At 47.5% G+C, this 72,089-nt stretch overlaps 1 protein-coding gene across 1 annotated transcript; it reads left to right on the top strand.

Moving 5' to 3' along the window:
* Positions 1–34,670: 34,670 nt before the first annotated feature.
* On the top strand, positions 34,671–64,533 carry LOC115459108 (mothers against decapentaplegic homolog 3-like; the record flags this gene model as incomplete). The annotated part of the gene is made up of 4 exons (XM_030188973.1): positions 34,671–34,862; positions 60,529–60,663; positions 64,187–64,261; positions 64,483–64,533. Coding segments are annotated over exons 1-4 (346 nt in total), but the record flags the coding sequence as incomplete, so codon positions are not given.
* Between the last annotated feature and the right edge of the window lie 7,556 nt (positions 64,534–72,089).

The following is a 72,089-nucleotide window of genomic DNA, read 5'->3' as shown; positions in this document are numbered from 1 at the left end:
TACCCCTCCGGTACCGGCGGTGCTTGCGCCACCGGTACCGTCGAGCGTGGTGCCGGCTGGCCCATCGCCTGAGGTGAGGTCTCCGGCGCCGGTACCGCGTGCGGTGCCGGCTGCCGTCGCCTCCCAGGAAGGCTCCCCGACTACGTCGGCGGAGGGAGCTTCGCCGATGCGGGCGAGGGAGTCTACCTCTCGACGCCCCCATCGTGGACGTGGCTCCACGGAGTCGAGTCGGGCACGGTTGCAGACACAGGTCCGTGAACTTGTGTCTGACACCGAGGGTGAGGCCTCGTGGGAGGAGGAAGAAGACCCCAGATATTTCTCTGACGAGGAGTCTGAGGGTCTTCCTTCCGATCCTACTCCCTCTCCCGAAAGGCAGCTTTCTCCTCCTGAGAGTCTGTCTTTCGCTTCCTTTGTCCGGGAGATGTCTATGGCCATCCCCTTCCCGGTGGTTGTGGAGGACGAGCCCAGGGCTGAAATGTTTGAGCTCCTGGACTATCCTTCTCCACCTAAGGAAGCGTCCACTGTTCCCTTGCACCATGTCCTGAAAAAGACATTGCTTGCGAACTGGACAAAACCATTAACTAATCCCCACATCCCCAAGAAGATCGAGTCCCAGTACTGGATCCATGGGGACCCAGATCTGATGCGCACTCAGTTGCCTCATGATTCTGGAGTTGTGGATCTGGCCCTAAAGAAGGCTAAGAGTTCTAGGGAGCATGCTTCGGCGCCCCCGGGCAAGGACTCTAGAACCTTAGACTCCTTTGGGAGGAAGGCCTACCATTCTTCTATGCTCGTGGCCAAAATCCAGTCTTACCAGTTCTACACGAGCATACACATGCGGAACAATGTGCGGCAGTTGGCGGGCTTGGTTGATGCTCTCCCCCCTGAGCAAGCCAAGCCTTTTCAGGAGGTGGTCAGGCAGCTGAAGGCGTGCAGAAAATTCCTGGCCAGAGGGGTGTATGACACCTTTGATGTTGCGTCCAGGGCCGCTGCTCAAGGTGTGGTGATGCACAGGCTCTCATGGCTGCGTGCCTCCGACCTGGAGAATAGGATCCAGCAGCGGATTGCGGACTCGCCTTGCCGTGCGGATAACATTTTTGGAGAAAAAGTCGAACAGGTGGTAGAGCAGCTCCACCAGCGGGACACCGCATTCGACAAGTTCTCCCGCCGGCAGCCTTCAGCTTCTACCTCTACAGGTAGACGATTTTTCGGGGGAAGGAAGACTGTTCCCTACTCTTCTGGCAAGCGTAGGTACAATCCTCCTTCTCGACAGCCTGCGGCCCAGGCTAAGCCCCAGCGCGCTCGCTCTCGTCAGCAGCGTGCGCCTCAGCAAGGCCCCTCGGCTCCCCAGCAAAAGCAAGGGACGAGCTTTTGACTGGCTCCAGCAGAGCATAGCCGACATCCAAGTGTCAGTGCCGGGCGACCTGCCAGTCGGAGGGAGGTTGAAAGCTTTTCACCAAAGGTGGCCTCTCATAACCTCCGATCAGTGGGTTCTCCAAATAGTACGGCAAGGATACACCCTCAATTTGGCCTCAAAACCTCCAAATTGTCCACCGGGAGCTCAGTCTTACAGCTTCCAGCACAAGCAGGTACTTGCAGAGGAACTCTCCGCCCTTCTCAGCGCCAATGCGGTCGAGCCCGTGCCATCTGGGCAAGAAGGGCTGGGATTCTATTCCAGGTACTTCCTTGTGGAAAAGAAAACAGGGGGGATGCGTCCCATCCTAGACCTAAGGGCCCTGAACAAATATCTGGTCAAAGAAAAGTTCAGGATGCTCTCCCTGGGCACCCTACTTCCCATGATTCAGGAAAACGATTGGCTATGCTCTCTGGACTTGAAGGATGCCTACACACACATCCCGATACTGCCAGCTCACAGACAGTATCTGCGATTTCAGCTGGGCACACGTCACTTTCAGTACTGTGTGCTACACTTTGGGTTCGCCTCTGCGCCCAGGGTGTTCACAAAGTGCTTGGCTGTAGTAGCAGCAGCACTTCGCAGGCTGGGGGTGCACGTGTTCCCATATCTCGACGATTGGCTGGTGAAGAACACGTCCGAGGCAGGAGCCCTGCAGTCCATGCAGATGACTATTCGCCTCCTGGAGCTGCTGGGGTTTGTGATAAATTACCCAAAGTCCCACCTTCTCCCGGCGCAGAGACTCGAATTCATAGGAGCTCTGCTGGATTCTCGGACGGCTCGCGCCTATCTCCCAGAGGCGAGAGCCAACAACTTGTTGTCCCTCGTCTCGCGGGTGCGAGCGTCCCAGCAGGTCACAGCTCGGCAGATGTTGAGATTGCTGGGCCACATGGCCTCCACAGTTCATGTGACTCCCATGGCCCGCCTTCACATGAGATCTGCTCAATGGACCCTAGCTTCCCAGTGGTTTCAGGCTGCTGGGGATCTAGAAGACGTGATCCACCTGTCCACGAGTTTTCTCAAATCCCTGTATTGGTGGACGATTTGCTCCAATTTGACTCTGGGACGTCCCTTCCAAATTCCTCAGCCACAAAAAGTGCTGACCACGGATGCGTCTCTCCTGGGATGGGGAGCTCATGTCGATGGGCTTCACACCCAAGGAAGCTGGTCCCTCCAGGAACGCGATCTACAGATCAATCTTCTGGAGTTGCGAGCGATCTGGAACGCTCTGAAGGCTTTCAGAGATCGGCTGTCCCACCAAATTATCCAAATTCAGACAGACAACCAGGTTGCCATGTACTATGTCAACAAGCAGGGGGGCACCGGATCTCGCCCCCTGTGTCAGGAAGCCGTCAGCATGTGGCTCTGGGCTCGCCGTCAAGGCATGGTGCTCCAAGCCACATATCTGGCAGGCGTAAACAACAGTCTGGCCGACAGGTTGAGCAGGATTATGCAACCTCACGAGTGGTCGCTCAACTCCCGAGTGGTGCGCCAGATCTTCCAAGCGTGGGGCACCCCCTTGGTGGATCTCTTCGCATCTCGAGCCAACCACAAAGTCCCTCAGTTCTGTTCCAGGCTTCAGGCCCCCGGCAGACTGGCATCGGATGCCTTCCTCCTGAATTGGGGGGAGGGCCTGCTGTATGCTTATCCTCCCATACCTCTGGTGGGGAAGACTTTGTTGAAACTCAAGCAAGACCGAGGCACCATGATTCTGATTGCTCCTTTTTGGCCGCGTCAGATCTGGTTCCCTCTTCTTCTGGAGTTATCCTCCGAAGAACCGTGGAGATTGGAGTGTTTTCCGACCCTCATCCCGCAGGACGAAGGGGCTCTTCTGCATCCCAGCCTCCGGTCCCTGGCTCTCATGGCCTGGATGTTGAGAGCGTAGACTTTGCCTCTTTGGGTCTGTCAGAGGGTGTCTCCCGCATCTTGCTTGCTTCCAGGAAAGATTCCACTAAGAGGAGTTACTTCTTTCTATGGAGGAGGTTTGCCGTCTGGTGTGACAGCAAGGCCCTAGATCCTCGCTCTTGTCCTACACAGACCCTGCTTGAATACCTTCTGCACTTGTCTGAGTCTGGTCTCAAGACCAACTCTGTAAGGGTTCACCTTAGTGCAATCAGTGCATACCATTACCATGTGGAAGGTAAGCCGATCTCGGGACAGCCTTTAGTTGTTCGCTTCATGAGAGGTTTGCTTTTGTCAAAGCCCCCTGTCAAGCCTCCTACAGTGTCATGGGATCTCAATGTCGTTCTCACCCAGCTGATGAAACCTCCTTTTGAGCCACTGAACTCCTGCCATCTGAAGTACTTGACCTGGAAGGTCATTTTCTTGGTGGCAGTTACTTCAGCTCGTAGAGTCAGTGAGCTTCAGGCCCTGGTAGCCCAGGCCCCTTACACCAAATTTCATCATAACAGAGTAGTCCTCCGCACTCACCCTAAGTTCTTGCCAAAGGTTGTGTCGGAGTTCCATCTGAACCAGTCAATTGTCTTGCCAACATTCTTTCCCCGTCCTCATTCCTGCCCTGCTGAACGTCAGCTGCACACATTGGACTGCAAGAGAGCATTGGCCTTCTACTTGGAGCGGACACAACCCAACAGACAGTCCGCCCAATTGTTTGTTTCTTTTGATCCCAATAGGTGGGGAGTGGCTGTGGGGAAACGCACCATATCCAATTGGCTAGCAGATTGCATTTCCTTCACTTACGCCCAGGCGGGGCTGGCTCTTGAGGGTCATGTCACGGCTCATAATGTTAGAGCCATGGCAGCGTCGGTAGCCCACTTGAAGTCAGCCTCTATTGAAGAAATTTGCAAAGCTGCGACGTGGTCATCTGTCCACACATTCACATCTCATTACTGCCTGCAGCAGGATACCCGACGCGACAGTCGGTTCGGGCAGTCAGTTCTTCAGAACCTGTTTGGGCTTTAGGATCCAACTCCACCCCCCGAGGGCCCTGTTTGTTCTGTTCCAGGCTGCACTCTCAGTTAGTTGGTAAATTTTTTAGGTCAATCTCAGTTATGTCCTCGCCGTTGCGAGGCCCAATTGACCGTGGTTGTTGTTTTGAGTGAGCCTGGGGGCTAGGGATACCCCATCAGTGAGAACAAGCAGCCTGCTTGTCCTCGGAGAAAGCGAATGCTACATACCTGTAGAAGGTATTCTCCGAGGACAGCAGGCTGATTGTTCTCACAAACCCGCCCGCCTCCCCTTTGGAGTTGAGTCTTCCCTTGTATCTCTTTTGCTACATACGAGACTGGCCGGCTCGAGCCGGTTTCGGGCGGGAAGACGGCCGCGCGGGCGCGCAAGAGCTAGCAAAGAACTTTGCTAGTGAAGATTCCGATTGGAGGGGCTGCCGTGGACGTCACCCATCAGTGAGAACAATCAGCCTGCTGTCCTCGGAGAATACCTTCTACAGGTATGTAGCATTCGCTTTAATGATATTTTTAGTCCAGTTTTTTCAAGAGTTTTTTTTTGCTGTGGCTAAGAAAGCAAATAGAATGTTAGGTATTATTAGGAAAGGAATGGAAAACAAAAATGAGGATGTTATAATGCCCTTGTATCGCTCCATGGTGCTACCGCACCTCAAATATTGTGTTCAATTCTGGTCGCCGCATCTCAAAAAAGATATAGTGGAATTAGAAAAGGTGCAGAGAAGGTCGACGAAAATGATAAAGCGGATAGGACGACTTCCCTTTGAGGAAAGGCTAAAGCGGCTAGGGCTCTTCAGCTTGGAGAAAAGGCGACTGAGGGGGAGATATGATAGAGGTCTATAAAATAATGAGTGGAGTTGAACGGGTAGATGTGAAGCGTCTGTTTATGCTTTCCAAAAATACTAGGACTAGGGGCATGCGATGAAGCTACAATGTAGTAAATTTAAACCGAATCTGAAAAATGTTTTCTTCACTCAACGTGTAATTAAACTCTGGAATTTGTTGCCAGAGAATGTGGTAAAGGCGGTTAGGTTAGCGGAGTTTAAAAAAGGTTTGGACGGCTTCCTAAAGGAAAAGTCCATAGACCGTTATTAAATGGACTTGGGGAAAATCCACTATTTCTGGGATAAGCAGTAAAAAATGTTTTGTACATTTTTGGGATCTTGCTGGGTATTTGTGACCTGGATTGGCCACTGTTGGAAACGGGATGCTGGGCTCGATGGACCTTTGGTCTTTCCCAGTATGGCAATACTTATGTACTTATGTAAATTATAAAAAGTGGCTTAGCTTAGAAAAAATCCAGGAGACTAACTGCTAACATGAATCATGTTTCGCCAGTTCTGCATCAGGGGAGATGTTCATCTTAATAATGCTTTGAAAACTTTTTCATTGCTTGAAAGACTTAAAGAACCCCATAGACCAGTGATTCACAAACCTGGTCCTGGAGGCACCACAGCCAGTCAGGGTTTCAGGATACCCACAATAAATATTCACTCCACTGTATGCAAATCTCTCATGAATATTCATTGTAGATATCCTGAAAACCTGATTGTCTGGGCTTTGTAGGTAAAACTGTGCTTGCATTGACTATTGGTTCCCAAAGTTCTCTGCTCAGAGCACTTTTCAGGCCGTAGCAGAATTCCAGAATCTGCCTCAGAAGACCTCCTTAATTTACTAAGGGGCGCTAATGGATTTATCATGCACTAAAACGAGCACCTGCTAAATGCTAAGATTCATATGGGTGTCTTATCATTTAGTGCATGCTAATCGTTAGTACGTGCTAAATGCATTAGCGTGCCTTAGTAAAGGGACCCCTGAGTGCACACGTGGAGGGGCATAATCGAAAGGGGCGCCCAAGTTTTCCTGAGGATGTCCTCGCAGGACGTCCCGGCGAAGGGGTGGAGAAACCCGTATTATCAAAACAAGATGGGCGGCCATCTTTCGTTTCGATAATACAGTCGGGGACGCCCCAAATATTGAAATTTAGGTCGTCCCTAGAGATGGTCATCCTTAGACTTGGTCGTTTCTGATTTTCGGCGATAATGGAAGCTAAGGACGCCTATTACTACTACTACTACTATTTAGCATTTCTATAGCGCTACAAGGCATACGCAGCGCTGCACAAACATAGAAGAAAGACAGTCCCTGCTCAAAGAGCTTACAATCTAATATCTCAGAAACAACCAAATGCAAGCCCTTTGGTCATGGGAGGAGCCAGCATTCCTAGTGCACTGGTCCCCCTGACATGCCAGGACACCAACCGGGCACCCTAGGGGGCACTGCAGTGGACTTCAAAAATTGCTCCCAGGTGCATAGCTCCCTTACCTTATGTGCTGAGCCCCCCCAAAACCCACTACCCACAACTGTACACCACTACCATAGCCCTTACAGGTGAAGGGAGGCACCTAGATGTGGGTACAGTGGGTTTGTGGTGGGGTTTGAAGGGCTCACATTTACCACCACAAGTTTAACAGGTAGGGGGGGATGGGCCTGGGTCCGCCTGCCTGATGTGCACTGCACCCACTAAAACTGCTCCAGGGACCTGCATACTGCTGCGATGGACCTGAATATGACATTTGAGGCTGGCAAAAAATATTTTAAAAAACTTTTTTGAGGGTGGGAGGGGGTTAGTTACCACTGGGGTAGTAAGGGGAGGTCATCCCTGATTCCCTCCGGTGGTCATCTTCTCAGTTCGGGCACCTTTTTGTGGCTTGGTTGTAAGTAAAAAAGGACCAGGTAAAGTCGTCCAAGTGCTCGTCAGGGATGCCTTTTCTTTTTCCATTATGGGTCGAGGATGCCCATGTGTTAGGCACGCCCAATTCCCGCTTTCGTTACGCCTCCGACATACCCCCCGGGAACATTGGTCGTCCCCGCGATGGAAAGCAGTTGGGGATGCCCAAAATCGGCTTTCAATTATACCGATTTAGGAGACCCTGGTAGAAGGACGCCCATCTTCGCGATTTGTGTCGAAAGGTGGGCGTCCTTCTCTTTCGAAGATAAGCCTGATAGTCCTCCAAATTTATAAGTGGCTATCAAAATTGCACGTGCAAATTTGGGCACATACCTGATTTGCTTCCGCAATTTAATTTATTTATTTTATTTATTTTGTTACATTTGTACCCTGTGCTTTCCCACTCATGGCAGGCTCAATGCAGCTTACATGGGGCAATGGAGGGTTAAGTGACTTGCCCAGAGTCACAAGGAGCTGAGTAACAAGGAAGGCAGTTAGTGCCAATAATTGGGTGCTAGCAATCAATTATTGGCGATTAATTAGCAACAGTTTGGATTTACCTGCGCATCTTGCTAGGCACTGTTCTGTAAAGCTGTGTGTAAATTTTTGTAGCATGCAACTGAAAAGGGGGTGTGGCTATGGGAGGGGCATTCACTTAAGAAGCATGCAGTATTATAGAATGTGGGAGATCCACACCAAATTTATGCGTGAGAATGTACACCAGGTTTCAGTTGGTGTAAATCCTTGTGCTGTTCTGTAAATGACACCAGGGCCAGGCTTGGCTCTCTGTTTTTACAACACTGCTCAGTGCTCATTTTTTTTCATCAGACTTACTGAATCCAGCTCAGTATGTGGCACGCTTTTTCCTATGCAAATGCTGGCCCTTTTTCCAAACTAGAAAGTATATGCGTTGCTTCCATTTTGAAAATTATCCCAGAGAATTTCTGCGCTTCTGTTACATCTGTTCTTTGGCATATACATATTTTCTGGGTTAATTTAGTTGCCTATATTCAGAAACCCCTCCCCTGGCCACCCCTGGAGCCTTTGCTCAGAAAAGAAAATGATGATCCCTTTTTTATTGGACTAACTTAACACATCTTTTGATTAGCTTTCGAAGGTAACCCTTCTTCTTCAGATTGGAAATAAGCAATTGTTGACATTCAGAATATAAAGTTAAACACAGAGGCATTAAAGAAAAGGTGACATGAATTGTGCAGTTTTGAAAGCACTTTTTTCTGCACACAGACTCCGAGGAGTAGAGATGTGATAGTGTTAACAGACTGTTTTATCCACAGAGTGGTTTTGAAAAACTTGTCCTATAAATGTCTTGAATCTAAACAAGGAGGTGGTGTTGCCATCTAAAACAGTTTTAGTGCTGTTTAAAATGATCTTCACACTGCTATGTTCTTATTTGTATATTTAATTTTGGGGGGGGGGAGGGGTGGAGGGTGTTCGTTGGACACAATGCAGGCTTATCTTGTGGCTTGTGGGAATCCACTAGTCGGGTTTGATGAAAGAGGGCATCAGTGCTTCAGCTCACATGCCTAAAAATTCTTTGATTTTTTTTTTTTTGTACTCTGGATGGAACGGTTGCGAACTTTGAAATGGCTGTCTATAGAAATCCAGCCCAGTAAAGTGTTACAACCCCCCCCCCCCCCCCCCCACACACACACACAACAGCCCAGTAAAGTGTTACAACCCCCCCCCCCCCTACAAACTGTTTCTGGCTCACGCTTTTCAGCAGTGACATCATTGTTGAGAGTGAGACAATTTGATTTGAAAAACAGAGTGTGGGTAATGATTTGTGGTAAAATAAGCAATTTAATACAAGGTCTGTTTAACCAATAACACCACACATAAGGAAAAATCATGTACAGCCTTCAAGAAGTTGACTTCAAGTTTCATTCTGTAAAACATTCAGTTATAGAAAGATTTGTTTTATTTGGCAAGTGCATCATTATGTAGCAGGCTGAAGAACAGTTTATATATTTGATTTCATTTATTTTTTTTCTACCATGCTGCCAGCAAAATTGCTGCTGAATGCTGTTTGCAACAAATACATATAATACAATGCATCAATTAAAAATGTACCATAAAAAGAAATCTCACACACAACAGCAGAGAACCTCATATGTGCACGATTCAGAAGAATAGCAAACACAGCAGATCACAAAGAACACAAAACCATATAAATTTTCAGATCAATTTATTGTTGCACACAGCAAGGGTAACTCTCTTATAAAAGCCCAAAGCAGTTTACAAATAAAAATCTAGAGAGTGAAAAGAACTCCATTCAGTTACAAAGAAAGAGAAAAAGCTGAAAACTAAGGGACCCTTTTACAAAGGCATGCCAAAAAGTGGCCTGCGGTACCCTCCATTGCCTCAGGTACAAACTTAGATTGTGAGCCCTCCAGGGACAAAGAAATATCCAGTGCACCTGAATGTAACTCACCTTGAGCTACTACTGAAATACGTGTGAGCAAAATCTAAATGGGAGTGGAGGAGTGGCCTAGTGGTTAGGGTGGTGGACTTTGGTCCTGGGGAACTGAGGAACTGAGTTCAATTCCCACTTTAGGCACAGGCAGCTCCTTGTGACTCTGGGCAAGTCACTTAACCCTCCATTGCCCCATGTAAGCCGCATTGAGCCTGCCATGAGTGGGAAAGCGCGGGGTACAAATGTAACAACAACAAAAAAATAAACATTCCATGTAGAATCTCAAATAGCAGCAACAGAATCTCAAATAGTAGCAACATTCCATGTAGAACCTCAAATAGTAGCAAGAAAATCTCAAATAGTAGCAACATTCCATGTAGAACCTCAAATAAGTAGCAAGAAAATCTCAAATAGTAGCAACATTCCATGTAGAACCTCAAATAGTAGCAAGAAAATCTCAAATAGTAGCAAGAAAATCTCAAATAGTAGCAACATTCCATGTAGAACCTCAAATAGTAGCAAGAAAATCTCAAATAGTAGCAACATTCCATGTAGAGTCTCAAATAGTAACAACATTCCATGTAGAACCTCAAATAGTAGCAACAAAATCTCAAATAGTAGCAACAGAATCTCGGATAGTAGTAACATTCCATGTAGAATCTCAAATAGTAGCAACAAATCTCAAATAGTAGCAACATTCCATGTAGAACCTCAAATAGTAGCAACAAAATCTCAAATAGTAGCAACAGAATCTCGGATAGTAGTAACATTCCATGTAGAATCTCAAATAGTAGTAACAGAATCTCAAATAGTAGCAACATTCCATGTAGAATCTCAAATTCCCACTGCAGACACAGGCAGCTCCTTGTGACTCTGGGCAAGTCACTTAACCCTCCATTGCCCCAGGTACAAATAAGTACCTGTATATAATATGTAAGCCGCATTGAACCTGCTATGAGTGGGAAAGCGCGGGTTACAAATGTAAGAAAAATAAATAAAATAAAATAGTAGCAACAAAATCTGAAATAGTAGCAACATTCCATGTAGAACCTCAAATAGTAGCAACAAAATCTCAAATAGTAGAAACAGAATCTCAAATAGTAGCAACATTCCATGCACGACTAATATTCCGCCAGGGTTCTTATGCTCATATTAGCCCTCTCCTCAAGTCACTTCACTGGCTTCCTATCCGTTTCCGCATACAGTTCAAACTCCTCTTATTGACCTACAAGTGCATTCACTCTGCAGCTCCTCAGTACCTCTCCACTCTCATCTCTCCCTACATTCCTCCCCGGGAACTCGGTTCACTGGGTAAATCTCTCTTACCTGCATCCTTCTCCTCCACCGCTAACTCCAGACTCCGTTCCTTTTATCTTGCTGCACTATATGCCTGGAATAGACTTCCTGAGCCGGTACGTCAAGCTCCATCTCTGGCCGTCTTCAAATCTAAGCTAAAAGCCCACCTTTTGATGCTGCTTTTAACTCCTAACCCTTATTCACTTGTTCAGAACCCTTATTTTATCATCCTCACCTTAATATTCCCTTATCTCTTGTTTGTCTCTCCTAATTAGATTGTAAGCTGTGTCGAGCAGGGACTGTCTCTTCATGTTCAAGTGTACAGCGCTGCGTACGTCTAGTAGCGCTATAGAAATGATAAGTAGTAGTAGTAGACTCTCAAATAGTAGCAACAGAATCTCAAATAGTAGCAACATTCCATGTTCCACTGCACTAACCACTAGGCTACTCCTCCACTAGCAACATTCCATGTAGAATCTCAAATAGGAGGAGTGGCCTAGTGGTTAGAGCACCGGTCTTACAATCCTTAGGTGGCTGGTTCAAATCCTACTACTGCTCCTGGTGATCTTGGGAAGTCACTTAACCCTCCATTGCCTCAGGTACAAGCTTAGATTGTGAGCCCTCCTGGGACAGAGAAATATCCAGAGTACCTGAATGTAATTCACCTTGAGCTACTACTGAAAAAGGTGTGAACAAAATCCAAATAAATTATTTGAGATTCTGCATGGAATGTTGATATTATCTGAGATTCTTCATGGAATGTTGGTCTACATGGAATGTTGCTACTATTTGAAATTCTGTTGCTACTATTTGAGATTCTATATGGAATGTTGCTGAGTGGCCTAGTGGTTAAAGCACCGGTCTTACGATCCAGAGGTGGCTGGTTCAAATCCCACTGCTGCTCCTTGTTATCTTGGCTAAGTCACTTAACCTTCCATTGCCTCAGGTACAAACTTAGATTGTGAGCCCTCCTGGGACAGAGTGGAGTTGGAGGAGTGGCTTAGTGGTTAGAGTGGTGGGACTTTGGTCCTGAGGAACTGGGTTCAATTCCCACTGCAGGCGCAGGCAGCTCCTTGTGACTCTGGGCAAGTCACTTAACCCTCCATTGCCCCAGGTACAAATAAGTACCTAAGCCGCATTGAGCCTGCCATGAGTGGGAAAGCGCAGGGTACAAAAAAAAAAACCAGAGAAATACCCAGTATACCTGAATGTAACTCACCTTGAGCTATTACTGAAAAAGGTGTGAGCAAAATCTAAATAAAGGGGTTTTTTTTTTTGGGGGGGGGGGGGGGGGGCTGGGAAATGGACATGCGGCAAAATGAAAACAAGTGTGTGTGTATTTACAGCCTGAACACTTAATGCCACCCATTTGACTTAGCGGTAAGGGCTCACATGTTATCCGCTTAGTCACTGTCCAGTAGAAAATTATTTTGTACTGCGGGTTTTCAGCACATGCCAAACTCGGAATTACCACCACCAGACGCACGCGCTAGCCGGGTGGTAATGCCGTTTTGATGTGTGTTACACATGCGTAGTTACTTACACGCCTTTGTAAAAGGGCCCCTGATCGAGATCAGACTAACATAAGACAAGCAGAACAAGCAAGACATAGGTTCAGACCAGGGCTGCAAAAGCACGGTTAAAAAGAAAGCAGACCACACAATTTAGAGAGAGAAACTTCCCAACGCAATGATATGAGAATGGCATTCCAGAGCAAAGGTGTGGTACAAAAGAAAGCGCTTTTGCGAGTAGTATCCTCCCAGGCTCTGGAAACCGAGGAACCTCAGGTGGGTAATCATGGATAGAATTCAAGGAATGAACAGGTTTGTGAGAAGTTATTACAGAAGATAAGTACAGTGGAGAGTCTGAATATAGTATTTTGTGTGTCAGTATAGAAGTTTAAATTGTATCTGAAAGCTCAAAGAAGGCTAATGACGGTGGAACATAAGGTTTGTAAAATGGTCAAACCTCTTGGCCCCAGAAAGGAGCCTTACAACTGAATACATTTTAGTAATGACATTTATCCCAGAGTAAATAATATTGCAGTAATTGTGTCTTGAGGCAGTAAGCATGTAAAGTAGTCAGCTGGGAGGAGAAATCAACATATCACACCACAGAAAATTGTTATAAGGCTAGGAAACAAGTCTTCACTAGTCACCTACCTGATGATGCAGTGACAAGTGATTGGAATGCCGTGGCGTTGGAGTAGATGTGAATTTATTTATTCCCGGAATGGGTTTTATAATTACAGTGTCGCAAGTCCAGAGTGCTTTGCAGTACAATCCATGTTGGTTCGGTTCTGTCATCACAGGCTCGCAAAAGGTTGGTCAGACTGAAGCCCGACACCAACTCATATTATTTTCTTTAATTTGTTTTGGATAAATTCTTCCGTTTCTTTTCTTGGCTCCCCTTTTATATCGTTCTGAGGCTAGCTAATATTCTTTTATATTAGTAAAAAATTGCTTGTGTCTTTATTTTTTGCCGTGCTACTTCTCTGTTCTGTTTCAAAGTATGATTTATTGAATGTATCTAGAAATTAATAAGTAGTAAATAATTTTCCCACAAAAAAACTACAGCCACGTATGTAAACCATTTGCACAACTTTATTACAAGTGCTTTCCTCAAACTGAGGAACTGAGTTCAATTCCCACTTCAGGCACAGGCAGCTCTTTGTGACTCTGGGCAAGTCACTTAACCCTCCATTGTCCCATGTAAGCCGCATTGAGCCTGCCATGAGTGGGAAAGCGCGGGGTACAAATGTAACAAAAATAAAATAAATCATGGCATTTACCAGACCCCCTCCTAATCTAAACTACCGTCTACAGCTTGAAATAGCAAAACTCACAGCTTGTAGCTGTCCATTGTAATCTTTAGTACGGTGCTTCCTAACCTTTTTTTTGTGGCTGTGACCCATTGCAGCCAAATGAAATTGTGATACTCCCCAGAGGAGCAAAATAATGATGCACCTCTGGACAGCTCATCCAGGGTCCCTTTTACTAAGCCGCGTAAGCGCCTATGCGCACCCAACGCGCGTCAGTTCCGAGCTGCTGCCCGACTACCATGTGGCCCAGGCGGTAATTTCATTTTTTACGCGAGTCCATTATGCATGCCGGAAAATTATTTTCTGGCACGTGGGTGGTAATCGGCATTTGAACGCACATTGACTATTACCGCCCGGTTAACACGTCAGACCTTACCGCTAAGTTAATGGCTGGCAGTGAGGTCTCACACCCAAAATGGACGCGCGCCAGTTTTCATTTTGCCGCACGTCCATTTCTGCCAAAGAAAAAAGCCATTTTTTACAGGTGTGCCGAAAAATGATTCTGCATGCGGGCAAAACACGCGTATACACTACCGCAGGCCATTTTTCAGCGCACCTTAGTAAAAGGACCCCCTAGATTGTGACCCCAAACGTGGGGTTTGTGACCCTTTAGTTTGAGAAGCTCTGTTTTAGTTACACCTCTCTTCCAGTTAACTGGGAGTTCATTTTCCAGACAGGCTATAATATTTCCATTATAGAATTGTTTCCTTATCGTAGCTTATATGCGCTTTTACTTCCAATGCTCTGAGCTAGCCAAACTTAATGCATTAAATCCTTTTTGCTTTATAAAGCCCCCAAGCTACGCAAGGTTTATTCTGATTAGGAGAATATTTCACTAGGGCTCCCTCGTCAGAAACACTCAACTCTCCGATAACTCTCTAAATTGGAGTACGTTTGGTTTTTAGTCAGAACATTTCACACAGCAAACATAGTTTTCCTCTGTCCCTGCCCCAGGGGGCTGACACCTGCTCCTTTTCCTTGTCGCCTCCCTCCCCTCTCAATCTGCAACCAGGCTGGCTTTTTCCTCTTTTCACCAGGTAGGCAGCCCATGTGCTTAATTGCCTACATTGCTCAGATTGCTTTACTTCTGTGAGCTCATTTCCCGACAATTCAGGACTCTCAGGAATTAAAATTCCCAGAGTTTTTGAGCAGTGGATTAATGGAACAAAGCGAACATGGATTTAGCCAAGGGAAATCTTGCCTCACCAGTCTGCTAGATTTCTTTGAAGGGGTGAATAAACATGTGGATAAAGGTGAGCCTGATGATACTACTGTGTGTCTGGATTTTCAGATTGTCGCAATGTTCCTCGTGAATGATTCTGGAGAAAATTAAAAAGTCAGCAGATAGGAGGCAATGATCTGTTGTGGATGAGGAAATGAGTAAAAGACAAAACACAGAGGGTAGGGTTGAATGCTTAATATTCTCAGTGGAGAAGCATAGATAGGGATCCGTGCTGGGACCGCTGCTTTATAACATAATTATAAAAGATCTGGAAATGGGGAAAAATGAGTGAGGTGCTCAGATATGCTGTCAACACAAAGTTACTTAAAATTGTTAAATCGCAAGAGGATTATGAAAAATTGCAAGATGACCTTACGAGACTGGACATCCAAATGGCAGATGACATTTAATATGAGCAAGTGGAAGGTGATGCATGTGGAAAATCGCAACCCAGACTATAGCTACACGATGCAAGGTTGCACATTAAGAGTCATCGACCAGGAAAAGGATCTAGGCGTCATCGTCGATGATACGTTGAAACCCTCTGTTAAGTGTACAGCGACGGCTAAGAAAGCAAATAGAATGTTAGGAATTATTAGGAAAGGAATGGAAAACAAAAACGAGGATGTTATACTGCCTTTGTACTACAGAAACAGGTTACTGTGCATCTTCATTAGTTTCTCTATTTTCTGCATGTTGAACTACTACTACTATTACTACTACTACTTAACATTTCTAGAGCGCTACTAGGGTTACGCAGCGCTGTGCATTACTGCATTTTTCAGATTTTTTTTTCTCTCAGGGGACATGGCATGAACGTAGAGTGGATGTGGAAGCATTAGCCAGCTACCTCATTACACTTGCCACGTGCTAACTGGCTAATCCAGAGTTAATGCAGGACCACTTACCGTCTCCTAAATAGGAGACGATAAGTGGTCTGGTGCTAATGCTCAGTAAGCTCCATGTGCAAATGGGCCATGTGCAAATGTGGGAAAGAGGAACCTGAATTATAGCTACGTCATGCAGGGTTCCACGTTAGGAGTCACGGACCAAGAAAGGGATCTAGGTGTCGTCGTTGATGATATGTTGAAACCTTCTGCTCAATGTGCTGCTGCGGCTAAGAAAGCAAATAGAATGTTAGGTATTATTAGGAAAAGAATGGAAAACAAAAATGAGAATGTTATAATGTCCTTGTATCGCTCCATGGTGCAACCGCACCTCAAATATTGTGTTCAATTCTGGTTGCCACATCTCAAAAAAGATATAGTGGAATTAGAAAAGGTACAGAGAAGGGCGATGAAAAGCGGCTAGGGCGCTTCAGCTTGGAGAAATGGCGGCTATGGGGAGATATGATAGAGGTCTATAAAATAATGAGTGGAGTTGAACGGGTAGATGTGAAGCGTTTTTTCCCGCTTTCCAAAAATACTAGGACTAGGGGGCATGCAATGAAGCTACAATGTAAATTTAAAACGAATCGGAGAAAATGTTTCTTCACTCAACGTGTAATTAAACTATGGAATTCGTTGCCAGAGAATGTGGTAAAGGCGGTTAGCTTAGCGGAGTTGTAAAAAGGTTTGGACGGCTTCCTAAAGGAAAAGTCCATAGACGTTATTAAATGGACTTGGGGAAAATCCACTATTTCTGGGATAAGCAGTAAAAAATGTTTTGTACATTTTTGGGATCTTGCCGGGTATTTGTGCCCTGGATTGCCCTCTATTGGAAACAGGATGCTGGGCTCGATGGACCTTTGGTCTTTCCCAGTGTGGCAATACTTATGTACTTATGATTTGCAATATACTAGGAACGTCTCCAAAAGATGCCGTATAAAATTTTCTGCTACCCGAAGTAAAATCCTGTTTTAAAGCCAAAGCCATGGTAACGGCAAATTCTAGTGCATTGTAGTAAAAGAGCCCATTTACGAAGTCATTCCTGTGCAAATGTGGCTACATATGTGAATAAATACCGTCCAGCATTGAAGTAGCATCTTTTGGCATCAAGACGTACACAGGGGCAGAATCTGTACGTTCACATGTAGATAATGAAATACCTTAATCTAGGTGCATATTGCTGATTATTAAACTGTTGATATACTGCCTTTCAAAATCAAAGTGGTTTACAATGAAAAAAAAAATTAAAAATGTTGGGTATTATTAGGAAAGGTATGGAAAACAGGTGTGAGGATGTTATAATCCCGTTGTATCGCTCCATGGTGCGACCACACCTTGAGTATTGTGTTCAATTCTGGTCGCCGCATCTCAAGAAAGATATAGTAGAATTGGAAAAGGTGCAGCGAAGGGCGACTAAAATGATAGCGGGGATGGGACGACTTCCCTATGAAGAAAGATTAAGGAGGCTAGGGCTATTCAGCTTGGAGAAGAGACGGCTGAGGGGAGACAAGATAGAGGTATGAGCATGGACTGTCCTTCTATGTTAAATTGTACAACGCTGCGTAACCCTAGTAGCGCTTTAGAAATGTCAAGTAGTAGTAGTAGTATATAAAATAATGAGTGGAGTGGAACAGGTGGATGTGAAGCGTCTGTTCACGCTTTCCGAAAATACTAGGACTAGGGGGCATGCGATGAAACTACAGTGTAGTAAATTTAAAACAAATCGGAGAAAATGTTTCTTCACCCAACGTATAATTAAACTCTGGAATTCGTTGCCGGAGAAAGTGGTGAAGGCGGTTAGCTTAGCAGAGTTTAAAAAGGGATTGGATGGTTTCCTAAAGGACAAGTCCATAAACCGCTACTAAATAGGCTTGGGAAAAATCCAAAATTCCAGGAATAACATGTATAGAATGTTTGTACATTTGGGAAGCTTGCCAGGTGCCCTTGGCCTGGATTGGCCGCTGTTGTGGACAGGATGCTGGGCTCGATGGACCCTTGGTCTTTTCCCAGTATGGCATTACTTGTGTACTTATGCACTTATGTACAGAAAAGTACTGCAGTTCAAGACAAGATAGAAAAGCAGTCAGGAATAAAAGAAAGCCAGAGAGATAAGAACATAAGAATAGTCATAGTGTGTCAGACCGATGGTCCATCCAGCCCAATATTCTGTTTCTAACAGTGGCCAATCCAGGTCACAAGTACCTGACAGAATAGAAACATAGAAACATGGTGGCAGATAAGGGCCAAATGACCCATCCAGTCTGCCCTTCCTCTGTAACCACTAACTCCTCCTTTTCCTAAGAGATCCCACATGACTGTCCCATCCTTCCTTAAATTCTGACACAGTCTTCGTGTATGTAGTAGCAAGATTCATGATACCAATTCATGGCAAGCAGTGGCTTCCCCATGTCTGTCTTAATAACAGACTATGGACTTTTCCTCCAGGAACTTGTCCAAATCTTTTTTTTAAACCCAGATACACTAACCACTGTTACCACATCCTCTGGTAACGAGTTTCGCAGCTTAACTGTTCATTGAGTGAAAAAAATATTTCCTCCTATTTGTTTTATGTTTAATCATTTTTATTGAATAAAGGAATATGTCATTACAATAACGCAATTATCACAAACTTGTTTTTATCAACATCTCTCCCATCAACGCCCTCCCCCCTCCCCTTCCCCCCTGTCCCTCCCTCTTATCTCTATACCCCCCTCCCTTCCCCCCCTCCCTTCCCCTTCCCACTCTTTTTGCTCAACCTTTAGGGTACCATTAATGATTTAAGAGTCTACTCCTGGCAGTCGGGGACATTGTGTTAAGGAACGGGCTCCAGGTGTTTTGGAATTGTAGTCCAGCTTTGGATTTAAAGTCTACTATTCCCAGTCTTTCAAACCACAATAGTGTTATCATACGTGTCCGCCACTGGGAGTAAGTGGGATATTGTTGGGACACCCATTCCGTCAATATCACTTGCTTAGCAACTATGATAGACTTATGGACAAAAGCTGTAAATCCCACTGGGACAGGATGGATAAGTTTCGGACGCCCCAGTAGCAGCGCAGGATCATATTTCCACACTGCCTTCCAGATTCCTGAGGTGCATTGAATCAAGTTTGTCCAATAGCGAACTATGCCTCTACAAGTCCAGAGCATATGTCCCAGTGTGGCTCCAGCTTCTTCACACTTAGGGCACTCCCCCCCAAGGGGAGAGTCCCATGTGGAAGGCTCTTCTCGGGGAAATGTATAAACGGAGCGCCACTTTATATTGTATCTCCCAATGCGAGGTTAAGGCAGACTGTTTACGTATCGTTAGGATGTGTGTTTTAAACTGAGAGACCGTCAGATCTATTGATATATCCTGCTGCCACATGCCCAACAGCTTAGCATAATCTAGTTCCTCAGCAGTGTCTCCGATATGTCTGTGGTGAAATTTAAGTGGGACCCTTTGTTGTGCCGCCAGAGAAAAAGCCGAAGCTAGTTCCTCCTGAACATCCTCAGCCAGGTCTTCCCAGGGCAAGGACTGTACATAGTGTCTCAGCTGGAGGTAGTGGAATTTATCCGTAGGAAGTAATGCAAACTCCTTCTGTAGATCTTGGAACGATTTGAGCTTCCCCTCAGCGGTGATGGCATGTGATAAATACACCATCCCGTTCCGCCTCCATCGCTGAAACGCTGGGTAAAGTAGGTCGGGTTTGAAGGCTGGGTTTCCACATATTGATAGGTACGGAGTGGTTTTTGCCGAGAAGTTATGAAGCTTGCAAATCCATTTCCACACTGTTCTTGCTGATCCCATTATTCCGGTTCTTGTCAATATGTAAGGTATTGGGGGACCCATTGTGTGTAGGTAGCTGCTGAAGTGAATTTCAGGATATATCTGCAGCTCCAGGGACGTGTTCGTGTAGTCTTGGGTACCCCTAAACCAATCATTTATGTGGCGCATGCCACTGGCCACAGTCATATACTTAATGTTTAGAAGTCCCAGACCGCCATATTCTGTCGGAATACACAGTGTGGAGTAAGGGAGGCGAGGCTTTTTCTTTTTCCATATAAAGGTCTGCACTATTTTTATCAGCTTCCGCTCGTCTGCCTTCTTTAAGAATAGCGGGAGAGTTTGAAATGTATATAGCCACCTGGGGATTATGACGATGTTAACCAGAGCAATCCGCCCCATTAAGGAACACGGTAGTGGCCCCCAAGTTAGCAACTGTTTGTTGGTATCCCGCAATAACCGCAACACATTCTGTTCGTAGAGCTTGGACAAGTCCATGGGGATAAACACTCCCAAATATTTCAAAGAGGTCTGTGCCCATTGCAGAGGAAAGGTCCCAGGCCACGTTGTGTGCATCTCCGGGAACACCTGGAGGGCTGTAGATTTGTGCAGGTTTAGTTGAAAGCCTGAATATCCCCCATAGTGCTCAATAATCTCTAGCAACTTCCCCAAAGTTCTGGAGGGCTCCCTCACCACTCCAACAGGTCATCTGCATAAACTAAAATTTTTATAGTATGGCCCGCCAAGGTAACCCCCTGAAGATCTGGAGCTGCGAGGACCGTCCGCATCAGGGGTTCTAGGGACAAGAGGAACAGCAATGGGGACAGGGGACAGCCCTGCCTAGTGCCCCGACCGATCTGAAACTCTGGTTCTCTAATACCATTCATTATCACTCCCGCGCGGGGCTGATCATAAAGTGTTCTAACGGCTTGCATAAACCATCCCTCCAGGCCTATTACCGTTAATGTTTGAAACATGAAGTCCCACCCGACTTGATCGAAGGCCTTTTCAGCATCTAGGCTCAGAATCAAGGTGGGCACTTCAGTTTGCTGGCTAGCTGCTATAGCCAGTAGGGTTTTCCTAACATTGTGAGCTGACTGGCGGCCTCTCACAAACCCCACTTGCTGTGGACCTATCAACGATGGCAAGCATTGCGCCAGTCGTTCTGCCATCATTTTTGCCAATAGCTTTGTGTCAACGTTTAACAAGGATATTGGTCTGTAGGATTCTACTTTATCGAGGGGCTTCCCTGGTTTGGGGATTAATGTTATCAGCGCTGTGTTAGCGTGTCTCGGAAAACTTCTCTCTGCAATAACCTCCTGATAGTATTCTAGGAGCGCCGCCAATGCCTCCCCTGATAAGATTTTATAGTATTCCCCGGATAGCCCATCTGGGCCTGGCGCTGACCACAATTTTAGAGTCTTAATCCCTTGTTGCAGCTCGGACATTGCAAGGGGTTTATTTAAGGTCTCTAATTGTTCCCCTGTCAACTTGGTAAGGCCTATCTGCTGTAGATATTCTCGCATTTTTTGTTCCTTGGGGGGCGAATTTGCCTGATATAGGGCTGTAAAGTACTCTGTAAACGCTTGTTCTATCTTTCTACTATCAGTGATGAGGTTACCCTTGGAGTCTTTAAGTGAGGTCACCGACCTTGGGGCGCCTGCATTTTTTATTAATCGCCCCAACATTCTACCTGCCCGGTTTCCAAACCTCTGCAGCTTATATTTGTAAAACAAAGCTGATTTCATTTCTCTCTCATGCAGCAAGCTGTTTAATGCTATCTGGGTGGCTTTCAATTTTTCTAGGGTGGCAGGCGTGGGGTGACGCAAATGCCCTCTTTTAGCCTTTTGCAACTGCCGCTCTAGCAGCAGGATGCTGGCTGCCTTCCTTTTATTTTTAACACTACAGTAGGCTATAATGGCACCTCGTAAAACAGCCTTTGAAGCTGACCAAAACAACTCAGGCTGGGTATCTGCATGAATTTTATGGTGTTCTATATATTGTCCCCAGCTTTTCTGTATATGCGCCCGTAAGTGGGGGTCAAGGTGTAAATGGGCTGGGTATCTCCATTCTATCCCCCCTCCTGGGTCTGGTGTGAGTTTAAGGTCCACCCACACTATAGCGTGGTCGGATATTACTTCTGGGCCAATGACTGCAGCATCCACTAGGTGAAAGAGAGAGCGGGCTAACATGATATAATCAATCCTGGCAAACGTACCGTGGGCCCTTGATCTGTGTGTATAATCGCTCTCTCCAGGGTGACATACCCTCCACGGATCTACCAGATCAAGGGTTCTATTAAACTTTTGGAATTCTCGAGCTCGCGTCCCTCGGTACTGAGAAGCCACCCTCACCTCCCTCCTCAAAGTGCCCTCTGCTCCCACCCCCCCCCCCTCACTCTCTCCTCAATCACTGGCTGACTACTTCTGCGACAAGGTCCAGAAGATCAACCTCGAATTCACCACTAAACCTTCTCCTCCTCTTCATCCTATCACCCACTCCCTCAACCAATCAACCCAGGCCTCCTTCTCCTCCTTTCCTGATATCACTGAAGAGGAAACTGCCCATCTTCTCTCCTCCTCGAAATCCACCACCTGTTCCTCAGACCCCATCACCACCAACTTACTTATCACCATCTCTCCTACTATCACCCCTCCCATCTGTCATATCCTCAACCTCTCTCTCTCCACCGCGACTGTCCCTGACACCTTCAAGCTTGCTGTTGTCTCACCTCTCCTCAAAAAATCTTCACTTGACCCTACCTGTCCCTCCAACTACCGCCCCATCTCCCTCCTACCCTTCCTCTCCAAAATACTTGAACGCGCCGTTCACAGCCGTTGCATTGATTTTCTCGCCTCTCATACCATCCTTGATCCGCTTCAATCTGGCTTTCGCCCACTTCACTCGACAGAAATGGCATTATCCAAACTCTGTAATGACCTGTTCCTCGCCAAATCCAAAGGTCATTACTCCATCCTCATTCTCCTCGACCTATCCGCCGCTTTTGACACTGTCAATCACAACTTACTTCTTGACACACTGTCCTCTTTTGGGTTCCAGGGCTCTGTCCTCTCCTGGTTCTCTTCTTATCTCTCCCATTGTACCTTCAGAGTACACTCTCATGGCTCTTCCTCCACTCCTATCCCGCTCTCTGTTGGAGTCCCTCAGGTTTCTGTCCTTGGGCCCCTTCTTTTCTCTATCTACACCTCTTCCCTGGGCTCCCTGATCTCGTCTCATGGCTTCCAGTATCATCTTTATGCCGTCGACACCCAGCTTTATCTCTCCACACCTGACATCACTGCGGAAACCCAGGCCAAAGTATCGGCCTGCTTATCCGACATTGCTGCCTGGATGTCCAACCACCACCTGAAACTGAACATGGCCAAGACCGAACTTCTTGTCTTCCCACCCAAACCCACTTCTCCTCTACCTCCACTCTCTATCTCAGTTGATAACACCCTCATCGTCCCCGTCTCATCTGCCCGCAACCTCGGTGTCATCTTCGACTCCTCCCTCTCCTTCTCTGCGCACATCCAGCAGATAGCCAAGACCTGTCGCTTCTTCCTCTATAACATTAGCAAAATCCGCCCTTTCCTCTCTGAGCACACCACCCGAACTCTCATCCACTCTCTCGTTACCTCTCGCCTTGACTACTGCAACCTACTCCTCACTGGTCTCCCACTTAGCCACCTATCCCCCCTTCAGTCCGTTCAGAACTCTGCTGCACGTTTTATATTCCGCCTGAACCGATACACTCACATCACCCCTCTCCTCATGTCACTTCATTGGCTTCTGATCAGGTACCGCATTCAATTCAAGCTTCTGCTACTAACCTACAAATGTACTCGATCTGCAGCCCCTCCTTACCTCTCAACCCTCATCTCCCCTTACGTTCCTACCCGTAACCTCCGCTCTCAAGACAAATCCCTCCTTTCAGTACCCTTCTCCACCACCGCCAACTCCAGGCTTTGCCCTTTCTGCCTCGCCTCATCCCACGCGTGGAACAAACTCCCCGAGCCCATCCGTCAGGCCCCCTCCCTCCCGATCGTCAAATCTCTGCTTAAAGCCCATCTCTTCAATGTCGCCTTCGGCACCTAACCTCTAGACTGCCCAACTTGACATTTCGTTCTTTAGATTGTAAGCTCATTTGAGCAGGGACCGTCCTTCTTTGTTTATTTTGTACAGCGCTGCGTAACCCTAGTAGCGCTCTAGAAATGTTAAGTAGTAGTAGTAGTAGATGCCAAGGTGTTGGAACAGTCCTGGTGGGGGTCTATCACTGCATTAAAATCTCCCGCCACGATCAAATCTCCTCCCCCACTCTGTAAGCATTTCCCAGTTAAAGCTTTAAAGAACGCAGCATCAAAATTATTGGGCCCATAAAGGACCAATAACAGCAGATCCCTCCCTGACAGCCACACTCTTAATAGAATGAAGTCTCCTTTAACTCCTTTGTCCAGTACTGTGGCTTTATACGGCAGTCCTTTTCGAAATAACACAGCGACTCCCCCCTTCCTACTCTGGGGTGGGGCCGCAAACACTTCACTAACCCATAGTTTTTGTAACTTGAGATGTTCTTTGTCTGTGAGGCGTGTTTCTTGTAAGCACGCTATGTCAGCTTTGTATCTTTTTAGCGTGGTTAGGATCTTAGATCTTTTAATCGGGGAGCTTATACCACCTACATTCCAAGATATTATTCTAGTGGTCATTTTGTCCAGTTTCACTGTCCTCATCAAATTTGCCCCTCATTTTTGCGATTCCTCTCCCTCTCCAAAGTTTTTCATGGTCCCCCCAGCTCCAGATTCGCTCACACCATCCGTCCCCTTTGTTAATGACCCCGGTGTAAGCCCATATGACCCCGACTTGTGTCATGCCCGATCTTTTGGTACCTCCAATTCTCATATTTAACATGTTCTCTAATCTCATTCCCCCCCTAATCTCCCCCCTCTCTATCCAACCCTTAGCCATCTGCCAGGCCAAAGCCTGGTTTCAGCTGGAGATCACCTGATTAGCAGGGAGCCCTCTCCCCCATTTAACATGTAAATCTTTACTTACTGCAATTGTATTACATTAATACGCTGTCTCACAGCAGGTGCTAAACGTGCCCTCAGTCTTCCTCAGGGATGCCATGTTCCCGCAATCCAGCTTTAGCCTCCTCCGGAGATTTAAATATGCGCCATTGTCCTTGTAGTGAAACTTTCAGCAATGCTGGGTATTGGAGTATGAAGCGAGTTTGCTTCTGCGCCAGTGCTGCGCATAACTGGTGAAATTTTTTCCGTTGCTCCTGGACCCCTGCGGAGTAATCTTGGAACATGAGGACTGGTCGTCCCTCGTGTGTTAGATCCCCTCTGCGAATCTTAAATCCATTCAAAACTTCCATTTTGTGGCGGTAATTGAGTATCCACGCCACTATCACTCGTGGCCTTGTCTGGGTGTCATTTTTACGTCCCACACGGTGCGCACGTTCAAGCACTAAAGGCCCAAGAGAATCTGACAAAGCCAGCTCCTTAGTTAACTAGTCTGTGAGCCATGTCACTAAATTTCTATCTGGTACGTTCTCCGAGATACCCACAATCCGTATATTGTTTCTCCGGGAACGATTTTCAAGATCTTCTAGTTTGTCTGTGTGTTCCCAGAGCTGTTGCTTGATCTCGTGAATATCTGCGCTGTAGCCCTGTGAATCGTCTTCTAGGGCCGAGACCCTTGTTGCGAGATCCTCCATGTGAGTCTCCAATCCTTCCAGCTTGGTATGATAGGCGTCTATCTTTTGTTCTAGAGCGTCCCACTTAGGCTGCCAGGCCTTCGCTACCGTGGTTGTCAGTTGTTCAAGTTGCGATGCTGAAAATACCTGGTCAGTTTGCTGTGGTTCGCCCGCCATTTTGGACTCCGGGGTAGGCACTTTGTTCTTCTCTTTCTCCTTTTCCCCCGGTGCGTAGCGCCATTCCGACTGGGGTTTTATTTATATATTTGTCCATATAGTCACGCTGTGACCAGCTGTTAATTTATAGGCGCTATTGGAGCAGTATAATCGCAATTTCGGGGTGAGGGCCCTCGAGCTGCAGCAAAGCACGTCTGCTCAGCTCATTGCACCACGTGATCTCCTCCTATTTGTTTTATAAGTATTTCCGTGTAATTTCATTGAGCGTCCCTTAGTCTTTGTACTTTTAGAAAGAGTAAAATATCAATTCACTTCTACTTGTTCTACACCACTCAGGATTTCGTAGACTTCAATTGTATCCCCCACCTCCACTGTCTCTTTTCCAAGCTGATAGAAAACAAAACATCTTAGCGTGTCAAGAAATACAGCCAGGACGGCTCTCAATGGTGCCACCTGTGGTTCTGCTTGGTCACCATGTGCCAAAACAAACAGATGAGCTTTAAGAGTGGCCTTAAAGTTAGAAAAAGCCTGTTCCACATGGAGAGCTAGGGGGAGGGTGTTTCAAAGAGTTGCGGCTACCCAAGAAAAATTGAGCTTTTGACAGGTAGCTTGGAGTCTGGAAGTTCTGCCACATGCACTAGTATTTTGTAAAGATAAGCAGGCAGCTACTTGTCTTAACCAAAAAGCACCTGTCCATAACCCCCTGTTATAAAAATTACCATTTTTATGTCTATATTGCATAAACTGATTCACTGCTTGATTTTCTGTTCTCTACATATACTTGTCCTGTACTGTTGCTCTTGTACGACAGCTACCCAGAGCTTAAATTCAGCTGGATAATAAATGTCTATAAAGTAGGTGCCAATTATTTTTATTACTGGCTTTAAAAATGCCTCACTAAGCAATTGCAACCTTTAAAGCAAAAAAGGATTACTTGCTAGGAAAACAGACCTGGTGCGCTATAAATAATGCAGGGGGTAGAGTTATAAAGGGGAAGAATGTAGTCAAGGAGCAGTGACTCAGAGAGAAAAGTTCCTGTCCTGTTGCCATTGGCTTTTTCATGTGGCCAGATGCCATCACAGCGATGTGGTTGAACCCTTTTAACGGCTGTCGAGCACGATGTGCGAAAATTAAAATCATAGCCAAAGGGGTAGTCTTGCAACATTGCTTACTTTATTTGCTTTCAGATCACGCTGTCATTGTGTAGCTGAGCGTAGCTGCAGTGGACATAAGTTACTAAGATTAAATAATCCCACTCTGCAGTTGCCTTTTTATTTTAATTTTCCGGATATCTTTTTATAGGATTTGAAGAGGGAGAGGCATGGTAAAGAAGATCAGTCACAAGGTCCATGCAGTCGAGCCCATTCCATCAGAGGAAGAAGATCTGGGATTCTATTGTGCCCAAGAAAACAAGGAGGATGCATCCCATCCTAGACCTAAGGGCCTTGAACAAATTCCTGGTCAAAGAAAAATTCAGGAAAATGATTAGCTATGCTCTCTGGACTTAAAGGATTCTTACACTAGAAGGAATGGTTCCGTGGAAGCTTAGCAGAGATTGGGTGGCGATGCCGGTAATTGGGAAACAAAACGGGAGCTGGGCAGACTTCTATGGTCTACGCCCCGATCGTGACTGAATAGATAGGGATGGGCTGGAGTGTAATTTTTAAGGGGCTTCGATGTTAGCTTCAGAACTTAGTACAAGAACATTGCTGGGTAGGCTTCTACGGTCTGTGCCCTGAGAAAGGCAAGGAAAATCAAACTCGGGTATACATATAAAATATCACCTACCATGTAAAATGACTATAGATAAGGGCCATATGGCCCATCCAGTCTGCCCATCCTCTGTAACCCCTAATTCTTCCTGTTCCTAAGCGATCCCACATGCTTATCCCATGCCTTTTTAAATTCTGGAACAATCCTCGACTCCACCGGGAGGCCATTCCACGCCTCCACCACCCTTTCTGTGAAATAATACTTCCTTAGGTTACTCCTAAGCCTATTCCCTCTTAACTTTGTCATATGCCCCCTCATTCCAGAGCGCGCCTTCATTTGGAAAAGGCTGTCTTCCTGTACATGTCATATGGCAGAAGTGTGAGACAGAGTTGGAATTGCAGAGGAACATTTTGTACTTTGGTAGTAAATAGACCTATACTATTTAAAAAAATATTTATTTATATTTTGCTCACAGTTTTTCAGTAGTAGTTAATGGTGAGTTACATTCAAGTACACTGGGTATTTCCGTGTCCCTGGAGGGCTCATAGAGGGTTAAGTGACTTGCCCAAGATTACAAGGAGCAGCAGTGGGATTTGGACTGGCCACCTCTGGATGTCAAGGCTGGTTCTCTAACCACTAGGCCACTCCTCCTCTCCACAAAGGGTCTTACAAAATCTGCTGCAGAAATGCTTTTTATAGCAAGCAAAAAAATTGTTACCTAACATAGAGGCCCTGTGTTAGCTGCTGTCACGGGCCTAATGCAGCAAAAATAGCCCTGATGCAGGAAGTGCTGAGGTGTTCCGCTTTGCTTTTGCTATCTGCGTGCACTAACTGCGTGCTAATTAATTGTTTACGTTTTTTTTTGAGGGGCCATGGATGTGCTAGTCAGCTAGTATGCTGACATCAGCACGAGCTAACTGAATAATGGAGACGATGCAGGTGCTCTTACCACTTCCAAAATAGGAGGGTGTAAGTGCTCCCATGTTAATTTATTTTTAATGGTCACGCACTGTTAACATTAGCACACTGCCCCCCCCCCCAAAAAAAGAGAAAAAGACCAATTTTTCGGCCGCACTAGAAATGGGCTTAGTACGCAGGAAAGACCCAGTGTAAGGGTTCGTTAAGCCCATTTTTTTAATACAGGTTAGAGAAAGGGCTCAAAATGCAAAAATGAATCTAAACAGAAAGAGTAAAAAAACATGTTTGAACTTTTCATACTGTAAATGAAACAGCACAAAATTATTATTTGAGAAACCTTGTTAGACTGAAGCTCGGAGGTAACATATATAATAACATAGTAAGTGACGGCAGATAAACACCTGAATGGTCCATCCAGTCATCCATTTTGGTCCATCCATCCATCCATTTTGCTGTCTAAAAATGCAGCTCAGAATGTTAAACATGTACAGGAGTGTGAAGACGTACACGAGGCCCTCAGCTAAAACCATTTTAGAAATTCATAGTGACAGTGGTTAATAGTAGGTTTCAAGCAACACTGCTTTCTATTTTGACTCACTAGAGCTGTTACTGGATTTTTCCTGTAATGGTAGAAGTTCTTGATCAACAACAGTATGCCATTTGTTTTCACTACTTAAAAATATGCTTCAATCCAAGAGAAAAAAAAAATGTAGCCTCAGGAAGATCAATATTGGTTTTAGACTTTGTTTTTAAATTCACATATTAGTAGTTGAGTTTCACGGGTCTGTACTGTGGTGGAAAAGGGAGGAAGGAAGCAAGTAAAAGGGATTTAAGTAGTTCATTTCTCTTTCTTACATTCATACCCACCTTAGTTTCATAAAATAGGAGTTACACAAGACTAAACTGAAATCTTGTATGTCATGTTTTATGCATAGGCAAGAAAAATGTTGAAACGATTGGTTGATGGGATTCCAGTAAAGTTAAGCCTGAATTTAATAAAAAATCAGACAAAATTAATACTATGAACTGATGTAGTAATAGGGTGTTTATCAAGATCCAAGCACAAACTTTTGAAGTTGGATGTACTAGGACTATCACAACGGATAATCATGTAAATAGTAACATAGTAACGTGGAGGGACATAATCGAACAGGGCCGGCCATCTATAAGGGCAGCCATCTTCAAGGCCGGCCCCGTAAAGCGGCGTCCCAGCCGTATTATTGAAACAAGATGGCTGGCCATCTTTCGTTTCGATAATACGGTTGGAGCCGGCCAAATCTCAACGTTTGGGCCGGCTTTAGAGATGGCCGGCATTGGTTTTCAGCGATAATGGAAACTAATGGCAGCCATCTCAAACCCAGCCAAATCCAAGGCATTTGGTCATGGGAGGAGCCAGCATTTGTAGTGCACTGGTCCCCCTCACATGCCAGGACACCAACCGGGCACCCTAGGGGGCACTGCAGTGTACTTCAAAAATTGCTCCCAGGTGCATACCTCCCTTATCTTGTGTGCTGAGCCCCCCAAAACCCACTACCCACAACTGTACACCACTATCATAGCCCTTAGGGATGAAGGGGGGCACCTACATGTGGGTATAGTGGGTTTTTGGGGGGGGGGGGGGTTGGAAGGCTCCCATTTACCACCACAAGTGTAACAGGTGGGGGGGGGGGGGGGATGGGCCTGGGTCCACCTGCCTGAAGTGTGCTGCACCCACTAAAAACTGCTCCAGGGACCTGCATACTGCTGTGATGGAGCTGGGTATGACATTTGATGCTGGCATAGAGGCTGGCAAAAAATGTTTTTTAATTTTTTTTTTTTTGATTGGGAGAGGGTTGGTGACCATGGGGGAGTCAGGGGAGGCCATCCCCGATTCCCTCCGGTGGTCATCTGTTCAGTTGGGACACCTTTTTGAGGCTTGGTCGTGAACAAAAAGGGACCAAGTAAAGTCGGCCATATGCTCGTTAGGGCCGGCTTTCTTTTTTCCATTATTGAGCGAAGCTGGCCATCTTGTAACCACGCCTCCATTCCGCCTTCTGTGCCCTGCCGACACGCCCCCTAGAAGTTTGGCCGGCTCCGCGACGGAAAGCAGTTGAAGCTGGCCAAAATCGGCTTTCGATAATACCGATTTGGCTGGATTTAGGAGATGGCCGGCCTTCTCGTTCGAAAATAAGCAGGATAGTAACATAGTGGATGACGGCAGAAAAAGACCGTAGAAGTCTGCCCAGCACTAGCCCCGCCTCCCAACCGCCAGCCCCGCCTCCCACCATCGGCTCCGCCACCCAGTCTCAGCTAAGCTTCTGAGGATCCATTCCCAAAGGCTTTAAAATCCTGCTTTCTCGCACATGTGGAGCTGAGCACTGCTTAGCTGTGGTTTGCTTTAAGTGTTTCTGCTTACCTATTTTCATTTTAATTCTAATACATGAGCCTTCCATCATTCTTATTTCGGACACCGATACCATATTGCCCAAGCTGTACTTTACGATCTTGCCAGCAGAATCTTCTGGTGGTTCCATTTTTCTCTTTTATTCAGTTTGCCGACACTCGTGCCTCAATATTTGGTGTCATTGGACCGACACTCTGGAACAATTTTTCATTATACTTACGATTAGAGACTTCTTACCAAAAGTTCAAAACTGGACATGTCGAGCTGTTTTGAAAAAGCTTGTAACAATTAATATCTTTTTTTTTTTTATTATATCAGGATGCAAGTTGGTAGAGGCGCTTAATCTGGAAGCTTGAGAAAACAAAACTAATCTTTCTGTTTGTCCTCTAATCATATAAATGGCGTTCCTTTTCTTTTCACCTAGAATAATTTTAAATTGTAAACTGCGTAGATGTATTACGATACATAGTACATCAAACTTTAATAAACTTGAAACTATTTCTAGATGTATTGCTCTGGCATATATTGCTTAGACGGTTGCTGAATGTAGACCTGATTTATTTAAAAAAAAAAAAAAAAAAACACTTGCCTTGTTTCTCTAATAAAGAAAAGTGCTAATTTTTTAGCTATCTGGTCTTTCTACACTATAGTGCCTTGGCAACTTGATGAAAGTTTGCTCTTTGGCCTATAAAAGAGATTTGGGTTGCCCTCTGTTGAGGTACTGGAGGTCCCAGTAATCAAAATGCTTATTATTCAATACAGTTGCTACAGTGCTCTGATCCTGAGACAAACCATTTGGAGCCTTAGAGCTTGGCCCATCTGTCTTCAGCTCTCTGCTCTGAAAAAAGAGCTGACTCAGCTCAGGGAGCAATCAGCTGCTATAAAAATAACTTCCCCCTCCAAGTTTCCACCCCCCTCCCACAAAGAAACAACTTAGGAGAATAGATGGATCACAGTAGAATCTGGCAGGGCCAACCTGCAACACAGACATTCACTCCCCTAAAGGATACCCCTGAAACGTGTCTTCTCAGTGTTGGGAAATGATGATGTCACAATAGCAGAACCCAAATTAAACCTTAGGAAATAGAAATGACATTCCGCGTACCAAAATGCCTGAGAAAACAGAAAATTGTCACTCCTCAGAGACTCTATTATTAGAAACACAGTTTAAGGGACAAAAAAGAGGGTACATGTCTCCCAGGATCCTCATCTAGCAGGAACACAGACCAAATTTTTAGGCCTGATTATATAGCCAGGCTTTACAGTGCTTGCTAAAAAGACAGGTAATCAGCAAACAAAGGCGCAACAACCAAGAAAGATCTTCTTTGGATTTCTGGAGGCTGCAGAAAGCATCTGCTGACTGAAACTTTGAAGAGTACTTTCTAGAATATGCATGATACTTCAGCTGAGTCAAGGAGTAGCCTAGTGGTTATTTATTTATTATTTATTTAGATTTTGCTCACACCTTTTTCAGTAGTACTTCAAGGTGAGTTACATTCAGGTACTCTGGATATTTCTGTGTCCCAGGAGGGCTCACGATCTAAGTTTGTACCTGAGGCAACGGAGGGTTAAGTGACTTACAGCAGTGGGGTTTGAACTGGCCACCTCTGGATTGCAAGACCAGTGCTCTAACCACTAGGCCACTCCTCCCTGCAGTGGGCTAAGAATGAGGGGGGGACTGGGTTCAATTCCCACTGCAGCCCCTTGTGAGCTTAAGCAAGTCACTTAACTCTCCGTTGCCCCAGGTGCAAAACTTTAAATTGGGAGACCACTAGGGTATTTCTATTTCATCTCTCTCAATAAAGTTCCCTGTCATCTATTCTAATGCTCATGCTTATCGAAGATAAACATCTATTCGTATGCTGAATTGCAGGAGAGCCTTCACATTTTATACAAGTCATACAGAGACCAGTAGAAAGACTGCACGACTCTTTATATTATTGCATGATCCAGACTGGTAGGGAATGGCCATAATAAAAAGAATGATGTCTAATTGGTTGATGGACTACACCCATTTTTTGGTACCAGCAAACTAGACTCTCCATGCAAAACAAAAAGCACATCAGGTCAGGGCAGTGTCAGTCCATTTCTAGAGCGGCCGTGTTTGTGCTTGCTGCATACCTTTACCTCATGTTGTTGACTGAGTCATTCTTCAACAACATGCACTGCAATAGGACATGTAGTTTTGAAAATTCTTTTGTTTAGGTAAAATTTCTAAATTCTAAAGATAACTTTGGTTGTTAATGTGTTCCACCTCCAAAATTACCTATTTTAAAGCTTCTTCTTTCTGTAAAGGTGGCTACATTCTAAAGCAACCCTCAGCTGGAGAAGGTCCACTGTGCAGCTGATTTAGCCTGCTTGTCAATGTGTTTTCCGTAGACGGTAGGATAAATCAGACACACAAACACTCCCAGCTCCCAGAGAGTTGACATAAAGCTTTGTATGGATTAACTAAAGTACTTCTGTAGGGTGTGATGCACAGGAAGGTACATATGTGCTCAGAAACTTTTGCTAATTGTTTCTGAGCTCTGAGGCCCTGATTCTCAAAACTCCAGCACTGCCACCACAGCGCCCCAAAACAACTCCCTGATGCTCGACACTAATAGTATGCAAATGATATGCGTGCTGTTAGCATCGAGCATTAGGAAGTCTGCTGTGCCAGGGGCATGTGCTCAACAGCTGTGCGTAAGCAAGCCTCTTGTTCACGTGTCCAGTCCAACGGGGGGAGAGGCAATGCGGCAAAAGCAGAGGAAACCGTCCCGGGAATGAGGGGCAGTAGAATGGGAGCTGCAGACTGCAAGCAGCCTGCATGTCTTCGCTCCTCTCGCACAGCCTCTCCGCCACCCCCTCACATTCCCGCAGCATTCCAGCTTCGGTTGCCATGGGGGAAGAGGATTCCCTTGCCTCCTTCACAACTGAAACTTCACGTCTGCGCCTGACATGTCCCTCTGTACAGGAAAAAGATTGGCTATATAGGAAGAAATAGGACTTCCAACCTGTTACCTTGCTGGACAGTTCAGTAACACTTGCTCCGAGCTGGCGTTGGGTTTTGTGTGGGAGGGCGCCCTTCTTCAGGGACGCTGTTCTCTGTGCATTGAATGGAATTTGAAATGACCTCATTTTAATCCTTTTGCCTACATTTGCATGCGATTAGCGCTGATTGCTGGCAAGCTCTTGTTTGCTGCCGTAAGGGTCTTCTGAACATTATGCACTGGCAAACATGGCCGCTAGTCTGGTGCTAATGGCCTCTAGCGCCCGCGTTTGCTTCTGAGCATCGGGGGCCTGAGTGAGCTACTCCATCCTGGTGGCATTGAATGACATCATCCACTTTAACATCTATTTTACCCTGCTGTCTGCAGAGAACACGGCAACTTTGCTTTACTAAGTATTTTGCCATGTAAATGTTGACGTACAGAGTCGGATTTAATAAGAGATGCTTTACGATAGTGAGACCGTCTATTGGGGTGGGCAGGTCAGTTGGTCGGTCTGTCTCTCTGTCTGTACACATAGGTTTGATTGCCCATCTGCTACTCATTCTTTGAAATACTAACAAATATTTATTTTTATTTATTTATTACATTTGTACCCGGCGCTTTCCCACTCAAAGCAGGTTCAATGCGGCTTACGTAGTAATTGGGATTACAAAGTATTGGTGGAGAGAAATAAGTTGAGTATTATCGGAGTAATAAAAGAAATAGGAATGTAGAAATGCAGGGATGAGGGGAGTAAGAGAAGTATGAGCAAGGGTAAGTGAGCAATTGGAGGGTAGATGAGGCGGAGGGGAATGGGCAAGAGTGAAGGGAGTAGGAGAGGTGTGAGTAAGGGTAGGTGAGCATTGGGGGAGGGGTTGATGAGGCGAAAGGGGATAAGCAGGGGAAAATGAGGCGGGAGATGTAGTCTGGGTCGTTGTCATTGTCTCCTGGATATGTGATGAATAGATGGGTTTGTGGGAATTAATATACCTATCAGTCTCCAACTTTGTCAAATCTGTAGTAGATATGGGGTAAGGATGAGGGTTTTACTAGGAAAATATTGATGCAGGAGGACACTGTAATTAATGGGATTATATTTTTCAAAATCAAAGATGGTTGTTCTGCCTGCCATGTATATTATTACATTCTGTGAGCAAATTACTTTTTCCATTTGCAGACGTATAATTTTCTTTGAAGGCAGTAAGAATCTTGTTATGGGTATTACTGTAGTTTATACACTGATGACTTGCCAGTCATTTCACTCATTTGTTTGAGAGAAAGTGTCTAAAGTAAATCCACTTACGCATTTTTCCAGATCGCTAGATGGCAGGCTTCAAGTATCCCACCGGAAGGGACTGCCCCATGTCATATACTGTCGATTGTGGCGATGGCCAGACCTTCATAGCCATCACGAGCTGCGTGCCATGGAAATATGCGAATACGCCTTCAACATGAAGAAAGATGAAGTCTGTGTGAACCCCTACCACTATCAAAGAGTGGAGACACCAGGTAGGAGGACTGAATGCTGCATCCTTTCTGGGGCAGTAGTGCAGTGTGGATACAGTGTTCATGCATATTCGTCCAGTAATATTTTAATGTTCTCTACATGATGAATCACATATTAACTTAGCCAGTGCTTACAACTCATACAGAACTCTGCAGCTCAATTATTGCTCAGAGTTATTATACTTCCCATCATTTCCAAGTGGAGAATCCCATCAAGGGTGGCCTAGATACATTGGGAGAAGCTAGTCTTCATGTCTCAAATTTCCTCGAAAGTTCTAATGATGTAATAAATACTAGGTCAACCCTTTTTGTTACATTCTCTACTGAGAAACATAAGATCATGGTTTTGAAATTTTAATAATAAAGAATTTTCCTTTTGTGGTCAGAAAATCCAGATCTTCCCAGACATGACTAGGGCCACGCAACTTAGGAGAAAGTATTTCTTATTACTATTACTACTACTACTACTTATCATTTCTATAGCGCTACAAGACGTACGCAGCACTTCACACTTGAACATGAAGAGACAGTCCCTGCTCGACAGAGCCTACAATCTAATCAGGACAGACAAACAGGACAAATAAGGGATAAGGACAAAGAGTAGCAAGATTCCGTGTAGAATCCCAAAGAGTAGCAGCATTCCGGAGTCCCAAAGACTACTACTACTACTTCACGGAGAGAGTGGTGGATGCTTGGAATGCCCTCCCGCGGGAGGTGGTGGAGATGAAAACGGTAACGGAATTCAAACATGCATGGGATAAACATAAAGGAATCCTGTTCAGAAGAAATGGATCCTCAGGAGCTTAGCCGAGATTGGATAACAGAGCCGGTAGTGGGAGGCGGGGCTGGTGGTTGGGAGGCGGGGATAGTGCCAGGCAGACTTACACTGTCTGTGCCAGAGCCAATGGTGGGAGGCGAGGATAGTGCTGGGCAGACTTGTACGGTCTGTGCCCTGAAAAAGACAAGTACAAATCAAGGTAAGGTATTACGCAAAAAAGTGACACATTTCTTGGGCAGACTGGATGGACCGTGCAGGTCTTTTTCTGCCGTTATCTACTATGTTACTTATCATTTCTATAGTGCTACAAGACGTATGCAGTGCTGTACACTTGAACATGAAGAGGCAGTCCCTGTTCGATAGAGCTTACAATCTAATCAGGACAGACAAACATGACAAATAAGGGATAAGGACAAAGAGTAGCAAGATTCCGGAATCCCAAAGAGTAGCAGCATTCCGGAATACCAAAGACTACTACTACTTATCATTTCTATAGCGCTACAAGACGTACACAGTGCTGTACACTTGAACATGAAGAGACAGTCCCTGCTCAACAGAGCCTACAATCTAATCAGGACAGACAAACATGACAAGGGATAAGGACAAAGAGTAGCAACATTCCGTTCAGAATCCCAAAGAGTAGCAAGATTCCGGAATCCCAAAGAATAGCAACAGACTACTACTACTTATCATTTCTATAGTGCTACAAGATGTACACAGCGCTGTACACTTGAACATGAAGAGACAGTCCCTGTTCGACAGAGCCTACAATTTAATCAGGACACAGAAACAGAACAAATAAGGGAATTACTAAGGTGGACATGATAAAACATATTGGTGCTGAACAAGTGAATAGGAGTTAGGAGATAAAATTAGCATCAAAAAGGTGGGCTTTTAGCTTAAAGACGTCCAGAGATGGAGCTTGACGTACCGGCTCAGGAAGTCTATTCTAGGCATGTGGTGCAGCAAGATAAAAGGAACAGAGTCTGGAGTTAGCAGTGGAGGAGAAGGGTGCAGATAAGAGAGATTTACCCAGTGAATGGAGTTCTCAGGGAAGATTGTAGGGAGAGAGAAGAGTGGAGAAGTACTGTTGAGCTGCAGAGTGAATGCACTTGTAAGCCAGTAAGAGGAGTTTGAACTTTATGCAGAAATGGATAGGGAGCCAGTGAAGTCACTTGAGGAGAGGGTTAATATGACCATAGTGACTCTGGCAGAATATAAATCATGCAGTAGAATTTTGAGCAGATTGAAGAGGGGAGAGAGATGGCTTAGTTGGAAACCTGTGAGAAGCCAGTTGCAATGGTCTAAGCAAGAGGTGATAAGAGTGTGGATAAGGGTTTTGGTAGTGTGCTCAGAAAGGAAGGGGTGAATTTTGGTGATATTATAGAAAAAGAAACAACAGATTTTAGCAATCTGTTGGATATGTGCAGAGAAAGAGAGAGAGGAGTCAAAGACGACCAAAAGGTAGCGAGCTGAGAAGACAAGGAGGATGAGAATGTTATTCACAGACATAGAGAATGGAGGAAGAGGAGAGGGTTTAGTGGGAAAGATAAGAAGCTCAGTCTTGGTCATGTTTAGTTTCAGATGGCAGTGAGACATCCAGGCTGCAATGTCAGACAGTCATACTGGTACTTGGGCCTGGATTCCTGCTGAAATTTCTGGTATGGAGAGGTAGATCTGGGAGTCATCAGCATAAGGGTGATACTGAAAACCATGGGATAAGATTAGAGCACCAAGGGAAGAAGTATAGATGGAGAAAAGAAGAGATCCCAAGACAGATCCCTGAGGTACACCAACTGATAGTGGGATAGAAATGGAGGAGGATCCAACAGAGTTTACATGTGATGGGAGAGGTGAAAGGGAAACCAGGAAAGAACAGAGCCCTGAAATCCAAGTGAGGACAGTGTATCAAGGCGGTGATCAACAATGTCAAAAGCAGCAGATAGATCGAGAAGGATGAGGATAGAATAGAGACTTTTGGATCTGGCCAAGTACAGGTCATTGTAGACTTTAGCAAGGGCTATTTCAGTTGAATAAAGAGGGCAAGAGCCAGATTGAAGTGGATCAAGAATAGCTTGAGATGAAAGAAAGTCAAGGCTATGGCGGTGAACAGCACGTTCAAGTATCTTGGATAGGAAAGGGAGGAGGGAGATGGGGCGATAGTTGAAAGGGCAGGTAGGGTCCAATTAAGGTTTTTTGAAAAGTGGTGTAACTACGGCATGTTTCAAGGCATCAGGAACAGTCGCAGTGGAAAGTGAAATATTGAGGATATGACAGACAGAAGGGATGACCGTAGGAGAGAGAGTGCTAAGTAGATGAATCGGAATTGGATCAGAGGAACAGGTAGTTAGTTTCAAGGAGGAAAGAAAATGTGCAGTTTCCTCTTCAGTGATTTCAGAAAAGGAAGAAAAGGAGGCAAGGGTTGAAGGAGGGTTGAGAGAATGGATCAAGGGAAGGAGAGATGGAGGTGACTTGGTTGAGAATTCAAGGTTAATCTTATGAACCTTATCATGAAAAGTCCTCAACCTGAGTCTGGGGAGAAAATGAAGGGGGAGTTGGATGTGAAGGCACTTTGATGAAGCGAGAAAGACACTTCGAGGGTTTGAGCCAAGAGATTTAGTCAACTGGATGTAGTAGTCCTGTTTGGCAAGTGAAAGAGCAGACTGGAAGGAGGTCAGCAAAAATTTTGAAATGTGTGAAGTCAGCATGGGCACGGGATTTCAGACAAAGGCGTTCGGCAGATTGGGCACAGGAACATAGGTATTTATTTATTTATTGCATTTGTATCCCGCATTTTCCCACCTATTTGCAGGCTCATTGTGGTAGGGAATTCTAGAGGTCAGCCAAGGATGGGGTTTGGTATGCCTTACAGAACGGAGAATGGGGATTTCTTGGAATTGAAATCTTGGATCCTTACTCTGGGAGCCACTTTTTTTTGAGGCTTCTGTGCAAATGTCTGATAGGATGGCCAGGCAACAGTTTTGGGTTTTTTGATCCAGTTCAGTTAGAAACTTTGTGGAGGCTAATAAAATAACTTTTTTAGATGTATTACAAATGTGGTGCTAAGGTTCTCTGATATATGAATTCTAATAATTTAGGGGTCCTTTTACTAAGGTGCGCTGTGGTAGTGTAGACGTGTGTTTTGGGCGCACACAGAATCATTTTTCAGCGTACCTGAAAATGGACGTGCGGCAAAATGAAAATTGTCACGCGTCCATTTTGGATCTGAGACCTTACCGCCAGCCATTGACCTACCGGTAAAGTCTCACGCGGTAACCCGGCAGTAATGACCTATGCGCGTCAAATGCCACTTGGTGTGCTTAGCTGACGTGCACCAGAAAAAATAAGTTTCCGATTGGAGGGGCTGCCGTGGACGTCACCCATCAGTGAGAACAATCAGCCTGCTGTCCTCGGAGAATACCTTCTACAGGTATGTAGCATTCGCTATATCCCACAGTTTCCCACCCAGGGGGTAGGCCCAATGTGGTTTACAACAATCTGCATAAAACACACAACAAGTCAGAGTTCAAACAATCAAGAGAAAGAGAAAAAGAAAAAGAGCAGTGGTGATTATTATGACACCGGGATAGGGGTAGTTCAGAAGGTAGAGGTGCCAGGCGGGAGTGGCGCATAAGTGATATAGAGGGGCATAATCGAATGCGAACTCCCATCTCCATGGGCATCTATGTCCAAGAACGGGTATGTGAAGGGGTGGGACAGACCGTATTTTCGGGGGAAAAAAATGGGCGCCCATCTTTTTTTTCGATAATAAGGTTTGTGCCTGACAAATGCATCGGATATGTGTGGATTTGAGCTGGGCAGTTTCGTCTTTCAGCGATAATGGAAAACGAAGGCGTCCAGCTCAAAAATGAACAAATCCAAGGCATTTGGTCGTGGGAGGGGCCAGGATTCGTAGTGCACTGGTCCCCCCTCACATGCCAGGACACCAACCGGGCACTCTAGGGGACACTTCTAAAAATTAAAAAAAAAAAAAAAAGTAAAATACCTCCCAAGTCTATAGCTCCCTTCCTTTGAGTGCTGAGGCCCTCAAATCCCCCCCCCCCCAAAAAAAACCCCACTGCCCACAACTCTACACCATTACCATAGCCCTTATGGCTGAAGGGGGGCAACTACATATGGGTACAGTGGGTTTTGGGGGCGGTTGGGAAGGCTCACATTAACCATCACAAGTGTAACAGGTGGGGGGGATGGGCCTGGATCCACCTGCCTGACCTCCACTGCACCCACTAACAACTGCTCCAGGGACCTGCATACTGCTGTGATGGAGCTGGGTATGGCATTTGAGGCTGGCATAGAGGCTGGAAAACAAAGTTGTTAAAGTTGGGGTTTTTTTTGGTAGGAGGGGGTTAGTGACCACTGGGGGAGTCAAGGGTGGTCATCCCCGATTCCCTCCGGTGGTCATTTAGGGCACTTTTTTTGGGACTTGTTCGTGAAAAAAAAGCATCCAAAAAAATGACCTAAATTTGCGCTAAAAACGCCTTTCTTTTTTCAATTATCGGCCGAAGATGCCCATCTCTCCTCAGCCGATAAACACGCCCCAGTCCCGCCTTCACCACGCCTCCGACACGCACCCATCAACTTTGTTCGTTCCCGCGACGGAGTGCAGTTGAAGACACCCAAAATCGGCTTTCGATTATACCGATTTGGGCGCCTTTGCGAGATGGGTGCCTATCTCCCGATTTGGATCGAAATCTGGGCGCCCATCACTTTCAAAAATAAGGCTGATGGTAGAATTAAGCAAACAGGTATAAAGAGATCAAATTTGGACTAATAGATACAGTGGTAATGCGTTACAGTTCATATAATACATTAGGATGGGTCGATGCGGTATGCCTTGTTGAATAGGTAAGTCTTCAGTATTTTCCGAAAGTTGGTTGTTGCCCATTTTTTTCACGTCAAGTGGTAATGCATTCCATAGCTACGTACTTATGTAGGAAAAGCTAGATGCATGTGTTAATTTGTATTCCTTAGCATCCCTCTGGACCGGCCCAGGATTGGACTGATGGGTTGTGCATGCCTACCAGCAGGTGGAGACTGAGAAAAAACTCTGACTCTAGAGAGCCAATAAGAGCCCTGGTCATGTGACCCTAGCCTTATTATTTTCTGAGTCTCCCAGCAGGTAGGAAGTGAGCCCGTTAGTCTCTATTTGTAGGATATATATCTATATATAGTTGTTTTCTCTTTACATAGTAACATAGTAACATAGTAGATGACGGCAGAAAAAGACCTGCATGGTCCATCCAGTCTGCCCAAGATAAACTCATATGTGTATACCTTACCTTGAATTTGTACCTGTCTTTTTCAGGGCACAGACCGTATAAGTCTGCCCAGCAGTATTTCCCGCCTCCCAACCACCAGTCCCGCCTCCCATCACCGGCTCTGGTACAGATATCCATGTCTGGGTCTCAAATGTAGTTTCTTTTCTGTGCCTGGGGAATACTGTTTGAGGCTTTCTGTTTTAACTCTCCTTCGTTCTCAGCCTCTGGGGTGTCACACTGCCTTTGCCACAGGGGGAGGATCCCGCTGTGGCTAGAGTGTTCCATAGGGAGGACTTGCAGGATCTCATTTCTATGGTATCCTCTACTTTGCATTTTGAGGATCCTCTCCCTGTCACTGAGGTGCGAAAGGTTGATATCTTAGGGGATCCAGAGCTTCCACTAAAATTTTCCCAATGCATCAGGATATTTGGGAGGTTATTAAAGCGCAATGGGAGGTCCCAGATGCGGCTTTTCGTCCCTCTAAATCTATGCATCACCTTTACCCTGTCCCAGAGGCTGATAGAGCTCTGCTTAAACTTCCCGTGATAGATGCTGTGGTTTCAGCTGTTACTAAGCGAAACATGGTCCCGGTAGATGGTAAGGGGCGGCGCTGCAGGATGCTCAGGACAGGAGACTTGACACTCTTCTAAAGAATAGTTTTGATGTTTCTTCTCTGGCTGTACAGGCGGCCATTTGTGGTTCTCTGGTGGCCAGAGCTTGTTTTCGTTGGGCGGAAAGAGTTTTGGACCGCTCTTCTGATGATCTAGGAGCGATTGATGTAGAAGTGGCTAAGATTGAGACGGGCTTTGCGTTTTTAGCCGATGCTCTGTATGATCTGTTGAGGGCTTCTTCTAAGTCCTTGGCCTTGGGGGTCGCAGCTCGTCGCTCTCTTTGGTTGAAGGGCTGGTCGGCAGATGCGGCCTCCAAGTCTAAATTAAGTAAATTTCCCTTTAGGGGTTCCTTTTTGTTTGGAGAAGAATTGGATAAATTGGTTAATTCCCTAGGGGATTCTAAGGTTCCTCGTCTTCCAGAGGATAGGCCTCGGCAGTCTAGTCGCGGGGCTCTGTTTGGTCGTGGTCACATGTGCTCTTTCCGTAGATTTCAATCTGAAAGGTGTCCTCAGACTCAGAGATCTCGGTTTTTCAACAGGACTCAATCCTTTCGCGGTTACCGCAGAGGAGGCAGACTCTCGGGCGCGACTTTTCGCTCCCCATTGCATGCTTCTCAATGAAGATGCGAGGGGCTCTCCTCTTATTCCCGTAGGAGCTCGGCTGGCTCAGTTCTATCAGAGGTGGGCCCAAATTACTTCGGATCAATGGGTCTTGGAAGTTATTCGAGACGGTTATGCCTTAGAATTCGCAAGGCCTATTTCAGAAGCCTTTCTGGAGTCTCCCTGTCGCTCTCGTCTTAAAGCGGAGGCGATTCGGGAGACTACAGAGGCTCTTGGATCTTCAAGCCATTTGTCCTGTCCCTCCGGCGGAGCACAAGCGGGGTCGCTATTCCATTTATTTTGTGGTCCCAAAGAAAGAGGATTCCTTTCGTCCTATTCTAGACCTCAAAGCTGTCAACCGGGCTCTCAAAGTCACAAGCTTTCATATGGAGACCCTTCGGTCCATAATAGTGGCAGTGCGCAAAGGGGAATATCTAACGGCATTAGATCTTACAGAGGCGTATTTACATATTCCTATTCGCCCGGCTCACCACAAGTTCTTGAGATTTGCGATTCTAGGCCGACATTACCAGTTTCGAACTTTGCCTTTCGGTCTCGCGACGGCACCACGCACATTTACCAAGGTTATGGTTGTGGTGGCAGCGGCTCTTCGGAAAGAGGGGATCCTCGTCCACCCTTACCTAGACGACTGGTTGATAAGGGCAAAGTCTTATCAAGAAAGTTGTCAAGTCACGGAGCGAGTGGTAGCGTTCTTGCAGTCCCTAGGTTGAGTGGTGAATCTAGCCAAGAGCCGTTTGGTTCCCTCTCAGTCTCTCGAGTATCTGGGGGTCATCTTCGATACTGCGAGGGATCGAGTTTTTCTTCCGCAGGGCAGGATTCTAAAGCTCCGGTCTCAGATACTGAATTTGATGCATCACAAGGTACTTTGTGCTCGGGATTATCTTCAGGTTCTCGGGTCCATGGCAGCCACGATAGAGGTAGTGCCCTGGGCCAGGACTCACATGAGGTCTCTTCAGTGGTCTCTTCTGTCCCGGTGGTCTGCTCAAACAGATTCCCTTCTGAAGAAGTTGTCTCTGTGCAACCGGGAACGCATCTCTCTATTTTGGTGGCTACGAATGAAGAATCTCACTGTAGGGATGCCATTGGAGTCTCCTCGGTGGATACCATTTGACGACAGATGCCAGCCTCCGAGGCTGGGGAGCTCATTGCCTAGACAAGTGGACCCAGGGTCTCTGGTCTCCGCTAGAAGCAGCTCGATCCATCAACTTCTTGGAGACCAGAGCGATTCAGTTAGCTCTGCAGCACTTCAGTTCTCTCCTGGTGGGAAAAGTGATGCGAGTTCTTTTGGACAACGCCTCAGCAGTGGCCTACATCAACCACCAGGGAGGAACGAGGTGCCGGCTGCTGTGTCGAGAAGCGGAAAGTCTTCTCGCGTGGGCGAAGATTCACCTCACGGCCATTTCAGCATGTAGCAGGAGTCGACAACGTTCAAGCAGACTTTCTGAGTCGCCACACTCTCGATCCTTTCTCTTTATCCTGCTCTATTGTCTTTCCTCTTATTTCTCTTTCCTGTCTTAAGCTGTAGCTGTATACTTAGTTGCTATATATTGTTAGGGATAATTGACTTGCTGCTGATGCCCAGGCAGGGCTTACATCCGCTTCTGCCCATAGCGGGTGACAGTGACCAAATTGTTAGGAAAGGAGCCAGAATTCCTCATATATGAAGAGGAGTGTGGTTTATTTTGGTTATTGTGTTTTATTTTGTTTGATTTCTATTGATAACTCATATATGAAGAATTCCACTCTGTTTTAAGATTGAGTCAGGCTCCATGGTCTATAATAATTGAGGAATAGACTTAGGCCCCAATAACATACCATAGTTTTGTGCCTTGATTTTTCCGAGGCCGCATGGTTTTTAAATTGTCACTTTTAGGTTCTAGTTAATTTGGATATAGTCTGTGAGAAAATTCACGCAGATTTTGAAACCCGTTATTGCTCATTAAAGGAAGCTTTTGCTTTAGCGATTCAGACTGAGTGGATCGCCAGACATTTAAATTTTAAGGCTGTGATCAGCGTATTAATCGGATGTTTCAGTTGATAGTAGACTACTGGGGTCCTCCAGTGTTAGATCTTTTTGCCTCCAGTCTCAACTCCAAAGCTCCTCGCTTCTTCAGTCACCGAAAAGATGCAAGAGCGGTAGGGGTCGATGCCCTCTTGCAGCAGTGGCCTGCTGGCCTTCTTTACGCGTTTCCTCCATGGCCACTAATAGGTCGTGTTCTACAGAGGATCGAGGAGCACGGGGGGTCGGTAGTGTTGGTGGCACCAGACTGGCCTCGGCGTCCTTGGTACGCGGATCTGCAACGTCTAACGGTGATGTCTCCTCTTCGTCTTCCGGTGCACAAGGCCTTGTTGATACAAGGGCCAGTTCCTCATCCAGACCCGGCTCGATTTTGTCTTACGGCTTGGCTCTTGAACGGGCCCGTTTAACTAAGAGGGGTTTCTCAGCTCCAGTTATTTCCACCATGCTTCGGTCTCATCGTCGCTCCACCTCTCTGAGCTATATTCGCACCTGGAGAATTTTTGAGGCTTGGTGTGCGGATGCTGGCATTGCACCTTTTCGGGCTTCCGTGGCTCAGATGTTAGATTTTCTGCAACGAGGCTTTGATAAAGGACTGTCGCTTTCTTCACTTAGAGTGCAGACGGCAGCTCTTTCCTGTTTCAGAGGTAGGATTCGGGGTAAGTCTTTGGCTAGTATTCCCGATGTGGCCCGTTTTTTGAAGGGGGTTAGTCTTCTTCGTCCTCCGGTCAGACCAATTTTTCCGTCTTGGGTCCTTAATCTGGTTCTTTCAGATCTAACGAAGCCTCCTTTTGAGCCTTTACAAGCATGTTCTTTGAAGGATTTGACGCTTAAGACGGTGTTTTTGGTGGCTATTGCCCTGGGGGTGGGGGAAGTGCCAGATTTTTAGTGCCAGTTTAAATTTAAGTTCTCCGAGGACAAGCAGGCTGCTTGTTCTCACTGATGGGTGACGTCCACGGCAGCCCCTTCAATCGGAAACTTCACTAGCAAAGTCCTTTGCTAGTCCTCGCGCGCCCATGCGCACCGCGCATGCGCGGCCGTCTTCCCGCCCGAACCGGCTCGTGTTCGTCAGTCTTCTTTTGTCCGCGCTCGGTACGGTCGTGTTTTGCGCCGTTCGCGCCCCTTAAGTTGACCCTCGTGCGTCTTTTTGACTTTCGCTAATAAAAAAAAAAAAAAAGGGGGGATTCCGGAGAAAGGCCTTTTGGTCTTTTTCCCTTTCCCTTACTTCTAGTTTTTGGCCCCGTTAAGTTTTCTTTCGTTTTCGGGGTAGGCCCTTTTGAGGCCTCGGGTTGAGTTTTTTTCTTCCCATCTTTTTGGTGCCTTACCGCAATTACGAGTTTTGATTTCGCCGGCGTGATTTTTCCGCCCATGTCATCGAAGTCTCCCAGCGGCTTCAAGAAATGCACCCAGTGCACCCGGGTAATCTCGCTCACTGATAGGCACGTGTCGTGTCTTCAGTGTCTGGGGGCTGGGCACCGCCCGCAGGCCTGCAGTCTTTGCGCCCTTTTACAGAAAAGGACTCAGGTAGTGAGATTGGCCCAGTGGAACGTTTTGTTCTCGGGCTCTTACGTCGACAGCGCCAACACCTCCGCCCTCGGCCGCGACGGTATCGATTGCATCGAGGCATCGACCCTCTGCATCGTCGGGACCGAGGCATCGGAAGGCTGCGTCGGCGTCGGTGGTACCGAGACCTCCACTTCTGCTGATGTCGTCGGACGGTGGTGCTTCGTCTGGAGTGCAGGTGAGGGCTGTCCATTCCCCTGCTGGTGGCGGTGAGCCTTCGGGTGGTCTCCCCCTACCCTGAGGGCTCCTGCGGTACAGCCCCCCCGAGACCGACCTTCTTCGGCCTCGGCCCCGAGGAAGCGACGGTTGGATTCTACGTCCTCCTCGTCGGTACCGGGAAGCTCCGGTGACATGCTTTGTTTGAAAAAGTCAAAGAAGCATCGACACCGGTCTCCTTCCCGCGTCGGTACCGAGAGCTCTGGGTCGCCGAGGGAGTCGGCACCCAGTAGGCATCGGCACCGAGAGGACCGCTCACCCTCTGTTCAGGAGGTGTCGATGCGCTCCACCTTGGACAGCCCGGAACAGCCTCCACGCCCGTAACAGACTCTGACATCGACTCCTGCATCGGCTTCCATGTCTTTCTCCACAGCCGCCCTGCACGAGAGTCTCCAGGCCGTTCTCCCAGAGATCCTGGGAGAGCTGTTGTGCCCTTCCCCTCCGGTACCGGGGGTGCTTGCGCCACCAGTACCGTCGAGTGAGGCGCCGGCTGGCCCCTTGCCCGGGGTGAGGTCTCCGACATCGGTACCGACTGCGGTTGCCTCCCAGGAAGGCTCCCCGACGACGTCGGCGGAGGGAGCTTCGCCGGTGCGGGCGAGGGAGTCTACCTCTCGACGCTCACACCGTGGCCGTGGTTCCACGGAGTCGAGTCGGGCACGGCTTCAGACACAGGTTCGTGAGCTTGTGTCTGATACCGATGGTGAGGCCTCGTGGAAGGAGGAGGAGGACATCAGATATTTCTCTGACGAGGAGTCTGATGGCCTTCCTTCGGATCCCACTCCCTCCCCTGAAAGGCAGCTTTCTCCTCCCGAGAGTCTGTCTTTTGCGGCCTTTGTCCGGGAGATGTCTACGGCCATCCCCTTCCCGGTGGTTGTGGAGGACGAGCCCAGGGCTGAAATGTTTGAGCTCCTGGACTATTCTTCTCCACCTAAGAAAGCGTCCACAGTACCCATGCATCATGTCCTAAAAAAGACATTGCTGGCGAACTGGACCAAGCCTTTAACTAATCCCCACATTCCCAAGAAGATCGAGTCCCAGTACCGGATCCATGGGGTCCCAGAGCTGATGCGCAGTCAGTTGCCTCACGACTCTGGAGTTGTGGATTTGGCCCTAAAGAAGGCTAAGAGTTCTAGGGAGCATGCTTCGGCGCCCCCGGGCAAAGACTCTAGAACCTTAGACTCCTTTGGGAGGAAGGCCTACCATTCCTCTATGCTCGTGGCCAAATTCAGTCTTACCAGCTCTACACGAGCATACACATGCGGAACAATGTGCGGCTGTTGGCGGGCTTGGTGGACAAGCTCCCCCCTGAGCAAGCCAAGCCATTTCAGGAGGTGGTCAGGCAGCTGAAGGCGTGCAGAAAATTCCTGGCCAGAGGGGTGTATGACACCTTTGATATTGCGTCCAGGGCCGCTGCTCAAGGTGTGGTGATGCGCAGACTCTCATGGCTGCGTGCCTCCGACCTGGAGAATAGGATCCAGCAGCGGATTGCGGACTCGCCTTGCCATGCGGATAATATTTTTGGAGAAAAGGTCGAACAGGTGGTAGAGCAGCTCCACCAGCGGGATACCGCTTTCGACAAGTTCTCCCGCCGGCAGCCTTCAGCTTCTACCTCCACAGGTAGACGTTTTTATGGGGGAAGGAAGACTGTTCCCTACTCTTCTGGCAAGCGTAGGTACAATCCTCCTTCTCGACAGCCTGCGGCCCAGGCTAAGCCCCAGCGCGCGCGCTCTCGTCAGCAGCGTGCGCCTCAGCAAGGCCCCTCGGCTCCCCAGCAAAAGCAAGGGACGAGCTTTTGACTGGCTCCAGCAGAGCATAGCTGCCATCCAAGTGTCAGTGCCGGGCGATCTACCGGTCGGAGGGAGGTTGAAAGTTTTTCACCAAAGGTGGCCTCTTATAACCTCCGATCAGTGGGTTCTTCAAATAGTCCGGCAAGGATACACCCTCAATTTGGCCTTGAAGCCTCCAAATTGCCCACCGGGAGCTCAGTCCTACAGCTTCCAGCACAAGCAGGTACTTGCAGAGGAACTCTCCGCCCTTCTCAGTGCCAATGCGGTCGAGCCTGTGCCATCCGGGCAAGAAGGGCTGGGATTCTATTCCAGGTACTTCCTTGTGGAAAAGAAAACAGGGGGGATGCGTCCCATCCTAGACCTAAGGGCCCTGAACAAATATCTGGTCAAAGAGAAGTTCAGGATGCTTTCCCTGGGCACCCTTCTCCCCATGATTCAGGAAAACGATTGGCTATGCTCTCTGGACTTGACGGACGCCTACACGCACATCCTGATACTGCCAGCTCGCAGACAGTATCTGTGATTTCAGCTGGGCACACGTCACTTCCAGTACTGTATGCTACCCTTTGGGCTCGCCTCTGCGCCCAGAGTGTTCACGAAATGCTTGGCTGTAGTAGCAGCGGCACTTCGCAGGCTGGGGGTACACGTGTTCCCATATCTCGACGATTGGCTGGTGAAGAACACATCCGAGGCAGGAGCTCTACAGTCCATGCAGATGACTATTCGCCTCCTGGAGCTACTGGGGTTTGTGATAAATTATCCAAAGTCCCATCTTCTCCCAGTGCAGAAACTCGAATTCATAGGAGCTCTGCTGGATTCTCGGACGGCTCGTGCCTATCTCCCAGAGGCGAGAGCCAACAACTTGTTGTCCCTCGTCTCGCGGGTGCAAGCGTCCCAGCAGATCACAGCTCGGCAGATGTTGAGATTGCTGGGCCACATGGCCTCCACAGTTCATGTGACTCCCATGGCCCGCCTTCACATGAGATCTGCTCAATGGGCCCTAGCTTCCCAGTGGTTTCAGGCTGCTGGGGATCTAGAAGACGTGATCCACCTGCCCACGAGTTTTCTCAAATCCCTGTATTGGTGGACGATTTGGTCCAATTTGACTCTGGGACGTCCTTTCCAAATTCCTCAGCCACAAAAAGTGCTGACTACGGATGCGTCTCTCCTGGGGTGGGGAGCTCATGTCGATGGGCTTCACACCCAAGGAAGCTGGTCCCTCCAGGAACGCGATCTGCAGATCTATCTCCTGGAGTTACGAGCGGTCTGGAACGCTCTGAAGGCTTTCAGAAATCGGCTGTCCCACCAAATTATCCAAATTCAGACAGACAACCAGGTTGCCATGTATTACATCAACAAGCAGGGGGGCACCGGATCTCGCCCCCTGTGTCAGGAAGCCGTCAGCATGTGGCTTTGGGCTCGCCGTCAGGGCATGGTGCTCCAAGCCACTTATCTGGCAGGCGTAAACAACAGTCTGGCCGACAGGTTGAGCAGGATTATGCAACCTCACGAGTGGTCGCTCAACTCCCGAGTAGTGCGCCAGATCTTCCAAGCGTGGGGCACCCCCTTGGTAGATCTCTTCGCATCTCGAGCCAACCAAAAGGTCCCTTAGTTCTTTCAGACTTCAGGCCCACGGTCGACTGGCATCGGATGCCTTCCTCCTGGACTGGGGGGAAGGTCTGCTGTATGCTTATCCTCCCATACCTCTGGTGGGGAAGACTTTGTTGAAACTGAAGCAAGACCGAGGCACCATGATTCTGATTGCTCCTTTTTGGCCGCGTCAGATCTGGTTCCCTCTTCTTCTGGAGTTGTCCGTGTGGAAGGTAAACCGATCTCAGGACAGCCTTTAGTTGTTCGCTTCATGAGAGGTTTGCTTTTGTCAAAACCCCCTGTCAAACCTCCTACAGTGTCATGGGATCTCAATGTCGTTCTCACCCAGCTGATGAAACCTCCTTTTGAGCCACTGAACTCCTGCCATCTGAAGTACTTGACCTGGAAGGTCATTTTCTTGGTGGCAGTTACTTCAGCTCGTAGAGTCAGTGAGCTTCAGGCCCTGGTAGCCCAGGCCCCTTACACCAAATTTCATCATAACTAGTCCTCCGCACTCACCCTAAGTTCTTGCCAAAGGTTGTGTCGGAGTTCCATCTGAACCAGTCAATTGTCTTGCCAACATTCTTTCCCCGTCCTCATTCCTGCCCTGCTGAACGTCAGCTGTACACATTGGACTGCAAGAGAGCATTGGCCTTCTATCTGGAGCGGACACAGCCCAACAGACAGTCCGCCCAATTGTTTGTTTCTTTTGATCCCAACAGGAGGGGAGTGGCTGTGGGGAAACGCACCATATCCAATTGGCTAGCAGATTGCATTTCCTTAAGTTATGCCCAGGCTGGGCTGGCTCTTGAGGGTCATGTCACGGCTCATAATGTTAGAGCCATGGCAGCGTCGGTAGCCCACTTGAAGTCAGCCACTATTGAAGAGATTTGCAAAGCTGCGACGTGGTCATCTGTCCACACATTCACATCTCATTACTGCCTGCAGCAGGATACCCGACGCGACAGTCGGTTCGGGCAGTCAGTGCTTCAGAATCTGTTCGGGTATTAGGATCCAACTCCACCCCCCTAGGCCCATGTTTTATTCTGTTACAGGCTACACTCTCAGTTAGTTGGAAAAATTGTTAGGTCAATCTCAGTTATGTCCTCGCCGTTGCGAGGCCCAATTGACCATGTTTGTTGTTTTGAGTGAGCCTGGGGCCTAGGGATACCCCATCAGTGAGAACAAGCAGCCTGCTTGTCCTCGGAGAAAGCGAATGCTACATACCTGTAGAAGGTATTCTCCGAGGACAGCAGGCTGATTGTTCTCACAAACCCGCCAGCCTCCCCTTTGGAGTTGTGTCTTCCCTTGTTTTGTCTTGCTACATACGGGACTGATGAACACGAGCCGGTTCGGGCGGGAAGACGGCCGCGCATGCGCGGTGCGCATGGGCGCGCGAGGACTACCAAAGGACTTTGCTAGTGAAGTTTCCGATTGGAGGGGCTGCCATAGACGTCACCCATCAGTGAGAACAATCAGCCTGCTGTCCTCGGAGAATACCTTCTACAGGTATGTAGCTTTCGCTGTAACTGGACTTACCTCTGAACCTCAGATGAAACTTGTTCCTTGGACCGGAACGACCTCGCAGCACTCCGAAGTGATCGAGCGAGAGCTCCCGAGGCCGACCGGAGTTGTCTAACTGCCGGTGCTGTCGACCTGCAGCGTCCCAGACCGAACTGGTCAAGCCGGGCCGAGATTGACCAGCCTCGCCGACCGACGGCCTTCACGAGAAGCCGCTGAGGTGGTTGATGCTTCCTCGGCCCGGGTCCGGTGCGCTGCCAGAGACGCTCGGACCGATCGGGGCCTTGGGACGCCAGAGTGGAGAGATGCCGACGCCGAGACAGTGGGCCAGGTGGAGAGAAACAGTGCAAGTTGCCTGGTGATTGGAAACCAAGCCACAGGCCCCTGGACGGATTGGGAGTGACTGGAGACCCACCCGAGCATCCCTGGACCGGAGACCCATCGAAAACAGCTGAGGCCAGGTTGGTCATGATCACGCTGCAGTGAGGCTTCACTGCTTACAAAGGACTAGATAGGTTCACTTCCACTCCTAGCCTATCAAACCTCCCTGCAGCAGTTCAGCACTTGCAAGCTGTTTGAGTAAACCGGATGACGGCTGTGCAGAATAAAGGATACACTACTAATCTATCAAACCTCTGTGCAGCAGCTTAAAGACTTGCATGCACTGAGCTGAGTGTACTGGATGACGGCACGCAGAACTGGGGAAACAGAGATTAATCAGCTCGGCTCCCTTGCCTATAATGGACTGGATAGGCTCACTTTCACACCAGTCTACTCCAATCAACTAAATCCCCCACATACGTGGCTGGTAATAGTCTGCCGCACTGGTCGACCGTGGTCCTGTGCACTGCCGCCGCACTCCCCGGCCAGAACGACCTGGGCGCGTATTGCAGTGCGGACCACGGGACCGAGACGCCTGGGGCTTCGCAGCGCCGACAGGAGAGTCCACCAGCCCCGGCCCGTTCCAGCCCGTCGATCCAGCGTCTGCAGTGGTTTCGGGGCGATCCAGTGTCCTGTGCGTCTGACCGACCGGGGCAGGGGCAGAGACCGTTGGAGACAGTCCATTGGCCCCACCTTATCCCAGTCTGTAGGCCCAGCTCTTCCCTCCTGCCTGCTCTGACCCATCCGCCTGCCTCATCTGCTCCATCTGCCTGCTCCAGCTCGATCCACTTTGCTGACCCAGCTTTTCCAGCCTCCCTGCTCACTACAGCCATCTGCTCCAGCTTGGTCCAGCCCACCTGACCCAGCTTGTTCCACTTCATCTGATCCAGCTTCTCCCTGCTCGTTCCAGTCCGTCTGATCCAACTTCTTCCTGCTTGCTCCAGCTTGGTCCAGCCCGCCTGATCCAGCTCGTTCCACTCCATCTGATCCAGCTTCTCCCTGCTCGTTCCATTCCATCTCCACCACCCTGTTCCAGTCCGTCGGATCCAGCTTCTTCCTGCTTGCTCCAGCTTGGTCCAGCCCGCCTGATCCAGCTCGTCCAGCTTGTTCCACTCCATCTGATCCACTCCATCTGATCCAGTTTATCCCTGCTCGTTCCAGTTCATCTGCACCCTGTTCCAGTCCGTCGGATCCAGCTTCTTCCTGCTTGTTCCAGCCACCTGTTCCAGCTGTTCCAGGCAGCCTAATCCAGCTTGCTTCAGTCCGCCTGATCCAGCTTCTCCCTGCTCGTTCCAGCTTCTCCAGCTGTTCCAGCCCGCCTAATCCAGATTGCTCCAGCCCTCTTGATCCAGCTCCCCCTGCTCGTCCCAGTCCACCTGCTCCAGCCTCCGTCGGATCCAGCTCTTCCTGCTCGTCCCAGTCCATCTGCTCCAGCCTCCGTCGGATCCAGCTCTTCCTGCTCGTTCCAGCCACCTGCTCCTGCCGTTCCAGCCCACCTAATCCAGCTTGCTCCAGTCAGCCTGATCCAGCTTCCCCTGCTCGATCCAGTCCATCTGCACTAGCTTGCTCCAGCCCGCCTGATCCAGCTTCCAGTCCATCTGCGTCAGCTTGCTCCACCCCACCAGCTTGTCCAACTTGCCTGCTCACTCACTCCCTACCTCTCTCACTACCTATGGCCCCCTTTCACATTCTATTCCTCGCCCTATCCCTCCCCAATCTCTTCCCCCTCCCTCCGCTGTCTACCACACGAACTAACTACCCATCCCCCCCATCCTGCCCACTACTGCAATACCCTTCCTACCCCTATCCCCCCCCCCACCTCACCATCCCTACTGTCCTCCTCCTCCTTCCTAGCTCTCAACCTCCAACACCTCCTTCCTGCCATGAACCCTTCCCCATTCCTCCTCTGCGCATCCCGCCTTCGTCGCTCTACCTCCCCCACCCTTCTCTGCTCTCTCTTGCTCCTTCTCCTGCTATCCGCGGGAGACATCAATCCCAACCCAGGTCCACCACACATGTCCTCGTCCTCGTGTCATCTATGCAAACGTTCCCGCGATATCTCCAATCTCATCTCCATTCCCCTCCTCCCCCCTTCCTCCCTCCCCTTCTCGTGTGCCCTGTGGAATGCCCACTCAATCTGCATCAAACTTACCTTCACCCATGATCTCTTCATCTCCCATTTCCTCCATCTGCTCGCCCTAACCGAAACCTGGCTCACCCCCAATGACTCTGCCTCAGTCGCAGCCCTTTGCCACGGAGGCTACCTTTTCTCCCATTCGCCCCGCACAGCTAGCCGCGGTGGCGGCGTTGGCCTTCTACTTTCGCCCTCCTGCAGTTTTCAACCCCTCCTCCTACCACAGTCTCACTGGTTCTCATCCTTTGAAGTCCATTCCATCCGTCTATTCTACCCGCTGCCACTCCGAGTTGCAGTCATCTACCGCACCCCTGATAAGTCCTTCCTTCCTTACTGATTTCAATGCCTGGCTCTCCATTTTTCTTGAGCCCTCATCCCCATCCCTCATTCTTGGTGACTTCAACATACACACTGATAACCCATCCGACTCATACGCTTCTCAATTCCTCACCCTTACTTCCTCCTTCAACCTCCAACTGAGCTCCACCACCCCTACTCACAAATCTGGTCACTGTCTTGATCTCGTCCTCTCCTCTACCTGCTCGCCCTCTAATCTTTGCATCTCTGCTCTTCCCATTTCTGACCATCACCTGATCACATTCACACTTCATTACCCTCCCCCTCAGTCCTACCCAACACTAACCACTACCTCCAGGAATCTCCAGGCTGTTGACCCCCCCACCTTATCCGCTAGTATCTCCGATCTCCTCCCGTCCATCACATCCTCCGAGTCCGTTGACAAGGCTGTTTCCAAATACAATGCCACTCTCTCCTCCGCCCTAGACACCCTTGCACCGTCTGTTTCCCGTCCCACAAGGCGCACTAATCCCCAGCCCTGGCTTAACCCTTGCACCCGTTACCTTCGCTCCTGCTCCCGATCAGCTGAACACCTATGGAGGAAATCTCGCACCCATACTGACTTCATTCACTACAAATTCATGCTATCCTCCTTCCAGTCCTCCCTATTCCTCGCCAAACAGGACTACTACACTCACTTGACTAACTCCCTCAGCTCTAACCCTCGTCGTCTCTTCGTCACCCTTAACTCCCTCCTCAAAGTGCCCTCCACTCCCACCCCCCCACCCCCTCACTCTCTCCTCAATCACTGGCTGACTACTTCCGCGACAAGGTCCAGAAGATCAACCTCGAATTCACCACTAAACCTTCTCCTCCTCTTCATCCTATCACCCATTCCCTCAACCAATCAACTCAGGCCTCCTTCTCCTCTTTTCCTGATATCACCGAAGAGGAAACCGCCCATCTTCTCTCCTCCTCGAATGCACCACCTGTTCCTCAGACCCCATCCCCACCAACTTACTTATCACCATCTCTCCTACTATCACCCCTGCCATCTGTCATATCCTCAATCTCTCTCTCTCCACCGCGACTGTCCCTGACACCTTCAAGCATGCTGTTGTCACACCTCTCCTCAAAAAACCTTCACTTGACCCTACCTGTCCAGCCAACTACCGCCCCATCTCCCTCCTACCCTTCCTCTCCAAAATACTTGAACGTGCCGTTCACAGCCGTTGCATTGATTTTCTCGCCTCTCATACCATCCTCGATCCGCTTCAATCTGGCTTTCGCCCACTTCACTCGACAGAAACGGCATTATCCAAAGTCTGTAATGACCTGTTCCTCGCCAAATCCAAAGGTCATTACTCCATCCTCATTCTCCTCGACCTATCAGCCGCTTTTGACACGGTCAATCACAACTTACTTCTTGACACACTGTCCTCTTTTGGGTTCCAGGGCTCTGGTCTCTCCTGGTTCTCCTCTTATCTCTCCCATTGTACCTTCAGAGTACACTCTCATGGCTCTTCCTCCATCCCTATCCCGCTCTCTGTTGGAGTCCCTCAGGGTTCTGTCCTCGGACCCCTTCTTTTCTCTATCTATACCTCTTCCCTGGGCTCCCTGATCTCGTCTCATGGCTTCCAGTATCATCTTTATGCTGACGACACCCAGCTTTATCTCTCCACACCTGACATCACTGCGGAAACCCAGGACAAAGTATCGGCCTGCTTATCCGACATTGCTGCCTGGATGTCCAACCGCCACCTGAAACTGAACATGGCCAAGACCGAACTTCTTGTCTTCCCACCCAAACCCACTTCTCCTCTACCTCCACTCTCTATCTCAGTTGATAACACCCTCATTGTCCCCGTCTCATCTGCCCGCAACCTCGGTGTCATCTTCGACTCCTCCCTCTCCTTCTCTGCACACATCCAGCAGATAGCCAAGACCTGTCGCTTCTTCCTCTATAACATTAGCAAAATCTGCCCTTTCCTCTCTGAGCACACCACCCGAACTCTCATCCACTCTCTTGTTACCTCTCGCCTTGACTACTGCAACCTACTCCTCACTGGTCTCCCACTTAGCCACCTATCCCCCCTTCAGTCTGTTCAGAACTCTACTGCACGTCTTATCTTCCGCCTGAACCGATACACTCACATCACCCCTCTCCTCAAGTCACTTCATTGGCTTCCGATCAGGTACCGCATTCAATTCAAGCTTCTGCTACTAACCTACAAATGTACTCGATCTGCAGCCCCTCCTTACCTCTCAACCCTCATCTCCCCTTACGTTCCTACCCGTAACTTCCGCTCTCAAGACAAATCCCTCCTTTCAGTACCCTTCTCCACCACCGCCAACTCCAGGCTCCGCCCTTTCTTCCTCGCCTCACCCCACGCGTGGAACAAACTCCCCGAGCCCATACGTCAGGCCCCCTCCCTCTCCATCTTCAAATCTCTGCTTAAAGCCCACCTCTTCAATGTCGCCTTCGGCACCTAACCTCTACACTTCTACCCAGGAAATCTAGACTGCCCAACTTGACATTTCGTTCTTTAGATTGTAAGCTCATTTGAGCAGGGACCGTCCTTCTTTGTTTATTTTGTACAGCGCTGCGTAACCCTAGTAGCGCTCTAGAAATGTTAAGTAGTAGTAGTGTCACGGCTAAGCTGTAGTTTAAGCACGTTTCTCTTGTGCTTCCTGGCTGCTTGGATTCCTCACGGCACAGAATATAGGTTCTTCTTTTCCTTTCTGCTTTGTTATTCAAATACTGAGGCTAGGGTCACATGACCAGGGCTCTTGGCTCTCTAGAGTCAGAGTTTTTTCTCAGTCTCCACCTGCTGGTAGGCGAGCACAACCCATCAGTCCAATCCTGAGCCTGTCCGGAGGGATTAAAGGAAAGCAAATTAGCAGGTAAGGCCTAATTTCTCCTTTTAGTCTTTTGCAGCTGGGGAAGTGTAGATTCAGGAATGTGCGTGCTGATCTTTTAGTGTTCCTGGATGGCAGGTCTATGAGGTCTAACATGTAGACGGGGGCATCTCCGTAAATGATTTTATGAACCAGGGTGCAAACCTTGAACGTTATACGTTGTTTAAGTGGTAGCCAGTGTAGTTTCTCTCTTAAGAGTTTTGCACTTTCGTATTTTGTATCTTGTTTATTTATTTATTTATTTGCATTTATATCCCACATTTTCCCACCTATTTGCGGGCTCAGTGTGGCTTACAATACATTATGAGTGATGGAAATACAATTTGTTACAGTACGCTTATGGGTTACATTGTGAAGAGTTGTGGGAAGACAGAGTAAAGTCAGGATATCATTTGGGAATAGAACAATGGAATAAAACAATGGGGAGTTGAGGGGCGATAAAACAGTATTAAGGGAACATAAAGGTCTAACAATTTTATCTGTGGGTAGAGTTTTAAGAGAGTTGAGGATACGGGGGAAGAGAATTCAGAAGAGAGTGTGTTGATGCGTATCTATTAGTGTGTATGGACTTCATGTGTTTTGATCCTTGCTGTAGATTTTCTCAAAGAGATACGTCTTCAGTAGTTTGTGGAAGTCGGTTAGTTCGTAGATCGTTTTCAGGTTGCGTGGTAGTGTATTCCAGAATTGCGTGCTCATGTAAGCGAAGGTTGATCCGTGCAGTACTTTGTATTTTATGCCTTTGCACTTAGGGAAATGGAGATTGAGGAAGGTTCGGGACGATCTTCTAGCGTTTCTGGGTGGCAGGTCTATTAAGTCAGACATGTATGCAGGGGCTTCACCGTGAATGATTTTGTGGACTAAGGTGCATACTTTGAAAGTGATACGTTCCTTGAGTGGGAGCCAGTGTAGTTTCTCCCGTAAGGGTCTTGCACTTTCGTATTTTGGTTTTCCGAAGATGAGTCTGGCTGCTGTATTCTGGGCTGTTTGAAGTTTCCTCAGTATTTGTTCTTTGCAGCCCGCGTATAGTGAGTTGCAATAATCCAAGTGACTGAGTACGAGTGATTGCATAGGCTGCGGAAGACAGATCTTGGAAAGAATGGTCTTATTCTTTTCAGTTTCCACATGGAGTAGAACATTTTTTTGGTTGTGTTGTTCGCATGAGTCTCAAGTGTTAGGTGGCGGTCAATAGTGACTCCAAGGATTTTTAAATTTTCTGAGATTGGCAGACTTAGTTTAGGTGTGTTAATGGCGGTAAATTTATTCGTGTTGTATTGGGAGGTAAGTATGAGGCATTGAGTTTTTTCTGCATTCAGTTTCAGTCGGAATGCATCTGCCCAGGTGTTCATGATGTGTAGACTTTGGTTGATTTCGTTAGAGATCTCATTAATGTCTTTTTTGAATGGAATATATATCGTTACATCATCGGCATATATGTATGGGTTGAGGTTATGGTTTGATAGAAGTTTTGCCATGGGAGTCATCATTAGATTGAAAATAGTTGGTGAGAGGGGGGGATCCTTGCGGTACTCCACAATCAGGTATCCATGCGGCAGACGTAGTTGAGTTTGATGTGACGTGATATGAGCGTAAGGTTAAGAACCCCTTAAACCAGTTTAGGACATTACCTCCAATGCCAAAATATTCAAGAATGTGTAATAGGATTCCGTGGTCTACCATATCAAAGGCGCTTGACATGTCAAATTGTAAGAGGAGTATATTGGTGCCGGTTGCAATCATTTGTTTAAATTTGGTCATTAGGGTGATTAATACTGTTTCTGTGCTGTGATTTGTCCGGAATCCTGATTGGGAATCATATAGTATGGAGAACTTGTTGAGGTAGTTTGTGAGTTGTTTGGTAACCATCCTTTCGGTTATTTTGGTTATTAGTGGTATAGATGCTACTGGTCTGTAGTTAGTTATTTCGCTTGTGTTTTTCTTTGTGTCCTTGGGTATTGGGGTGAGTAAAATGTTTCCTTTTTCTTTTGGGAAAAGTCCGTTTTTTAGCATGAAATTCATGTGGTTAGTTAGGTCTATTATGAATTGTTGAGGGGCTGATTTCATGAGGTTGTTTGGGCAAATATCTAGTTTGCATTGGGATTTGGCGAATCTTTTGAGTGTTTTAGAGATGAGGTCCTCTGATAATAGTTCGAATTCGGTCCATAGCCTGTCTGCTGGGTATATTCCGTCTTCTGGGTCTAGACAATTTAGGAGTGTTGCGTATTCAGTAGGGCTGGTGGGTATTTTAAGTCATAGTTGTATATGATTTTTTCCTTGAAGTATTTCGCGAGGTCGTCGACCCCTGGTGTATCTTTGCTTTTATTTGTAACTGGTGTGGTGTCTAGCAATTTGGTTACAAGGTAAAAGAGTTTGTGTGTGTCTTTGTAATTTGGTCCAATCATTGTTTTATAGTGTAGTCTTTTAGTCAGTTTAATGATATATTTGTATTTCCTCCGGAGTTCTGTTCCCATCATATATCTGCACTTGGCCCCTTAGCTACATAGTAAGCCATATTGTAGAAAAGCATTAATTTACCTCATTTATTGTATTTATGTTTATATTTGGTTATTTTACTATTGTTATGTCGTTAACAAAATTGTAAGTTTCATGTTAAACTGTACCTTCTGTACACCACCTTGGGTGAATCTCTTCGTAAGGGCAGTTAATGAATCCCAATAAAAAAATAAAATATTTTAACTCGTATACACCTTGTACTCTTTTCATAGGGAGGTATGCGATAAATAATGATGAGAATGAGGACGAGGATGAATTCACACTTTGTGTTCCTGCCATTCTACTCTCTAAATATTGCCAAGTACATTTTACTTCGGTTTCTCATTTCCTTTAACTTGCCTTTGTGTGTGTCCCTCTCTCTCCTTGCTCTGTCCTGTCATTCAACGAAGGTATTTTTCTCTTTTAAACCGATCTTTAGTCTGTACACTGCTCTGTTCTATCGCGGTAGCTAGAGCGGTCTAGCAAATTTTAATAAACTTTAAATACAACTTGTTATCCTGCTTCCATAAGGATGCTAAATGTAATTTAGACGTGCTCAGGAAATACTTGGACTAATGATCCTGATGTCATTTTCTATGCTATGTAATTCCTAAGCACTATACCTTGGTTTATTGATTTGGAAACCGCTTAGATATTGTGGTTTTAGTGGTATAGATGTAGTATAATATATTTTTGTGACTGGTGGCCCCAATCAGTCTGTCTCCCCAAAAACCTGCCTGAACAAGCAAGCCTCCCCTCCCCCCCTCCACCACCATTGACTAAATCAGTGGTTCCCAAACCTGGTCTTGGAGGCACCCCAGCCAGTCAGGTTTTCAGTGAATATTCATGAGATAGATACAAGTACATAAGTATTGCCATACTGGGAAAGACCAAAGGTCCATCAAGCCCAGCATCCTGCTTCCAACAGTGGCCAATCCAGGTCACAAATACCTGGCAAGATCTCAAAAAAGTACAAAACATTTTAAACTGCTTACCCCAGAAGTAGTGGATTTTCCCCAAATCCATTTAATAACGGTTTATGGACTTTTCCTTTAGGAAGCCGCCCAAACCTTTTTTAAACTCCGCTAAGCTAACTGCCTTTACCACATTCTCTGGCAATGAATTCCAGAGTTTAATTGCACGTTGAGTGAAGAAAAATTTTCTCTGATTCGTTTTAAATTTACTACATTGTAGTTTCATCGCACATGGGTGGGGGGGGGGGTTAATGTGGTTTCTTATTTGAGGTTAACCTTTTCAGTGATTCAGTTACGGAGAATTGTATTTTTTGTTGTTTAAAGTTGCAAGCAGTACAGGTAACTTATCTGTGAGGATTGGTGTTACAACGCATTGCCCCAAAAGAGAAATAAAATAAAATAATTCCTTTTGTATTCAGAAAATCTCTTGCACTCTTTCGACTTACCATAATTGAGAAGTTTCTCTCTCTCTCTTTTTTTTTTCTTTAACAGTTTTGCCCCCAGTGTTGGTTCCAAGACACCCAGACATTCCAGCTGAATTTCCACCATTAGACGATTACAGCCATTCCATTCCAGAGAACACACATTTCCCAGCAGGCATCGAGCCGCAGGTTAACTACATTCCAGGTATTTATTTATTTTGCTCACACCTTTTCAGTGGTAGCTCAAATTGAGTTACATTCAGGTACACTGGGTATTTCTCTGGCCCGGGAGGGCTCACAATCTAAGTTTGTACCTGAGTCAATGGAGGGTTAAGTGACTTGCCCAAGATCACAAGGAGCAGCAGTGGGATTTGAACCGGCCACCTCTGGATTGTAAGACCAGTGCTCTAACCACTAGACCACTCCTCCACTCCAGAGAGATTGTACATGGAATGTTGCTATTTCTTTATTTGGATTTTGCTCACACCTTTTTCAGTAGTAGCTTAAGGTGAGTTACATTCAGGTACACTGGGTATTTCTCTGGCCCATGAGGGCTCACAATCTAAGTTTGTACCTGAGGCAATGGAGGGTTAACTGCATTTTTTATTTTTAAGTATTTATGTACCACTTAGACCTCAGTGGTTTACAGTTTCATTTTACAGGTACTGGGTCTGTCTCTAGAGGGGCTCACAATTTAAGTAGTATGTTGTACTAGGGGCAAAAGAGGGTTAACTGACTTGCCCAGGGTCGCATGAAGCTGCGGAGGGAATTGAACCCGGTTCCCCAGGATCTCAGCCCACTGGTGACCATCAGGCAGCAGTTGAAATTGAACCCAGTTCCCCAGGTCTGCAACCCACTACACTAACCATTAGGCCACTTCCCCAAGATCACAAGGAGCAGCAGTGGGAATTGAACCGGCCACCTCTGGATTGTAAGACTAGTGCTCTAACCATTAGGCCACTTCTCCACTTGCCCAAGATCACAAGGAGCAGCAGTGGGAATTGAACTGGGCATCTCTGGACGTCAAGACTAGTGCTCTAAGCACTAGGCCACTCCTCCAGTCCTAGATAGGTGAAACTATCTCCACCAATAGCATTCTTTCATCCGATCTTCAGCGAGAATTATGCGTTCGCTGGTGGATGGCATATGCATAACTCCCCATATCAATTTATTCTGAAAAATTACCCTGATAATATCAGACTGTTTCCTGAATGGCCAGATGTTACCCAATTAATAAGGAGCTGAGTTAGGGAAAGAGCAGGGGTGGTATTTAGTAGCAATAATATTTCCTGACTTCATTATTGTAATGTAGTATGTGCTGACCTACCTCAATACTCTCTTAAACATATCCAGACCATCCAAAGCATAGCTCGCCATATTTTTCACTCAAGCAACAAAATTTGATTGGATCATGTCTCTCCTGATTAAGCATCATTCACTTGGTATACAATACCACATTCAGGGGTCCTTTTATTAGGGTGCGCTGAAAAATGGCTTGCAGTAGTGTAGACGCGTGTTTTGGGTCCTTTTTATTTTTACGACCAAGCCACAAAAATGTGCCCTAAATAACCAGAATACCACCGGAGGGAATCGGGGATGACCTCCCCCTACTCCCCCAGTGGTTACTAACCTCCTCCCACCCTAAAAACAAAAATGTTAAAATATTTTTTCCAGCCTCTATGCCAGCCTCAAATATCATACCCAGCTCCATGACAGCAGTATGCGGGTCCCTGGAGCAGTTTTAGTGGGTGCAGTGCACTTCAGGCAGGAGGGCTCACATTTACCACCACAAGTTTAACAGGTGGGGTGGAGATGGGCATGGGTCCTCCTGCCTGCATACTGCTGGATTGTAAGACCAGTGCTCTAACCACTAGACCACTCCTCCACTCCAGAGAGATTGTACATGGAATGTTGCTATTTCTTTATTTGGATTTTGCTCACACCAGAAACCCACTGTACCTACATGTAGGTGCCCCCTTCATCCATAAGGGCTATGGTAGTGGTGTACAGTTGTGGGGAGTGGGTTTTGGGGGGCTCAGCACACAAAGTAAGGGAGCTATGCACCTGGGAGCGTTTTCTGAAGTCCACTGCAGTGCCCCCTAGGGTGCCCGGTTGGTGTCCTGGCATGTCAGGGGGACCAGTGCACTACGAATGCTGGCTCCTCCCATGACCAAATGGCTTGGCTTTGGTCTTTTCTGTGATGGGCGTCCTCAGTTTCCATTATTGCCGAAAATCGGGGACGACTATCTCTAGGGACGACCATCTTCATGGTCGACCTAAATGTGGAGATTTGGGCGTCCCCGACCGTAATATTGAAATGAAAGATGGCTGCCCATCTTGTTTCGATAATACGGGTTTCCCCGCCCCTTCACGGGGACATCCTGTGAGGACGCCCTCAGGAAAACTTGGGCGTTCGATTATGCCCCTCCACATATTCTCTTTTAACCTTCTTTTTCAATATTTTGCATCTAACCTGCCAGCGCTTATGTTGCTTCTTTTTTTTTGTTTTGTTACATTTGTACCCCGCGCTTTCCCACTCATGGCAGGCTCAATGCGGCTTACATGGGGCAATGGAGGGTTAAGTGACTTGCCCAGAGTCACAAGGAGCTGCCTGAAGTGGGAATCGAACTCAGTTCCCCAGGACCAAAGTCCACCACCCTAACCACTAGGCCACTCCTCCACTTCATTTGGGTCCCTTTTCTATTCTTTGAAGGATGTTCTTTTAGGTCTAATAGCCTTGTTCACTTCACCTTTTAACCATGCTGTCTGTCGTTTGCTCTTCTTTCCACCATTGTAAATTACGCAGAATACATCCGGTCTGGGCTTCCAAGATGGTATTTTTAAACAATGAAACAAATGAAATCTTGGGTGCGGAAATATGAAATTGTTAGACTACACAAAAAAAAAACACAAAAATCCACCAAATGAAAATGACTTATAAAGGTATCTTATAAAAGGAAGGAAAAAGGCCTCAAAGAGCTGATAAATCGTATAGATTTTATAAAGCTAAAACAGATCCAGCAATCTTCTCTTCATTATTGGCCAAAAAACCTTCCTTATCCTATTTGTTTTATCTTGTTTTTCTAATTTTTACACATTATTAAAAAAATTAGAAAAACAAAATAGGATAAAGATATCAAGAACTTCAGTTGCTGAGACACCAGTGAAAATAAAGTAAGCAGGGGGCCTCTGAGTGCTTCGCACATTCAAGGCTTGCAGCGTTCTCACTCTCTGTTTCTGAGGGCTGGGAATGCAACAAGCCTTAAGTGTGTGCATGGGCTCAGAAACGGTTTTGCTTGCTTTTTTTTTTCTTCTCCTGGCTGCTTCTCCAGCACTCTCTAGGCTGGTGCTTGGGGAATATGGCCTACCCCCACCCCTGTATGCAGTTTGTCCACTAGCCTGTATACATAGCCATGAAGGCGCAATGGGTTTAGTAAACAGGATTCCACAACCACAGTACTACCTCATCTATATAGTAGTTAAATTTTACATTTTCTATGACTTTCTGTGTATGATATTTTTTCAACTGTTATTAATGTTAAAAAATAACAATTGTGAATATACAGTCAGTGGCTCGTACAAATACAGAAAAAAAATTGTTCTGCACGTTCTGAGTTCAGAGCAATATATTTTAGTATTTGTTGGGCAGACTGGTCTTTATCTGCTTTCAGTTGTCTTGTTATGTTTAAGATATTGAAAATGTTATTACAAAAACTTCTGGCTTGCAGAGACACCGCCCCCAGGATATCTCAGTGAAGACGGAGAAACCAGTGATCACCAAATGAATCATAGCGTAAATGCAGGTGGGTCAACTTTTGTGTTTTTGGGCTGATCTATGCTTTGTGAAAGAAATGTATCTATTTTATTTATTAACTGCCATTATAAAGAGATTAACCCAAGGCATAATTATAGTAAAAACTGGCAAACAGAACTAAACAACATGGTTGAAATTGAAAAGAACCTTATGGTCTACCTTACCATTCCATGCTAAAATCTAATGCACGACCATCTTGATTGTTTACAGGGTCTCCAAACTTATCTCCCAGTCCTGTGTCACCAGCACAGAGCAATTTGGGTAAGTGCTTTGCTCAGCTAATGATTGGCCTGATCAGACTAGGGGCGTAGCCAGACTTCGGCGGAAGGGGGGTCCAGGACCCGAGGTGAGGGGGTGCATTTTAGCTCCCGCCCACTGCTGCTGCCGCCACCACCAACTTTGTCCACCCCCGCCGCGACCCTCTTGACCCCCCCATCCCCCCCCGCCGTGGGCTACCTTTGCTGGCGGGGGACCCCAATCCCTGCCAGCCGAGGAGGTCCTCTTCTTCCCGCGAAGGCTTCGTTGTACGTGCAGGACATCAGACTCACAGAAACAGAACGAAGCCTTGCAGATCAGCCAGCGAGGCCCTCTTCTTCCGGCGCAAGGCTTCGTTCTGTTTCTGTGAGTCTGACGTCCTGCAGGTACAACGTGCAGGACATCAGACTCACAGAAACAGAACAAAGCCTTGCAGATCAGCCAGCGAGGCTCTCTTCTTCTGGCGCAAGGCTTTGTTCTGTTTTTGTGAGTAAGTGCAGGACATCAGACTCACAGAAACAGAACAAAGCCTTGCAGATCAGCCAGCGAGGCCCTCTTCTTCCGGCGCAAGGCTTCGTTCTGTTTCTGTGAGTCTGACGTCCTGCATGTTGTACAGTTCTTTATCTGCCATCATCTACTATGTTGTTATTATGTTACTATGCGCTGGACATAGCTATCAACAACAAACCATTCATTGTGCCTTTATCCAGATAGCCTAGCACCTGATCCATCAAGGCCACCAGCACTTTAATAAATATTTTTTTCTAATTCCCCCCCCCTTACAAAGCCACACTAACAGCTACTGATGCAGTAATGCCGACACAGCCCATTTAAAGTGAACAGGCTGTGTCAGCATTACATAGTAACATAGTAGATGACGGCAGAAAAAGACCTGCACGGTCCATCCAGTCTGCCCAAGATAAACTCATGTGTATACCTTACCTTGATTTGTACCTGTCTTTCTCAGGGCATAGACCGTATAAGTCTGCCCAGCAGTTTTTCCTGCCTCCCAAACACCTGTCCCGCCTTCCATCACCGGCTCTGGCACAGACCGTATAAAAGTCTGCCCTCCCCTATCCTCGCCTCCCAACCACCAACCCCTCTTCCCCCCACCTGCTCTGCCACCCAATTGTAGCTAAGCTTCTGAGGATCCATTCCTTCTGCATAGGATTCCTTTATGCACATCCCATGCATGTTTGAATTCCGTTACTGTTTTCATCGCCACCACCTCCCGCGGGAGGGCATTCCAAGCATCCACCACCCTCTCCGTGAAAAAATACTTCCTGACATCTTTTCTGAGTCTGCCCCCTTTCAATCTCATTTCATGTCCTCTCGTTCTACCGCCTTCCCATCTCCGGAAAAGATTTGTTTGCGGATTAATACCTTTCAAATATTTGAACGTCTGTATCATATCACCCCTGTTCCTCCTTTCCTCCAGGGTATACATGTTCAGGTCAGCAAGTCTTTCTTCATACGTTTTGGAACGCAAATCCCATACCATCCTCGTAGCTTTTCTTTGCACCGCTTCCATTTTTTGACATCCTTCGCAAGGTATGGCCTCCAAAACTGAACACAGTACTCCAGGTGGGGCCTCACCAACGTCTTATACAGGGGTATTAAAACCTCCCTTCTTCTGCTGGTCACACCTCTCCCTATACAGCCTAGCAATCTTCTAGCTACGGCCACCGCCTTGTCACACTGTTTCGTCGCCTTCAGGTCCTCAGATACTATCACCCCAAGATCCCTCTCCCCGTCCGTGCCAATCAGACTCTCCCCGCCTAACACATACGTCTCCCTTGGATTTCTACTCCCTAAGTGCATCACTTTGCATTTCTTCGCATTGAATTTTAATTGCCAAACGTTAGACCATTCTTCTAGCTTCTTCAGATCTTTTTTCATGTTTTCCACTCCCTCCGGGGTGTCCACTCTGTTGCAAATCTTGGTGTTATTCGCAAAAAGGCAAACTTTACCTTCTAACCCTTCGGCAATGTCACTCACAAATATATTGAACAGAATCGGCCCCAGCACCGATCCCTGAGGCACTCCACTACTCACCTTTCCCTCCTCCGAGCAAACTCCATTCACCACTACCCTCTGGCGTCTGCCCGTCAACCAGTTCCTAATCCAGTTCACCACTTCGGGTCCTATCTTCAGCCCATCTAGTTTATTCAAGAGCCTCCTGTGGGGAACTGTGTCAAAAGCTTTGCTGAAATCTAAGTAGATTACATCTATAGCTCGTCCCTGATTCAATTCTCCTGTCACCCAATCAAAGAACTCAATGAGATTCGTTTGGCACGATTTCCCTTTGGTAAAACCATGTTGTCTCGGATCTTGCAACTTATTTGCTTCCAGGAAATTCACTATCCTTTCCTTCAGCATCGCTTCCATTACTTTACCAATAACCGAAGTGAGGCTTACCAGCCTGTAGTTTCCAGCCTCTTCCCTATCACCACTTTTGTGAAGAGGGACCACCTCCGCCGTTCTCCAGTCCCTCTGACTTGGTGAACGCCTTTACAAAGGCGTTGCGTGGCTTTGTAAAGGGGGGGGGGGGGGGGTTAAATATTTATTTATTTATTTATTACATATTTATTTATTACATTTTTATCCCACATTTTCCCACCTATTGCAGGCTCAATGTGGCTTACATAGTACGTAAAGGCGTTCACCAAGTCCGGTAGAGGAACAAATACAAGGTGATGATGTGGTCGGATACTACTACTTAACATTTCTAAAGCGCTACTAGGGATACGCAGCGCTGTACAAATTAACATAGAGGGACGGTCCCTGCTCAAAGAGCTTACAATCTAAGAGACAAGTGAACGGTCAGTCCGATAGGGGCGGTCAAATTGGGGCAGTCTGGATTTACTGAACGGTAAGAGTTAGGTGCCGAATGCAGCATTGAAGAGGTGGGTTTTAAGCAAAGACTTGAAGATGGGCAGGGAGGGGGCTTGGCGTAAGGGCTCAGGAAGGTTGTTCCAAGCATAGGGTGAGGCGAGGCAGAATGAGCGGAGCCTGGAGTTGGCGGTGGTGAAGAAGGGTACAGAGAGGAGGGATTTGTCCTGTCAACGGAGGTTATGGGCGGGAAGGTAAGGGGAGATGAGGGTAGAAAGGTAGTGAGGGGCAGCAGACTGAGTGCATTTGTAGGTAAGAAGGAGAAGCATGAATTGAATGCGGTATCTGATTGGAAGCCAGTGAAGTGACCTGAGGAGGAAAGAAGGCGAGTGGTTTCCTCCTCGGTGATGACAAGAAAGGAGGAGAAAAAGGCCTGGGTTGGTTGGTTGAGGGAGAGGGTTGAAGGGTGAAGAAGAGATGTCTTGGTAGTGAACTCAAGGTTGATCTTTTGCACCTTGTCGCGGAAGTAATCAGCCAGTGATTGAGGAGAGAGCGAGGGGGGGGTGGGAGCGGAGGGCACTTTGAGGAGGGAGTTAAGGGTGGAGAAGAGACGACGGGGGTTGGAGCTGAGAGAATTGGTCAATTGGGTGTAATAGTCCTGTTTGGCAAGGAATAGGAAGGAGGATAGCATGAATTTGTAGTGAAGGAAGTCTGAATGGGTGCGAGATTTCCTCCAGAGGCGTTCAGCAGATCGGGCGCAGGAGCGAAGGTAACGGATGCAAGGGGTCAGCCAGGGCTGGGGATTAGTACGCTTTGTGGGACGGGAGGTGGATGGAGCGAGGGTGTCCAGAGCAGAGGAGAGAGTGGCATTGTAAGCGGAGACAGCCTTGTCGACAGACTCGGAGGACATGATGGAGGGGAGGAGATTAGAAATATTGGAGGATAGGGTGGGAGGGTCAATAGCCTGGAGATTCCTGGAGGTAGTGGTTAAAGTTGGACGGGGCTGAGGGGGGGGGGGTGAAGAAGTGAGAAGGTGATTAGGTGATGATCGGAGAGAGGAAGAGCTGAAACGTGGAAATTGGAGGGAGAGCCGGAAGAGGAGAGGACGAGGTCAAGACAGTGGCCGTCTCGGTGAGTAGGGGTGGTGGAGCAAAACTGGAGGTTGAAGGAGGATGTTAGAGTGAGGAACTGAGAAGCGTGAGGGTCGGACTGGTCATCAATGTGTATGTTAAAGTCTCTGAGAATGAGGGACGGAGATGAGGGTTCAAGAAAGACGGAAGGCCAGGCATCGAAGTCGGTGAGGAAGGAAGAGAGGGATTTATTAGGGGGGCGGTAAATGACTGCCACTCTGAGTGTTAATGGGTAGAATAGCCGGATGGAGTGAGCTTCAAAGGATGAGAAGCAGTGAGACTGCAGTAGGAGGAGGGGTTGGAAACTACAGGAGGGCGAGAGTAGTAGCCCGACGCCTCCACCGCGGCCAGCTGGGTGGGGAGTGTGGGAGAGGAGATAACCTCCATGACAAAGGGCCGCGACTGAGGCAGAGTCGTCAGGGGAGAGCCAGGTTTCAGTTAGGGCGAGCAGTTGAAGGGAACGAGAGATGAAGAGATCGTGGGTGAAGGGCAGTTTGTTGCAGACCGAGTGGGCATTCCACAAGGCACATGAGAAGGGGAGGGAAGAGGGGGGGAGGAGGGGAATAGAAACGAGATTGGAGACATCACGGAATTGTGTTTTTCATGCACAATGGGGGTTGAAGAGAGGGAAGGTTATATAGGGTCCAATACGATCTTTGGTTTTGCTGTGTTGCAGAGTGTAGGCATTTATGTTGGGTCGGTAGAATATGCCTTTTTGAACAGGTTGAACAGTTTTCAGTGATTCCTGAAGTTTAGATGGTCATAGATTGTTTTCACAGCTTTTGGCAGTGCGTTCCATAGTTGTGTGCTTATATAGGGGAAGCTGGATGCATAGGTTGCTTTGTATTTGAGTCCTTTGCAGTTTGGGTAGTGGAGGTTTTGGTATGTTCGTGATGATCTGATTTTGTTTCTGGTTAGTAGATCTATGAGGTCTGTTGTATCCTGGGACTTCGCCGTAGATTATCTTGTGGACCAGGGTGCAGATTTTGAAGGAAATACGTTCTTTGATTGGGAGCCAATGCAGTTTTTCTCGGAGGGGTTTGGCACTTTCGAATCGTGTTTTACTGAATATCAGCCTGGCTGCTGTGTTTTGGGCGGTCTGGAGTTTTTTTGTGAGTTGTTCTTTACATCCCACATAGACAGAGTTTGTCCCTTCTTTGTTAAACACTTCTGAGAAAACAACTTTTAAAAATAATTTCCATATCATCAAGCTGATCAATCCATAGACTGGTGGGTTGTGTCCATCTACCAGCAGGTGGAGATAGAGAGCAAACTTTTGCCTCCCTATATGTGGTCATGTGCTGCCGGAAACTCCTCAGTATGTTCTCTATCTCAGCAGGTGGTGGTCACACACAGCAGCAGCTCTGGCTAGGCCTCCAAGCCTAATCCTTAGGTTTTGTTGAGGCCTGGGGTTGAGGGCTCTTTTGAGCAAGTGCAAACCTGGTGGTGCAGGTCCCTCCTTTTCTCCCCCCCCCCCCTGGCTCCGTTTAAAAAAAAAAAAAAAAAAAAAAAAATTTTTAAACGTCTTTAAAGGCGTTTAATTCGACGTTTCTTTAAACGTTCATTGCAGCTACTCACTGGGACACCAGTTCGTTACAGCTCGGAGCGGCAAGCAGGTAATTTTACCTTTTTATAGCGGGCAGGGGGTTCCCCGATTCTTCTCCTCGTGGCATATGGCGTCGGAGGGCGAGGGCGCAAAGGGTCGCTCCCTGGATCGCTGGAGCGCTTCTAGAGGGGATGCGGGGGTTTTACAACCTGATTCGCCCTTGATGGGTGACAGTTTAGTGACCGATGAATGTCCCGGTAGTTCCTCCGGCGTGGCGGTTTTTTCCCGCCATAAACGCCCATCCCCCGCTCCTCGCCTCCGCCATCTTGGCCGGCCACGCGGCTCGGACGGCTTCTTCGTGGGCCGCCCTTGAGGTTGGAGACATTAATGCCATGAACGCCCTTAATTTGGGCGACGGCACAAAGCGGCTAAAGTTAAGCGCCGTTCTTCCCGCGCGGCTCCTTCGCGGAGTTTCGCGCCGGACGCCATTTTGGATGCGCAGCATGTCTCTCCCCCGCTATTGCGAGCGCCGGTTGAGAGTGCGTCTAGGGCTGTTGCCCAGGCTGCGGAAGTGCACAGTCTGGGGGGTTTCTCCCCGAGTTTGTTTTGCTGCTGCATCAGGCTTTCCTCATGCAAAACGCTGCCCCTGCTCCCTCTTCTGATAAAGAGGTTGAGGTTCCCAGAGGTAAACGCCCTCGGGTTGATTTCCAGGCCTTGGAGGACTTTGTCTCCTCCGATGTAGATGAGGGCAGCGTGTCTGAGGTCTCCCAACGGTCCTTTGCGGATTCCTTGGAGGAGATAGATCCCCGCTCGGATGGAGCGGATGACCCCTCTGCAGCGCGGCTTTTTAGCCCAGAGGATTTGCCCAACCTGTTGTTGCAGGCCATGGACACTTTGAAGATTTCCTCTCCGGAGGACGTCTCTCCCTCAGCCCCTGTTGGCTCTGCCATTATGCTGGGGACGAAGCGCCCGCCTAGATCCTTCCACGTGCATGATGCCATGCACACCTTATTTGCGGCTCAATGGGATGTCCCGGAAACGAGCCTTAAAGTGGCTAGGGCTATGTCCCGCCTCTATCCTTTGGCTGTGAGTGAACGTGAGGCCTATCTGTGGCCTACCGTGGATTCTTTAATCACTGCGGTGACTAAGAAAACGCGGTTGCCGGTGGAAGGTGGCACGGCCCTAAAGGACGCCCAAGACAGAAGATTGGAGGCGGCCTTAAGGTCGTCCTTTGAGGCAGCTGCTTTAAGTTTGCAGGCCTCAGTTTTGCGGCTCCTATGTGGCCAGGGCGTGCCTGACTATGGTGCAGCGGGCTTCCCCCTCGGATCTTTCCTTGAGGGCTGATTGGCCGGCCCTGGAATCGGGCTTAGCCTATTTGGCAGCCTTGCTGTATGATGTCTTGAGAGCCTCAGCTAAAGGCATGGCTCAGACAGTCTCTGTGCGGCGGTGGCTTTGGCTGAAACATTGGTCTGCTGACCACGCCTCTAAATCCCGCCTGGCTAGATTGCCTTTTAAAGGCAAGCTGCTCTTTGGGGTCGAGCTGGACAAAATCATGACCGATCAAAAAACGGCACGTCTAAGGGCAAGAAATTACCAGAGGTCAGGGCTCGGGCTAGTACTCGTCCCGGTACCTCCAGAGGACGGTTGCTGGAAGCCCGTCGGTACCGCCCGGGCAAGTCGGGTTCCTCTGCCCCCTCTTCCTTCAAGAGGAATTCTCCCCAAGCAGCATTCCTTTCGCAGAGACCGCCGTCCCGGAGGTGCTCCCTCCGGTCCTCCCCCAGGGTCTCGTACCCAATGACGGGGCCTTGGTCCACGCCCCAGTGCAGATTGGAGGACGGCTGTCCTCGTTTCTGGGCGAGTGGACCACTATAACTTCAGACGCGTGGGGTGCTGGAAGTCATCAGAGACGGCTACAAGCTAGAGTTCTGCCAACCCTTAAGAGACGGGTTTGTACTCTCTCCCTGCAAGTCTCCGGTCAAGCTGTGGCAGTGCAGCAGACCTTGGACAACCTGATCCGCCTGGGTGCTGTCGTTCCGGTGCCAAAAAATCAGATT

This window comes from Microcaecilia unicolor, unplaced genomic scaffold (assembly GCF_901765095.1).
Source record: "Microcaecilia unicolor unplaced genomic scaffold, aMicUni1.1, whole genome shotgun sequence".
Taxonomy (NCBI): domain Eukaryota; kingdom Metazoa; phylum Chordata; class Amphibia; order Gymnophiona; family Siphonopidae; genus Microcaecilia; species Microcaecilia unicolor.
Note: the sequence above shows the minus strand (reverse complement) of the source record. Positions and strands in the feature narration are given on the sequence as shown.